The 72089-nt window shown below is 39.3% G+C and overlaps 1 protein-coding gene and 1 pseudogene across 1 annotated transcript; both read left to right on the top strand.

The window, feature by feature from the left end:
- The first annotated feature begins 14001 nt into the window (after positions 1–14001).
- LOC133243853 (heat shock transcription factor, Y-linked-like) lies at positions 14002–15899 on the top strand. Its single transcript, XM_061410581.1, has 2 exons — positions 14002–14658; positions 15091–15899. The coding sequence occupies exons 1-2, from the start codon at positions 14146–14148 to the stop codon at positions 15823–15825; spliced, it is 1248 nt and encodes a 415-aa protein (XP_061266565.1). The 5' UTR covers positions 14002–14145; the 3' UTR covers positions 15826–15899.
- Positions 15900–50505: 34606 nt separating this feature from the next.
- On the top strand, positions 50506–52239 carry LOC133243830 (heat shock transcription factor, Y-linked-like; annotated as a pseudogene).
- The last annotated feature ends 19850 nt before the right edge of the window (positions 52240–72089 follow it).

Raw genomic sequence — 72089 nt, 5'->3', positions numbered from 1 at the left:
GTTCAGCCATGTATCTCTTGCTCTGCCCAGGCCCAAGCAGTCCAGACTCCCCAGTTCTCTGTCAGGGCACAGTCCCAGGTGGGTTCTTTGTCTCCTGCACTTCCAAGGCCCAAGCTGCTCATATTTCTGGGTGTTCTATTAATGCCCAGTCCCAGTTGAGCCATGCATCTCCTGCTCTTCCCAGGCCAAAGTGGCCTGGTGTTCTGCCGGAACATAGTCCCAGGTGGGCTTTTTGTCTAATGCACTTCCCTGGTCCAAGCTGCTCAGGTTCCAGGATGTTCCAGATTACAGTGTTCCAGAGAGCCACTCAGGCTCTCAGGATGGCTGTGATGTCATAATCTCTGGTGGGCTATGTTTTTTGTGCACTGCTCAGGTTCATTCTGGTCAGTTTCTCAGATACTCCACAAGGATACAGTCCATGCATGGTGAGCTGTGCATCTCCTCAGAGGAGATGCTCTCAGGTTATGACACTCTTGGCAGGTGTAAACTGTCCCAGATCCCTGGAAGCCATGGTTAGAGGCTGCTCCTGGATAGTGTCTGCTCACAGCTTGGCAGGAGATGCAGTCTCCTGGGCCTAAAAGATTATAGCCTTCTGCCTCTGGTTGTCAACATTCTGAATCTTTGCCTCCTGGGAGGGCCATGATGGAAGCTAGCTTGCTCTCCTTCTGTAAATACTAGGGCACCATCTGTTCTTTAAGCAGGTCATGGGTTGCAGTGTGGTCTTCAAGCCTTCTCATGGGAACATTTCTTTTTATATTTTTTTTCTCTCTGGCATGATGTGCTTCAGCCTGCTACATCACATTAGTTCTCTTAGCGTGTCTTCAGAGCATTCAAACCTCATCTTTATTCTAAGGACTGAAGATGCAGAGGGTGCCTCTTTACATAGCCCCCACTCATTGTGGGTGGACACGAGAATTTGGGGCAATTCTCCACTAATAATTGCCTTTTTTGCTTGAATTCTGAGATGATTTTTGTTTTGGGGGGTGGGAGGTGGTTATACCACCCTCTGAGATTCCAAAGTGGGCCACTGAGTCGGCCTCTGAGAAGGTTTCCTGTGGTATGGAAACTTCTCCTTCTCTAATAGCTTAAGATGGATAGTGCCGGATTCAAGATCTATGAAGAAGAAGATTTAACTTCAGGACCAAGGACCAGGCTTGATCACTCAAGAGCTCTTGCATAGCAGAGTTTTATTAAAGTAGGAAAAGGAACAGAGAAAGCTTCTGACATGGACATCAGAAGAAGGCTGGAGAATGCCACCCTTACTAGTGTGAGCAAGGGAGTTACATACATTTTAATTTAGTGATTATAATAAATCAAAAGAATGTCTCAAGTTTGTGAAAATTTTACCAGACCTACTCCCACAATTTATATTTTAGGATAACAGGGTTAGAATTTAACAATAGAAAGATCCTACCAGACCCACTCCCATTATATAGCTACTAAAATATTAGGATTCATCAGAAGGTTTTCAGGGAGGAGAAACTGTCCTCAAGCATGATACATTGTTGCTGTATAATCCCAATTACAGAGTTTAAACTGAGTTGTTTCCTATGTAATCATCAGTTCCAGGGGTAAAGGGGGGGGAACATTCTATATGACTAAGACTAAGGAATATAGAGAAAAACAAACAAGCGAGCAAGCAAACATGTTTGCCCTTGTCTCCTCCTTCAGAATTCCAGAACCCTATCTCCTCCTCAAGAATCCAGACGCTTTTCTCCTCTTTGGGGAGGGCAGACTTCTTATCAATCTGCCTAGGAATTGACTCTCTATCCCCAACACAAGTTCAGTTCAGTTGCTCAGTCATGTCCAACTATTTGTAACCCCAAGAACTGTGGCACACCAGGCTCCTCTGTCCATCACCAACTTCCATAGCTTGCTCAAACTCATCTCCATTCAGTCTGTGATTGACTCAATCTCATCCTCTGTCATCTTGTTCTCCTTCTGCCTTCAATCTTTCCCAGCACTGGGGGTCGTTAGCAAGAGTCAGTTCTTTGCATCAGGTGGCCAAAGTATTGTAGCTTCAGCTTTAACATCAGTCCTTCCAATAAATATTCAGGAATGAATTTCTTACTGACTAATTTTATTCCCTTGCTGTCCAAGGAACTCTCAAGAGTCTTCTCCAACACCACACTTCAAAAGCATCAATTTTTCAGGGCTCAGCTTTCTGTATAGTCCAATTCTCACATCGATGCATGACTACTGGAATAATTATAGCTTGGACTACAAAGAATTTTGTTGGCAAAGCAATGTCTCTGTTTTTAAATATCCTGTCTAGGTTGATCATAGTTTTTCTTCCAAGAAGCAAGTATCTTTTAATTTTATGCTGCAGCCACCATCTACAGTGATTTGGAGCCAAGAAAATAAAGTCTCTCAGCGTTTCCATTGTTTCCTCATCTACTTGCCATGAAATCATGGGACCAGAATCCATGATCTTCATTTTTGAATGTCGAGTTTTAAGCCAGCTTTTTAACTCATTTCATCAAGAGGTTCTTTAGTCCCTCTTCACTTTCTGCTATATGGGTTTTGTCATCTGTGTATCTGAGGTTATTGCTATTTTCTCCCAGCAATTTTGATTCCAGATTGTGCTTCATCCAGTCTGGCATTTCACATGATGTGCTGTGCATCTAATTTAAATAATCAGGGTTACAATTCAGAACCAGTCCATTGTTGCATGTCTGGTTCTAGAATCAGTCTCTATCCCTAAATCCTTTGTCTCTCTTTTCTTGTTTATCTCTTCTCCTCCCTCATTATGAGCAAATTGATTGGCCTTTCTGGTGTCCTTTGCCAGCATATAGAACTAGTTTAGTGAAAGTTACTCCATATCCTGACAATCTGTTGAGGTATTTACTGGGGAAAAATTGAACTCCGTCTCATATGTCACTGCCAACTTAGGACCAGTCTACAGAGTTTAGATTCAAAGGTATGCATTCTTCCACTCCTAAGCAAGTACTCTAAAGTAGGCATACTGTCAATATAATACCATCAAGTACTATTGAGCTCACAGTGTGAAACATGCATGCAGTGAAGCTACTGAGCTCACCCTCTGTAGTATGCATCCAGCAACTACTTAGTTTGCATTCTGAAGTATGCTCCTTACCAGTGTTGTGTGCCACTCTGTGGCAATTATGCCGCAACTCATGATCTGGCACTCATGAGCGTATGAACCACTACTTCTGATTATCCATGCAGCAACTACTGAGGTTGAAATCACGACTTTGCATTCTGCTTTTACTGAGAATTGAATTAGAACAGGTATACTAATTAGCTTGCACTCTGGAACATACATTACAACTCTAGAACATAAGTATCACAACCAAGTGTGCCTGCACTCTGGACCTGGCATGCCATAATGACTGAAAATGCAAGAAGCTTTTCACAACTACTGACCCCTGATTTCAAACCACTGCTGCTGCTGCTAAGTCACTTCAGTCCTGTCCGACTCTGCGTGACTGCATAGACAGCAGCCCACCGGCTCCCCTATCCCTGGGATTCTCCAGGCGAGAATACTAGAGTGGGTTGTCACTTTCTTCTCCAATGCATGCATGCATGCTAAGTCGCTTTAGTCTTGTCCGACTCCGTGTGAACCTATGGAGAGCAGCCCACCAGGCCCCTTGTCCACGGGATTCTCCAGGCAAGAATATTGGAGTGGGTTGCCATTTCCTTCGATTTCAAACCACACATGCTACAAACACGGAGCTTGCACTCTGGAATATGCGCTTGTCAATACGGAGACCGCCATCTAGAGGACGCACGCTGAAACTACTTAGTTTCCAATCTGGATCACCCTTTCTGCCACTATTGAGATTATTAACAAGATTTAGAACAAGTGCCTTGCTGTCACTGAGACTGCACAGTAGAGCATACATCCCATCACTCCTGAACCCGGGTTCTTGAGAATATGGCCTGCCACTACTGAGCCTGTCCCCAAAATATGCCTGTTGTAAGTACACATACACTTTTGGTATATTACACTCTGGATTCTGCATCCCTGCACTACTGAAATTGCCTTCTAGAACAAGACTTCATAACCTGCTTAACTTTCACTCTAAAGCATACGTATCACAATAATTATCTTGTTGCTTTATAGGTAAGTCAGGCCACTTCTCAACCTGCGCTGTAGTTCAGGTGTGCCTAAACAATTACTGAACTTGCACTCTGAATTTTATTTACTTCTGGAGACAACTGAGCCAGCACTCCTATAGACATAGTGAGTTTGAACACTGGAGGACATGGTACACCTCTACTGAGCATGAGCTCAAGGGCAGGCATCCGGGCTCTACTGAAAACATCCTCTAGTTGCACACATGCCACAGTAACTGAACTTGCAATTGGGAGTACAGGTCTCATGACTCCCGAGTGCACACATTTTATCATGGGTTTTGCACTACTGAGGTTTACTCAGAAGCATATCTCTCATGACTGTGTGTGCCTTCAAGAGCCAATGTTCTGACACTACTGAGACTATGCTGCAGAGTAAGAATGCCTTAACTACACACCTGCACACTGAATCATGCATCCCAGCAGTATCAATCCTAGTACTATAGCACACCTGTCACTCCTGAGTCCTTACACTAAGCAGGCATGGCACAGCTAGTGAGCATGTGGCCTAGAGCATGTGTGTGGCCATTACTAATTTTGCACTCTGAAGCATGTGTCTTGCCACTTGTAAGCCCAGGCCCCAAAACACTCATGGTTCAGCTACTGATTTTGCACCCATGTACACTGTTTTATCACTGCTGAGCCTGCCTTATAGACCATGAGTTCCACTACTACTAATCTCGCTCCATGGCCTGTGAGCTTAAAGTAGTGATCCCACACTCTGCAGCTGAAATTTGCCAATGACTTGGCTTGCCCGCTGTTGCATATTTCCCCCCACTCTTCTTCCTGTACTCTAGAGCATGTGTCCCAACTACTGAGTTTGCACTCTGGAGGACCTATTCCAGGAAAATGGAGGCTGCATTGTAAAACACATATCCTACCCACGAGTGAACCACCATTCTAGATCAACTATGTGACCACTAGTGACTTTGAATTCTGAAGCATTAAAGTCACTTCCTTGAGGTATTGCTCTAGAAGGTGTGTGCAACAATTACTCCAGTGACATTTCATACCAGCCATTATGCTGCTAGTCATCCAGCACTCTAGACTGTGTAAGTTGTGAGTAGTGTACATCTATGGATGATCTGCCACAACTACAGACCTGGTGTATACTTCATATTTCCTGCCTCAATTGATCATGCATCACAACACACATATGCCACAACCCTTGTGCTTGCACTGTTGAGGACTTGTCTTCCCCCTACTGAGTTTGTGTGGCAGAGCAGGTATATCACATTTTCTCTGTTTGATCTCTGGATATGCATCCAAAAATAAAAACCCAGTGTTCAAGAGAACAGGTCCCTCAGTTATTGAGTCTGCACTCTTAAGCAAGTGTACTGCAACTCCTGAGACAACACTCTGAAGCACATGTAATGCAGGCATGCTTCATCTGCTGAACTTAGCTCTTCAGCATGCATCTCAACATTTAAAAACACTTTAGACATAGCCCTGGTAATACAGACACATAATCTAGAGCAGGCATGGTTCGAATACTGAATCTTTGCTTTAGAGAACTCGTTCTTCATCTCCTGAGATTGTACTTTTGTGGATTCTCCCCACCACTAAGACTGTGCTCTAGAGCAGACATGACACAAATAGTAGGATGGCACTTTGCAGCCTGCATACATCACTACTGTGTCTGAGCTCTAGCATAGAAGTACTGAAACTACTTAGCTTGCAATCTGAAGCATACATTCTTCCACTAGTGTGCTTGCACTTTAGAACAGGCTGTCTGAAGCTATCCCATTGGCAATGGCAACATGCTTCCAGCCACTACAGAATGAACACTAGAGCACAGTTCCTGCCACTATTGAGCATGTACTCTACCACAAGATGACTAAAACTGCTCAGTTGCATTGTGGAGCATACCTCTTTCCACAACTGAACTTGCATTCTACAGCAAATGTTACACAACCACTGATCTTGTGCTCTAGAATTGGCACACCACAAATAATTTTCTTAATATTTGAACCATGTGTCTGGCCAATACTAAATCCATGCTTTAGATCAGCTGTGCTAAAATCACTGAGCTTGCCCTCAGGTGTATGTCTGAACTCACATTTTATAGCACACCTACTGCCACTGTGGATTCTGTGCTCTAAAACTATCTTGAGATGAGAGAACAAGATGGTGGAGCTGTAGGTAGATGTGGAGTACATGTCTCTGTGGATACATCAGGCATACACCTTCAGACACAGACGAGTAATCAGAACATCAGCTGAAAGCAGACAGGAGTATCTGACCAGTGGAAAAGAATATATAGAACCACGCAAAACTCAGTAGGATGAAAGAACTGGGGGAAAAAACAGGAGTCTTATTAGGACTGAATCTGCCCTGAGTGGGTGAAGGAGGGGTCTAATCCCACATTGGGGGGCTTGTCTGAATCATAGAATAAACATTTAAAGCTGAGAGTGAAACAGCTGATCTGTGGAAACCTAGATGCAATGAGAATCAGTGAGTCCTTGCTACAGCTGTACATACCCCCAGCCAAGGACATGTGTCCTCTGAAAGGCACAGTGGCTGGGAGCTGGAATTGAGGGATTCTGGAGCAATTTCTGGGCGAAGGCTGCTGTTTACTGTGGCAAGATGGAGAGAAGGGATGTGAGTGAGGAAACTGTGCTAGGATACGCCTGTGGAGGAAAGCCAGGCAGCCAAGGAAGCAAGGCGATATCACTGAGTCACATGTATGGGGGTGGAGCAATCACCATAGCCTCTCTCTCCACAAATGCTTGCATCAGCAGTTACTACAATAGTGAGACTGACCCATCAAATGCTGAACACACTGAAATACAGAGCAGGACACCACCCAGGGTGTTCCTTTAAGTGCCTGATGCACAAAACTAGAGTAGAACCCTACTCACGATGCTTCTTTAAGTGCCTGATGCACTGATCTACAAAGTAGGACCCCAGCCAGGAAGGTATCTCTATGTGCTGACACATTGAACAACAGGGAAGGATTCCAGGCAACGAAGCCTTCTAAGTGCCTGAATGGGTGGAATTAGGAAGAAAGACTGGCCAAAGGGGCCTTCTGATCGCCAGCTACAAGAAGTTTTAAAAAAGACTCTGATAGGGTCATAACTCCTGTGGTCTAGTCAGTCTGTGTCCCTGCACCCTGCACACTTGGCACCACCAGGGTCCCTGAAAGCCAAGCACCTGCTCCACCTTCACAGTTAACTCTCACTGGAGAAAAGCTGCCACAGGTTAAAAAATATATATATATTGCAACATTTTGCACTAGATTGCTTCAGTCCTGTCTAACTGTTTGTGGGACACATTTCACCACTACAGAGAACAAGCTCTAAAATACATATACTGGAACAACTTATCTTTTCCAGTCTTGTTGCCACTACTGAATTTTCCAAATTTGCTGGCACATTGAATTCAGCACTTTCACAGAACTATCTTTTAGGATTTGAAATCACTCAACTGGGGTTCCATATCTCCACTAGCTTTGTTTGTATTGATGCTTCCTAAAGCTGACTTGACTTCATGTTTCAGGATGTCTGGCTCTAGGTGAGTGATCACATCATCATGATTATCTGGATCATGAAGATTTTTTCTGTATAGTTCTTCAATCTTTTCTGTATAGATTCTCGCTACCTCTTCTTAATATCTTCAATTTCTGTCCTTTATTGTGTCCATCTTGGCATGAAATATTCCCTTGGTATCTCTAATTTCCTTGAAGAGATCGCTAGTCTTTCCCAACTATTGTTTTCCTCTGTTTCTTTGCATTGATCACTGAGGAAGGATTTCTTATCTCTCCTTGCTATTCTTTGGTGATCTGCAGTCATATGGGTATATCTTCCCTTTTCTCCTTTGCCTTTTGCTTCTCTTCTTTACTTAACTATTTGTAAGGCCTCCTCAGACAATCATTTTGCCTTTTGGCATTTCTTTTCTTGGGGATGTTCTTGGTCACTGCCTCCTGTACAGTTGCATGAATCTCCATCTGTAGTTCTTCAGGCACTCTATCAAATCTAGCCCCTTAAATCTTTTGTCACGTCCACTGTATAATCATAAGAGATCTGATTTAGGTCATACCTGAATCATAAGTAGAGAATGAAAAAGTTGGCTTAAAGCTCAACATTCAGAAAACAAAGATCATGGCATCCGGTCCTATCACTTCATGGGAAATAGATGGGGAAACAGTGGAAACAGTGTCAGACTTTATTTTGGGGGGGCCCCAAAATCACTGCAGAGGGTGATTGCAGCCATGAAATTAAAAGACACTTGCTCCTTAGAAGGCAAGTTATGACCAACCTTGATAGCATATTCAAAAGCAGAGACATTACTTTGCCAACAAAGGTCCATCTAGTCAAGGCTATGCTTTTTCCAATAGTCATGTATGGGCGTCAGAGTTGGACTGTGAAGAAGGCTGAGCGCCAAAGAATGGATGCTTTTGAACTGTGATGTTGGAGAAGACTCTTGAGAGTCCCTTGGACTGCAAGGAGATCCTACCAATCCATTCTGAGTGAGATCAGCCCTGGGATTTCTTTGGAGGGAATGATGCTGAAGCTGAAATTCCAGTACTTTGGCCACCTCATGTGAAGAGCTAACTCATTGGAGGGGACGACAGAGGATGAGATGGCTGGATGGCATCACTGACTTGATAGACATAAGTCTGAGTGAACTCCAGGAGTTTGTGATGGACAGGGAGGCCTGGATTGCTGGGATTCATTGGGTCGCAAAGATTTGGACACAATTGAGCGACTGAACTGAACTGAATCATCTAGTGGTCTTCTCTACTTTCTTCAATTTAAGTCTAAGTCTATAACATTAGTCACACAAATACTGAGCTTCCACTCTGAACCTGCCTTCTTACAAGTATTTTCCAACATTTTAGAGCACTTTTGCTGCACCTATTTATCTTCACTCTGAAACACATGTACTGTCACTCCTTAAAGGATGCTCAAGTGCTGCCGGGGACCAGACCCGGCTGATCCAGGGTATTCGAAGGGGAGACGGAGTCGGCGACTATTTACATATTTATCAAAGATATAAAGAGTAATAGAATGAGGATAGCTCAGTAGGAAATTTCAGTGGAGAAAAGAAGCTGAGTAGCTTGGTTTACGCGGGAGACCAATAAAACTTCAAGACAAGAAGTTTGCACCACTTACGTAGGCCGCAGGCGTCCTTCCGTTCTCCTGAAGGAGAGGGGACACTGAGGCCTCCCCGGTCAGATCTTAGAAGCCCAGGCATAATTAGTAAGCATTGTGGGTTCTACGCTCCAGATGGAGACTCAGCTGGAAGTTAAAGGGAAGAATGACACGGGGAGACCAAGCGTTGGTGAGCAAGGCCCGTAGCTTTATTTTCAACAGGGACTTATATACCTAAGTTACACATAGAGGATAATAGGGGATGCAAAGTCAGCAGTTTTTGATCCTTATCAAAAACCAGGCTTTCTTTCCTGCAAATTTATCATATACAAATGGTTTAGGTGATTTACATCATCTTCTGGCCAGAAGGCCTATTAACATTTTATGACTCTTGACAAGGACTTACCAACAAAGACTTATTTTCTCTAAGTAATTATTTTAAGGTTTGGCGCCATCTTCCGAAGATAAAATTGCATTCCTATAGGGCGGATGTGTAATGGGTTTACAACAAAAGAAAGAATTTATTACCTTAAGGGTCTAAAGTTACTAACACCATAGCCACTACTTATTTTTTCTACATACCAACTATTAATTAACACATATTCAAGGATATAATATAGGGGATGTGAAAACTTGGCAACAAACATTGGCTCATCAATGAAATCCTTTACTAGTTTATTCTGACACTTTCTAACTCTCTGAGAGGTTCTAAGCTCTCGAGGCTAGGAGACTGTAAACAATCGTATGCATAGCTGTAGGAGTCCGGGTAAACTTGTCAGTCAAGTTAGAGAGGCATCTGAGTGGTTTGGATTTAAACACTCCTAATGCCCAGAAACTTTATTATTTGGAGCTGTAAGTTAACTCTTTGTCAGAGAGAGCGAGATGGTGGTGGGGGACAGCCCCCAGTAAAGTCAGAGGTGATAGCAGAAAGCAATAAAGTAGGAAGACTCTGGTTTTTGGGGGGAAGATGCTCGAGAATATCCAGGGGGACTCCTGAGGCTTGATCCCGCCTTTGTGTATGCCGAGCCTCCTTCCTCATGACCTTTGTCACGAGTGGAATGCCTCACCAGCTCCCGGCAAAGTGCATTCGTTTAACTCCTACTGAACCTCTGCTCCACAGTAGGGATGCCGATCTACTAAGCTTGCATTCTGCCACATGCATCTTCCACTACTTAGACTACGATACTGAGGTCATGCTGCAAAAACATAGTTGCAATCTCAAGCTTATGTTCTTTGACTTTCAGCCTCTATAACCAGCACACATGGTCTGCCCCTCCTAATTCCACTTTCTTGAGTAGGTATAAAACAACTGTTGAGGTTATATTCTGGAGCATGTCTATGCTATTTCTAAACACATTTTTTTTTTAATTTCTTCATATTTCTTTTTTTTAATGATTTATTTTATTGGAATAGAATTACTATGTATTACTGTGATGGTTTTTGACATATAGATCAACATGAACCAGCCACATGAAAACATGTGTCTCCCTATCCTGAACACAACTCAAACCTTCCTTATTACCCCATGATTCTGGGTTCTTCCACAGCACAAGAGTTGGGTTCATCTTTCATGCATTGAACTTGCACTGGTCATCTCTTTTATATATGGTATTGTACCTGTTTCAATGCTATGTTCTCATAATCCCATCCTTGAACTCTCCCATTGAGTCTAAGAGTCTGTTATTTATATGTGGATTTTCTTTTATCTAATAATGAATGATGTTAAGCATATTTCATGTGTTTATTAGACATCCATATGTCTTCTTTAAAGAAATGTCTATTTAGAGCTATTGGCCCCTTTTACTGATGCTGTGAAAGTGCTGCACTCAATATGCCAGCAAATTTGGAAAACTCAGCAGTGGCCAAAGGACTGGAAAAGGTCAGTTTTCATTCTAGTCCCAAAGAAAGGCAATGCCAAAGAATTCTCACATCACCATGCAATTGCACTCATCTCACATGCTAGTAAAAAAAATGCTCAAAATTCTCCAAGCCAGGCTTCAGCAATATGTGAATCATGAACTTCCAGATGTTCAAGCTGGTTTTACAAAAGGCAGAGGAACCAGAGATTAAACTGCCAACATCTGCTGGATCATTTAAAGAGCAAGAGAGTTCCAGAAGAACATCTGTTTCTGCTTTATTGTCTATGTGAAAGCCTTTGAGTGTGTGGATCACAATAAACTGTGGAAAATTCTGAAAGAGATGGGAATACCAGACCACCTGACCTGACTCTTGAAAAACCTATGTGCAGATCAGGAAGCAGCATTTAGAACTGTACATAGAACACGTACTGGTTCCAAATAGGAAAAGGAGTATGTCAAGGCTGTATGTTGTCACCCTGCTTGTTTAACTTATATGCAGAGTACATCATGAAAAACACAGGGCTGGAGGAAGCACAAGGTGGAATCAAGATTGCCAAGAGAAATATCAATAACCTCAGATATGCAGATGACACCATCCTTCTGGCAGAAAGTGAAGAGGAACTAAAATGACTCTTGATCAAAGTGAAAGAGGAGAGTGAAAAAGTTGGCTTCAAGCTCAACATTCAGAAAATGAAGATCATGGCAACTGGTCCCATCACTTCATGGGAAATAGATGGGGAAACAGTGTCAGACTTTATTTTTGGGGGCTCCAAAATCACTGCAGATGATGACTGCAGCCATGAAATTAAAAGACGCTTACTCCTTGGAAGGAAAGTTATGACCCACCTTGATAGCATATTCAAAAGCAGAGACATTATTTTGCCAACAATGGTCCATCTAGTCAAGGATATGGTTTTTCCAGTAGTCATGTATGTATGGATGTGAGAGTAGGACTGTGAAGAAAGCTGAGCATGGAAGAATTGATGCTTTTGAACTGTAGTGTTGGAAAAGACTCTTGATGCAAGAGATCCAACCAGTCCATTCTACAGAAGATTAGTCCTGGGTGTTCCTTGGAAGGAATGATGCTAAAGCTGAAACTCCAGTACTTTGGCCACCTCATGCGAAGATTTGACTCACTGGTAAAGACTCCGATGCTGGGAGGGATTGAGGTCAGGAGGAGAAGAGGACGAGAGAGGATGAGATGGTGGTTGGCATCACCGAGTCGATGGACGTGAGTTTGTTGAACTCCAGGAGTTGGATATGGATAGGGAGGCCTGGTGTGCTGTGATTCATGGGGTCGCAAAGAGTCAGACATGACTGAACAACTGAACTGAACTGAACTGAAGCAACTGACAAAGAATTAATGTCAAAATTATACAAGCAACTCCTGAAGCTCAATTCCAGGAAAATAAACGACCCAATGAAAAAATTGGCCAAAGGACTAAACAGACACTTCTCCAAAGAAGACATACAGATGGCTAACAAAAACATGAAAAGATGCTCAACATCATTCATTATCAGAGAAATGAAAATCAAAACCACAGTGAGGTACCTTTTCATGCCAGTCAGATTGGTTGTGCTCCAAAAGTCTACAAGCGATAAATGCTGGATAAGGTGTGGAGAAAAGGGAACCCTCTTACACTGTTGGTAGGAATGCAAACTAGTACAGCCACTATGGAGAACAGTGTGGAGATTCCTTAAAAAACTGGAAATAGAACTGCCTTATGATCCAGCAATCCCAATGCTGGGCATACACAACTAAAGAAACCAGAAGGGAAAGAGACATGTGCATCCCAATGTTCATCGCAGCACTGTTTCTAGTAGCCAGGACATGGAAGCAACCTAGATGTCCATCAGCAGATGAAGTGATGAGAAAGCTGTGGTACATATACACAATGGAGTATTACTCAGCCATTAAAAAGAATAAATTTCAATCAGTTCTAATGAGGTGGATGAAACTGGAGCCTATTGTACAGAGTGAATTAAGCCAGAAAGAAAAACACCAATACAGTATACTAATGCATATATATGGAATTTAAAAGGTGGTAACAATAACTCTGTATATGAGACAGCAAAAGAGACACTGATGTATAGAACAGTCTTTTGGACTCTTGGGAGAGGTAGAGGGTGGGATGATTGGGAGAATGACATTGAAACATGTATAATATCATGTATGAACGAGTCACCAGTTCAGGTTCGATGCACGATACTGGATGTTTGGGGCTCGTGCACTGGGATGATCCAGAAGGATCGGGGAGGGAGGAGGTTTCAGGAAGGGGAACACATGTATACCTGTGGTGGATTCATGTTGATATATGGCAAAACCAATACAATATTGTAAAGTTAAAAAATAAAATAAAAAATAATAAAATAAAATACACAACAAAACAATAAAAAAAAGTAATTTTAATCAGTGAAGCTAGAAAAGACAGAATCTAAGGATAATAATCAAGTGATAGAGAATAATAATGATTTAGCCATTAGTCAAATTCAAGGGTCTTTAGTTCCTCCTCAAGGGCCATCAATAACATCCTGAGCAATATCCTGTGAACAGTTTTAGAGATGCTAAAGCCCCAGCCAGGCTTTAGTTAAGTACATAGACCACAGAGTAGTTGAAACCAGACAGTTAAAAGATTTTATTGCACAGCGACCAGTAGACCAATTTTGCTTGGGTAACAGTACTGAATATTAAAAATGTGTGTATAGAAGGGTGATAAATCACTTTTATTTCAGAAACCAAGTAGATTTATTGATGTGATTTTTCTGTGTAAAAATTCTTTAGGAATGAGATTTTGCATGCTTCATGGTTTTGGTTACGATTTCTGTAAGCAGGCTGTATTTTTAAGTTGATGCTGAAGTAAACACTAGCTGAACATCACCTTTCAGTGGCTAGGAGACCAGTGATTTTGTGATGTCACAGCTACCCTTTGATTGCTAGGAGACAAGTGATTTTGTGATGTCACAGCCTTTTGACTTTGAGGACCTCTGCGATGGTCTAGAGAGTTTCTCTCTGTTGGCCAGCCAAGCAATTTTTGAAGTAGTGGTCAGTAAAATCAGACAAATGAGAAAAGGATCTGAAGAAAGATTTCTCTGAGATGGCACATATTCCTTCAGAAATTCAAGATGGGCCTCCTAAGGATGAATCAACTGATTCAGAAACCTCCATTAGATCTTCTTTGTATGATTATACACTTACTAGGGACTCAGTTTTGAGATCTATGATTGAAGAATATGCTTTTCAGGCTTTGTCTGAGGATCTTGTGATAAAAAGGCCATGCTACAAATATTCTGCCTCTGAAACAGATAAGGTGAATAACTTTCTTTCACTCACCTTTCCACAAAAACTTTGGAATATAGTTGAAAGTGATCAGTTTGAATCTATTTGGTGGGATGAGAGAGGCACATGTATAGTGATCAATGAAGAACTCTTTAAGAAAGAAGTCTTGGAAAGAAAGGCACCTTTCAGAATATTTGAAACCAAGAGTATGAAGAGTTTAATTCGACAGCTTAACCTTTATGGATATAGTAAAAAGCGACAAACTTTTCAAAGATCTGCTTCACTACCTGTCTTTCTGGAAGAAGAAAACAACATCTCTCTTTTGAGTAAGGTATTCCAACATTTTCACTTATTGGCAATATGTAAGATGAAATCATGTGACCTAGAAAGCACATTTACATATGTAGCTAAAACCGAATTTAAACTTGAGCTAACAAATCGTTGAAAAGTTTTACTTTTTGAAGTTGAGAACAGCTGGATATGTTAAAATATTGGATGTTTGAAAAACTTTCCTACCAATGTGAAACCAGATACAAGTCCTGAAGCTACTTAAAGTGGTATTTACTGTATATATATACAACATATTTTTCATTGAGAATCATATTCTTTCTAACATGTTACCTGTTAAATTACTAATCGAAGTGTTTTATTTGATGCTATTTAGTTGGTTTCATTAAAGGAATACATTTTTATAACTTAGCTTTGCTTGTCAGTTTTACTTTGGTTTAAAAAGAAACTAAATAATGTAATCCTTTGATTTTAGTTACAGACCTACTATAATCCAAATTTCAAAAGAGGTCATCCTCAACTTTTATTAAGAGTGCAAAGAAGAGTTGGGATTAACAATGTGTCTCCAATATCATCATTAGTGCAAGATAAGAAGAAGCATGTTAAAGCAAGTGTCAACGAAGATGATCGTAACTCTGAATTTATTCCAGAAATTAGTAGAGAGAGCGCATTTTCAGCCTCCACAAGTTTACCTGTGCCTTTCATACAAAAGCCTCATACCATCCAGATTGTCACTAATACAAATGCCCTATCTCCATGTGACTTACCTAACCACCCATCACCAATATCGGTTAGACAAACAGAACAGATTTTGGTAAATCAACCTGCTGTTTTAAAAAGGTTGAGCATTTTTAATTGGCATTCACATAGCAGCTACACTCAAGTAAATGGCCCCATTGAGGACTTTGCTACTACAACTACATCTACTTCTCAGAACCACATTGTATCCCCATTACAGAGCACTTATTCTGGACTGATGGTGGAGCCTTCTAAATTTCCAGTCAGGCATAGCGATATGTCAGGCCATGACAGTCCTTTTCCTAACCTGCAAGAGACAGGCAACTCGTGGTTCTCAGTGCCAACAATCGTTTATACATCTGCTTCCTCTCTTTCAAGTCAACTGATCAACAATCATCATTATATGGAAACCATGCTAATTAAAACTGACCTATCAAATACGTGTCAGATTATGGAGCCTAAGGAAGATTGAACGTTACATTGGGAGATGTCAACAAATACCTACCATTCCTGTATTTGAACAATAAATTTACATGTTCATCTTCATAGTTTCATTTTCTCTTTTCAAACAAAGAAGAGTAAAATGAGGCTTTAGTTCATTGGTTTACTATTTTACTGCATGGTATTCCAAACTCTTCAGTTCAAGAAAGCATTCGTTATGCATCCTAGGTAAATGACACCTGATATAATATTTGTAAGCAAGAAAATGAGAACCAAGTGAAAAGAGGTAATGGATGTAAAGTGATTTCTGAAATCATCCCTGCTGAAATGAAGGGGTGTCTAAATTAGGATGGGTGAAGATGCTAATAAAATTATAAAAATGAAAATACACGGTATGAACTTCAGGGCATTCACATATTATATTCTATTAGTTACTGGTAGAGTCTTAAAAGATGAGACAGCAGATTGTTTTCATTATAGAAATTCATTTCATCCTTGAAAATACAGATATTGTAGCACATCCAAAATCATGATCACAATTATACCATCACTGTGATACCAAAGATAGCATGGCATAATCAGTGACTGTACCATGGTCAGCACAAGATATGTACTTTACAAATGGTATCCTATAGGGTCATTTTTGCGCTGCTGTCCTTAAGCCATGTCTCTATTTTCTGACACCAAGATTCCACCCTATAATTTCAAATGCATGCTTAGATGTTGCTTATCTATCTGCATAGAGACAGAATAAATTCCTGGTGTTTACTGCAGCACATCAGCATGGTTACAAAGTTCTTGGAAGACATGATACCTGTTTTCCTTAGTAGTTTCATTATCTTTCTCTTCTGAAGCTACAATCACAAATTATTTTCAGTCATGCTAATCCCTCAGAGAAGGTGATGGCACCCGACTCCAGTACTCTTGCCTGGAAAATCCAATGGACGGAGGAGCCAGGTAGGCTGCAGTGCATGGGGTCGCTAAGAGTCCGACACGACTGAGCGACTTCACTTTCACTTTTCACTTTCATGCATTGGAGAAGGAAATGGTAACCCACTCCAGTGTCCTTGCCTGGAGAATCCCAGGGATGGGGTCGCCCAGAGGCGAACATGACTGAAGTGACTTACCTTACCTTACCTTATGCTAAGCGCCTTCTCACAACTTTGTCTCAACTATTTCTTGTGGTTGGAAGGAACTACTGTTTGCCCTCCTACGAAGGAGAGTACAGATATCTTCAATGTGTTTTGGGTCTACCCTCTTTACTTTATGTATCTTTCACATCAGCTGAAACATAGAGCCTGAATATGACACATTTTAAGTGCTTACTGAATTATCAATAAAGAAATGTAATAACCAATCAAATGCTCTACACATTACTCAACAACATTCTATAACCTGCACTACTATCATAATTCACCTTTCCTATTTACTGAGAAAATTTTCCAAGTTGATAAATATTTATTATATTTACATGGATGAAAGAATTCTCAGGAGGCATGTCTTACCATGTTTGGAAGAATATTCCACGTTTTGATGTGGTTTTTTTGTGTGTGTGTCATTTTGTTGTGTCAATCAAAGTCTTTGGCATAGTCAAATAAGAGTAGCTGCTTTCCTGGAGTTCTCTTGCCTTTTGGAGGACCCATGTGTTGACAATTTAATCTCGGGTTCCTCTGCCCTTTATAAATCCAGCTTGAACATCTGGGAGCTCATGGTTCACATTCTGTTGAAGCCTGGCTTGGGGAATTCTGAGCAATTCTTTGCGACTGTGTTAGATTTGTGCAAATAAGTGGTAGTTTGGACATCCTTTGGATCACCTTTCTTTGCGGTTGGAATGAAATCTGACCATTTCCAGTCCTCTGGCCACTGCTGAGTCTCCCAAATTTGCTGGCATGTGGAGGACAGCACATTCACAGCATCACCTTTTAGAATTGGAAATATCTCAACTGAATTCCATCACCTCCACAAGCTTTGTTTGTCGTTATGCTTCCTAAGTCCCACTAGACTTCACATTCCAGGACATCGGGCCCTCAGGTGAACGATCATACCATCATGCTTAACTGGGTCATGAAGATCTTTTGTGCACATTTCATCCATGTATTCTTCCCACCTCTTCTTAATAGTTTCTGCTTCGGTTACATCCATACCATTTCTGTCCTTTATTGTTCCCATCATTGCATGACATTTTCCCTTGGTATCTGTGATTTTCTTGAAGAGATCAGTAGGCTTTCCAATTCTGTTGATTTGCTTTATTTATTGGCATTGATAACTGAGGATGGTTTTACCTCTCCTTGCAATTCTTTGGGGATCTTCATCCAAATGTGTATAGTTCTCTTTGCTTTTCTTTCTTTCTTTTTTTTTTATGTGCTATCCAGATTTATTATTATATAAATACAGATTGAGAGGAAGCAGTTAACATTTATTTTCTATTTGAACACATGTTCCAAATTGATTAAAACAATGAATCAAAATATTTTGCATTTTAAAATAAAATAAAAACATTTATAGGTGTTGCAAAATTGTCCTTTAACATGGCTGGCAGGAAGAATGATGAAAACATTCCAGAAATAGTGTCAATAGTTACACAACACTGTGAATGTTCATTTTTCCCTCTAAGGTTTGCTTTTTTTATTTTTTAATTTTACAATATCGTATTAGTTTTGCCATATATCAAAATGAATCTTCCACAGGTATACATGTGTTCCCCATCCTGAAACCTCCTCCCTCCTCCCTACCCATACCATCCCTCTGGGTCATCCCAGTGCACCAGCCCCAAGCATCCAGTATTGTGCATGGAACCTGGACTGGCAACTCGTTTCATATATGATATTATACATGTTTCAATGCCATCTCCCAAATCATCCCACCCTCTCCCTCTCCCACAGAGTCCAAAAGACAGTTATATACATCAGTGTCTCTTTTGCTGTCTCCTCTCAGTGAACTCCGGGAGTTGGTGATGGACAGGGAGGCCTGCCATGCTGCGATTCATGGGGTCGCAAAGAGTCGGACGGACTGAGCGACTGATCTGATCTGATCTGATACAGGGTTATTGTTTTCTTTTTCCCCTTTTTGTTTAGCTTCGCTCCTCTTCTCAGCTCTTTGTGAGGCCTCATAACTTTACCATTTTTCATTTCTTTTTCATGTGGATGGTCTTGATCACTGTTTCCTGTACAATATCACTAACCTCCATCCATAGTCTTCAGGCACTCATCTATCAGATAGAATCCCCTGCATCTATTTATCAATTCCACTGTATAATCATAAGGGTTTTGATTTTACATTTGTAAAATATATTAATTCCCTATTTCTTGTAGGGAAATCTTCACCCAGATTTTTATCAAAGAAATACAGAAAACTCTATATGGTATTCAGGATATATATGCAATATAGCTGTTTGATGTTTGCGGTTTAGCTCAGATCTTAATTTCTGAATGACGGGAAATTCTCTTTCATGTGTACAAATCTGGAAAATGTTTCACATGTGAACAATTGAGAATTCATATTTCATATGAGAACATTTCTCCCCAGATTGTCAAATGGGAAATACACAGAATTCCGAATCTCATATCAGAATACCTTCCAAACATTCTTGATGAAAATATAGAGAATTTCAGAGCCCAAGCATGAAAATCTGTGGGAAAATTCTATATTTCTTGTAGGAAAATTAACACAGGTTTTTCAAATGTGAAATAGACAGTATTCAATATTTCATGAAGGAAAGACCTCACAAATATTTTCAAATGACATATATGAAAAAATTCATGTTTCATGTGACCATGTGTGGATATGTGAAACAGACATTTTTGTATTTCCTGTCAAAGAATCTGCATCCATATTTTCATAACTCTAATGTAAAAAAATTCCACATTTTCTGCAGAATATTTCGTGTCCGTACATTCATGTATGATGTACAGAGAATTCGTACTTTAAGTTGGAAAATCTTTCTCCAGATTTGTATATGTGAATAATGGAGAATTTCATGTTTCACACCCTGAAATCTTCATCTAGATTTTCATATGTGAAACTGAGAATTTCATCTTTTATGTAGGACTATCTCATTTCAGATGTCTATACTTGAAACAGATAATACTTTCATCAAGAGGTGCCTTAATTACTATATTTCTTCTGTCATTTTGGTGTTGTCATTGGGATAACTAAGGTTATTCATATCTCCCACATAAATTTTGTTTCTAACTTGAGCTTCATCTAGGTTTTTATTTTTTCATGGTGTTCTCTGCACAGAAGTTAAATAAGCAGGGCAACAATATATAGCTTTGACTTGTTCCTTTCCCAATTTTGAATCAGTTCACTGTCCCGTGTCCAATTCTAACTGCTGCACCTTTACTAGCATACACGATTCCCAGGAGACATATAAGGTATTCCTGCATTCTTATCTCTAAGAATTTTACAAAATTATGTTTCTTTCTTTTTATTTATTTATTTATTTTTGGTTTGTGTGTGATTCACAGTGTCCAAGTCATTAGCAGAGACAGTTAAGCAGATATAGATGATTGTATGCTATCTCCTTGCTTATTCTGTGATACAAACATCAATTCATGTGTACCTCTTATAATTAAATAACTAACTACACATTCCTGGTTTTTCTTTTTTTTTCAATTTTATTTTTTGGTCATTGCTGTCGTTTTCTCTCTTTTTTCAAGTAGTCAAGTACCAACTGGTAATTTCCTATCAACTTGCCATCTTATTATACAATAATTAAATTATGCCCATGGCAGTCTCTGACCTTTGATACCTACTGAATGGAGTTGCACTTTGAGATCCAAAGTCAGACATTTGTACTCTGGGAAAATGTCAGGAAAGTTCCAAAAATAGCTAGAGATATTCAAGTGCTGCCTTTTTGAGCCCAATTTTGCTATTATATTTTATGTGGAAAGTTCTGCATTTCTTCATGCTGATGACAATTCCTCATTAAGAGAAATTTCCAAGGGGGAAAGAAAAAAAGACAACACAATATGCTTGATTGCATATTGAAAGTCAAAGTAGTACCAGTTACGTGTGTACGTAAGCAATGTCCCATCAAACAGATTGATTCATGGCAACTAATGTTTCATGTTTTTCTGTCAAGGAAAAAAGAATAATAGAGCTTTCCAGGAAAACTGAGAAGAAGGCAGAAATGTAGGCAGATGTGAAATGCAAACCTCTCAATAAATGGATCACAAATAATACTTCTGCAAGGACAATAGTTCTCCCACAGCATCAGATAAGTACTATCTGAAGACCCTGATCACCAGAGTGTCCCATGTGGGTTCCAGACATACCTGAGGGAAAGGAATTAAGAAGGGAGAAGGAGAATAAGAGGAACCATGGAGAAGCATGAAAGAGATTTCCAGAATGAGGCAACCCCCTTCACTAAAGGTTAAATTACTTTGGACTGAAGGGAAACAAGGTAAAACAGCTGATGAAATATAATTTGGATAGAGTGAGAGTCACACAGATAATGTGTGTTGTGGCCCTACATGGCCCAAACTGCAGGGCAGCTCAGCCAGTATGCATGGGGTCTGGAAGCTGGAACATGGGATTTAGAGGGATCCTGGGAGAGGACTGCTGTTGACTATGTGGAAATGGCCTGATGGAGCAGGTACGAGTCATTGTGTAGCAGGGAATACCTTTTGAGAATTCCCAAACTGCCAAAGCGACTGTACTGTGTCACACTCAGGAGGCAGAAATACCTTCGTAGCCCCTCACCTTCCCACCTGTTAACACCTACTACAAGGCAATAGAGAAAGACCAGCAGAAGTACCACTCATGCTCCTGCAAACACAGGCTAGAAAAGGATCCCATTCAGGCAAAACCTCTTCTGCCTATGGCTGCTGGCTCCTATTCATAACTAGCACCACCATGTTTCCAGAATTCCAAGCAGCTGTACCTTAACCTTCTGTGCTCATCATGGCAGACCCCAGTGCACCACAAGTGTCTCAAGTCAGACACATTTGGTGACCACATGTGAGGAAGGATGAAATTTACACCTGAGGCCCAGGGACAGAGCCATTAAGAAAGAAGATTATTAATCTTCCAACCAGTTGTGCATGCTGCAGATTAAATACACAGGATTAATGATGCAGACCTTGTGTCTATGGATTACATCCAAAGCTGAGAAGAGGTCAAATAAAAAAAAAAAAAAAAGCCCAGGCTCAGGCAGCTATAAGAACGCACAGAAAATATAGCAGTTTAGAGTCTGAGGTCCTTAGAGAGATCCAGAGTCCAGTTCTCTCCATCTTTGGAGAACTTCCCAAAGAGGTGTAATTGTCCTCTGGCCCATGTTGAGCACTAGGACACTCACAGATGAGACACAAGGAAATATGTATTATTCTTTTGATGCATTCAATTGTTGTGTTGTTTGTGCACTATTTTTCTCAGTTGTATGCTTCTTTGTTACTACACATTGATTTGACCTTGAAGATTATTTCAACCATATTTTTATTTTTTGTATAGCTATTTCTACTTTTACTTTGGTTTCCTATTTTCTGTGCCTTTTGTTGCTGTTGCATCACTTCATTCTTTAACATGGGTATGCATTTCTATATTAACTGTGGTTTTCTGTTATTCTGTGGGGGCTGTTCTGATCTTCTTGTCAGATTTGCTTTCTTTATTTTTCAGTTGGCACTCTACTCTGGTGGTGTTTTTTGCCTTGAGATTTACTTGATTGGCTCTCATTATGAATCTGTTGTCTTCTCTGTAGTGTTTATTGCTTGTGGCACCTTTTATTTATTTATTTCACTTTTATCTATCTTACTTTTTTAATCTCCTCAATCTATCACTATGCTATTGTAGTTCTCTGGGCATAAGTTGGGCCTGACATTTTTGGCTGTCATCATCTGAGAGGGTAACAGGCAGGAAGGCCAGGGGTCTCCAAATGGAGGAATTGGCCTGAAAGTATCAGACATTTTTATCTCTCTTAATTGGCAGGAGGAAACAAACTAGCAATATTTTTTTTTTCTGTCTTTATACAAATTTAAAAGGAGGTTTCTCTTAAAATGTTATATTGCCAGAATGACACCTGGTTTCATCTGAAGTTAACTATTCTCAAACCTTGAGATAACCAATGCATCTTTCTTAAGGAAATGTTTGTCTTAAACTATGCTAATGTACTATGCTTTTACCCCAAACTCTGTTCTTAAGTCAGTTCCTCCTAATGGCTCAGAACCTACTTGACAAATCAGTATGTCATACTCAGATAGTATTTCCCTAATCTATGTAAATGAATCATTTGTATGGTAATCTGTCCTTCTACAAGATTCAAGTTAATCATTTTATGGCCCGGGATGAATCATCTGATGCCAAGATTATCCCAAAATGCATCTTATGTGTGAGGGGGCCTGGTACCACTCTGAGTTTTAAAACATTCTTTCTTTCATTAACAGACTACTAGTGACTATATAATATCCAACTGAAGACTAGCAGGAGGGTACCCTTTCTGCCCCATTCTAATGCCTATGTCAGAAATTTTCTATATCGCATTGATATTTTAATAAAATTTTGTTATAAAAGCTCTGAGTGATCCAGCCTTATCTCTGGCCCCAGATCGAATTCCTCTTCTCCTAAGGCCAAGAATCCTGGAATCTTTGCATTCCATTACAACCTTTCACACTGAGACCAGGATCATGGGACACTAGAGAATTCCTGTCTACACTGATTATTAACTGGTGACAGTCTCGTTGAAGGCCTCTTTCTTAATCTCAGATGTACTGCACCCAACTGCCTACACAACCCAGGGCTGATGCCTCACACTACACAACAAGCAAGACAGAAAAACACAACCAATCTTCAGCAAATAGACTGCCTAATGTCAGACTAATTCTATAGACATCTACAAATGACATGAACAGATATGGTATCACCATTAGAGACGGAAGACTCAACTGCAGATTCAAGAACATAGTTGTCAGTCTCTCCAACTGCAAAGCCCACACTAGCCACTCAACTAATTTTATCAACTTGGAGTGGAGACGAGGAGCAATAACTATTACGCAGAAGTTTGGGAAGAAATGACAAGTAACACAGTAAGTAGGGAAACATGAAGTCAGAGAAATATGTTGTAGGCAAAGGAATGTGGTAAAAACTCAAAACATAATGAAAGAAAAAGTAGGCAGTCTCCCTGAAAATAACTTGGATGTTGTGGTAGTAAAGGTGATAAAACATTCTAGAAATGGAATGGAGAAAAGACGAGAAACATTTCTGGAGGGACTAGAAAAATGAATAAGTAACAATTAACAAAACACACACACAAAAAGACTTTGGACTCCTATATGCTAATACACACTGTTGTACAGCAGAAGCCAACACAACATTGGAAAGAAACTATCAACCAATTTAGAAATAAAGTTTAAAATGAAACACAAGTGTTCAAAGACAAAAGAGACCTGACAAAGTTAATTGATACGTATAGTACATTTCACTGAATCAGAGCAGAATACACATTTTTTCTAAAGTGAAAATAAAATATCTTCAATATATATCACAAAGTGGATCTCAAATCAAGCCTTGATAAATTTGAGATAGTGGTAATGGTATTAATCTCTTTTTTTTTAACCACAACGTTATGATTTACATAGCAGAATTTATGGGTGAGGACTGTGAAAAACACGAATCCATGTAGATGAATAAATACAACTGTACATGGCCAAGAGATCACTCATGAAATGTGAGAGAAAATGAAAGAAAAATCTTAGAAGAAAATAATATTTAAAACATGATTATCCAAAAGTTATGGAGCATGCTAAAGCAGTAAAAGAGTGAAGTTGATAAATTCTACACATCTCAAGTAATCAACATAACCTTCAATCTAAAGCATTTAGAGAAAGAAGAAAAATCAGGCAAAATTCCCCAAAGTGAATAGAAGGGGAAAAAATTATAAAAATCAGAGCAAAAATTAAAGAAAAGAAATGATTAAAAAAAAATAGCCAAAATCAGTATCACTAAAAAGGGTCTCTTGGAGAGGAGAAACAAAATAGACAAATCATGGTCCAGACTTATCAAGAAAAAGAGGACAACAAATCAATCAAATTTGACATGAAAAAGGATGACATTATAACTGATATAACAGAAATAACAAAGAGTCATAAGGGACTACAGCAAACAACTATAAGTCAATAAAATTTAGAATGTAAGCCATGGACAAATGCTAAGAAATTCAGCTAAGAAGAAACAGAAAATATGAACAGAGCAATTACAAGCACTAATATTGAAACTGTGATGAAAATTTTCCAGCCGACAAACTTAAACTCCACATGGCTTCACATGGCAATTTTATGAACCAGTCAGAGAACTGCTGGCACATGCACTTCTGAAATGCTCTAAAATTCTAGAGTGGAAGAAAAACCCAAAACTCTTCTTACAAGTTCACCATCTCCCTGCTACCAACACCGAGATAACAGAAAAAGAAAGTTAGAGACTAATATCTCATAGATGAACAGAGGCAAACATCCTTACCAAAATATTAGCAAAAAATTCCACCAATACCATAAAAGGATTGGACACCATAATTAAGTGTGGGGTTTATTCAAGATATGGAAACATTCTTCAATAGTTGCATATCAATGTATAGTCAAGGTTTAAGACCATATGATTACCTCAATAGTTGGTGAAAGTTTTTGAAATAATTCAACAAGTGTTTGTGATAGAAGCTCTTCAAAAACTGAACATAGAAAAAACGACCTCAACTTAACAAAGGCACACAGATCAAAAGTACAACATATCACCTCACACCATTCCAAATGGCCATCATTTAAAAAAAACACAACAACAGGGGAATGCCCTGTTGGTCCAGTGGCTAAGACACCATGATCCCTATGCAGGGGTCCCAGGTTCAATCCCTGGTCATGATATTAGATTCCACACATAGAGATTGAGGTTTGTGGCAACCAAATAAAGAAGTAATAAATATATGTGTGTGCATATTAATGCATTTAAGTGGAATCCAGAAAACAGATGCTGAGTAAACCATTTGGAGTGTAGGAAGAGATGCAGTCATGGAAAACAGACTTGTGGACACAGTGCAGGAAGGACATACCAAGTATGTAGTAGATAGCTATTGCTATGCAGTGCTCTAGTGGAATTGGTTTTGGAGTAGGAGAGGAGGCCCAAGTGGGAGATCGGAGGACTGCTCAAAAGGGAGGCTCACCTGTATTTACTAATAACTGATTTATTTTGCTGGGCAGCAGACACTAACACAACATTGTAAAGAAAGAAAATCAGTTCTTGGCTAATTTGTGCTAGTGACAAGTAAAGCACCACAGTGCATGTCAATTAAAATGTGTACCCAGGATGGCTTTAGTATGTATAGGCAAAGAAAAAGCAAAAAAAAAAAAAAAGACAAACTTAAATGCAGAGCTATGTTAAGCAATATAAATTCAGACTCTATACTTGTGTCCCTTCACTTCACTAATTTTCCATTGTTTCTAAAAGTAAAGAATGGCTTTCTAAAAGTAAAGTAAACATATATGGTTATATATTTTCATAAACTGATGTCACCAGTTTCTGAAACCATGAATCCCCTCAAGTTTAATTTTATTTTTTAAATTTAATTTAATTTTTAAGTTTACAATATTATATTGGTTTTGCCATATATCAAAATGAATCTGCCACAGGTATACATGTATTCCCCATCCTAAACCCTCCTCCCACCTCCCTCCCCATACCATCCCTCTGGATCATCCCAGTGCACCAGCCCCAAGTAATAGCTGACCTTTGACTTTCAAAACTATGAGAAGTAGGAATTAGTAAACATAAGTTAACAGTGAGGTGCTGCACAAGAATCTCTTATATTGCAATTCTAGAATGTGTGCTACTGACTGGGAAAAATGCATAGTTCAAAAGTGGAGAATTATGTTTTCTTCATCAAGCCTTTCATTCTAAGAAGGATTTAATCATGAGGAGCGACTTCTCAAGTATTGCAAAAAGACTGCTCTGACGAAGGATAGGAGGATCCAAGTTTTACAGACGTTTTGGTACAATGATCAGGTATGGAGAATGTCTGAATATTATGGTTAACGAAAGAAAAACTGGACACTTCAAGTGAATGGATTCAGATATTTTCTACCTATGGTAGATGCAAGAATCTGGGCTCCTTGAAATAATTCCTTTGATAATCACCTTAACTAGGGCTAGTATCTATTCTTTCTGTCTCAAGTCAGTTCTTCAGGCCACACTAGCTGCAAGTGCAGTAACTAAGGACTTGATAGTGGGCAACCTGATTTCATCAAGAGTAAGATATGCAGGTTTGATCTGAGTTGGGAAGATCTCCTGGAACTAAGGATGGCAACCCATTCCTATTTTTTCACCTTGAGAATCCCATGCATTGAGAATACACGATGATGACAGTCTGTGTGATACAGAGTGTCAGACAGGAGAGTAGTGACTTAACACATGAAATATCACTTGAACGGGTTCTAATATACATACATACATGTATGTATGTGTGTATTACACTTGTTCCTTTCATATATTACCAATGACATGCTCAACAACAACAACAACAACAAAACAGTTAATTTACTCATTTCATTTCAGTCACAGACCCGTGTCCGAATCTTTGTCACCCCATGAATCACACCACACCAGGCCTCCCTGTCCATTACCAACTCCCGAAGTTCAGGCAAACATATGTTCATCGAGACGATGATGCCATCCAGCCATCTCATCCTCTGTCGTTCCCTTCTCCTCCTGATCCAAATCCCTCCCATCATCAGAGATTTTTATGTGTCAACTCTACGCGTGAGGTGGCCAAAATACTGGAGTTTCAGCTTTAGTATCAGTCTTTCCAAAGAACACCCAAGACTGGTCTCCTTAAGGATGGACTGGTGGGATCTGCTTGCAGTCCAAGGGACTCTCAAGAGTCTCCTCCAACACCACAGTTCAAAAGCATCAATTTATTGGCACTCAGCTTTCTTCACAGTCCAACTCTCATATCAATATATGACCACTGGAAACACCATAGCCTTAACTAGATGGACCTTCGTTGGCAAAGTAATGTCTCTGCTTTTTAAAATGCGATCTAAGTTGGACATAACTTTCCCTCCAAGGAGTAAATGTCTTTTAATTTCATGGCTACAATCACCATCTGCAGTGATTCTGCAGCCCAAAAAATAAAGCCTGATATTGTTTCCACTGTTTCCCCATCTATTTCCCATGATGTGATGGGACAAGATGCCATGATCTTCGTTGCAGAATGTTGTGCTTTAAGCCCAGTTTTTCACTTTCCTGTTTCACTTTCATCAAGAGGCTTGACACTTCCTCTTCATTTTCTGCCATAAGTGTGGTGTTATCTGAATATCTGAGATCATTGATATTTCTCCTGGCAATCTGGACTCCAGCTTCTGCTTCTTCCAGCCTAGAGTTTCTCATGATGTACTCTGCATTCATGTCAAATAAGCAGGGTTGCAATATACAACCTTGACGTCCTCCTCTTTCTATTTGGAACCCACCTGTTGTTCCATGTCCATTTCTAATTGTTGCTTCCTGACTTGCATATAGGTTTCTCCAGAGGCAGATCAGGTGGTCTGGTATTTCCATCTCTTTCAGAATCTTCCACAGTTTATAGTGATCCACACAATCCAAGGCTTTGGCATAGTCAATAAAGCAGAAATAAGTGATTTTTTTTTAATTTTCTGGAACCTTTTTCCTTTTTCAATGATCCAAGATTGTTGGCATTTGGATCTCTGGTTCCTCTGCATTTTCTAAAACCAGTTTGAACATCTGGAAGTTCACGGTTCATGTATTAATGAAACCTGGCTTGGAGAACTTTGAGCATTACTTTACTAGAATGTGAGATGAGTGTAATTGTATGGTAATTTGAGCATTATTGGGCACTGTGTTTCTTTGGGGTTGGAATGAAAACTGATCTTTTTCAGTCCCATGGCCACTGCTATGTTTTCCAATTTGCTGGCATATTGAGTTCAGCACTTTCACAGCATCATCTTTCAGGATGTGTAATAGCTCAGCTAGAATTCCATAACCTCCACTAGCTTTATTCAGAGTGATTCTTTCTATGGCCCATTTGACTTGACATTCCAGGATGTCTAGCTCTAGGTGAGCGATCACACCATCGTGAATATCTGGGTCTTGAAGATCTATTTTGTACAGTTCTAGTCTGTATTCCTGCCACTTTTCTTAATATTTTCTGAGTCTTTTAGGTCTGTAAAATTTCTGTCCTCTATAGAACCCATCTTTGCATGAAATGTTCCTTCAGTATCGCTAATTTTCTTGAGGGGATCTCTAGTCTTTCCCCTTCTTTTGCTTTCCTCTATGTCTTTGCATTGATCGCTGTCTTATCTCTTCTCGCTAATTTGGGAACGCTGCATTCAGATGCTTATATTACTCCTTTTGTCCTTTCTTTTTCACTTCTCTTCTTTTCACAGCTATTTTTAAGGCCTTCCCAGATACCTATTTTGCTGTTTTGCATTTCTTTTCCATGAGGATAGTCTTGATACCTATCTCCTGTACAATGTCACAAACCTCTGTCCATAGTTCATCATGCACTCTATCCGATCTAGTCCCTTAAATTTATTTCTCACTTCCACTGTATAATCATAAAGGATTGGATTTAGGTCATACCTCAAAAAGTTGACTTAAAAGCCAACATTCAGAAAACTAAGATCATGGCATCTGTTTCCATCACTTCATGGGAAATAGATGGGAAAACAGTGGAAACAGTGTCATACTTCTTTTTTGGGGTCGGGGAGGCGCTGCAAAATCACCACAGACGGTGATTGCAGCCATGAAATTAAAAGACGCTTACTCCTTGGAAGGAAAGTTATGACCAACCTGGATAGCATATTCAAAAGCAGAAACAGTACTTTGCCAACAAAGGACCGTCTAGTCAAAACTGCGGTTTTTCCAGTAGTCATGTATGGATGTGAGAGCTGTGCTGTGAAGAAAGCTGAGCACCAAAGAATTGACACTTTTGAACTGTGGCATTGGAGAAGACTCCTGAGAGTTCCACAGACTGCAAGGAGTCCAACCAGTCCATTCTAAAGGAGATCAGACCTTGGTGTTCTTTGGAAGGAATGATGCTAAAGCTGAAATTCCAGTATTTTGGCCATCTCATTCGAAAAGTTGACTCTGGAAACTACTGATGCTGGGAGGGATTGGGGGCACAAAGAAAAGGGGACGACAGAGGATGAGATGGCTGGATGGCATCACCGACTCGATGGATGTGAGTTTGAGTGAACTCCGGGAGTTTTTGATGGACAGGGAGGCCTGGTGTGCTGCAATCCATGAGGTCACAAAGAGTCGGACGTGACTGAGAGACTGAACTGAACTGAATGCATGGAAAATTAAACAACACATTCTGAAGGGCTCGATGAGGCGAAGAATAACTCACAGGGGAAATAGGAACATATTCTGAGGTGATTTAAAATGAAAACCCAATGTAGAAAGTCATCACATGCAGCAGAAGAAGAACCCATATATATTTAAAGTTACATAAAAAGAAAGCTCTCCAGTTCTGGGGAGAAGGTAATGCCTTCTTCAAAAGATGAAAAAAAAAATCTAATTTCACAGAAAGAAGAAAGAGGAAATGAACAAATATTAGTATGGGTTTAAATTAATAGAAAAAGAATACAGAAAATTGAACATGAAACAAAGATAGTAAAAAGAATATTAGGTAAACTAAACAACGTAAAGAGCAGATTTAGTTACTGAAATGAGAATGAATAAGATGCCATTGCTACTAAACATACTAAAAAAGGAGGAATTTGGGTATTTACGACAGGAATATCTGTTAATAAATGTCTCAAACTATGTGAAGCAGTCAAATTGCTAGAATAACAGAGTGACTAAAACAGTTTTATTAAATATTGGGGGGAAAAATGAACAGATTGATGAAAAAAAAAAGAAGTTTAATTGGTTATCCCATTGTTTGTAAATAAGCCCTTAGAACTAGTTTCTTTTAAACCTGTACTATTCAGGTCGGTAGGTGCCCAATATGCTATTGGAGATGAGTGGAGAAAGAACTCCAGGAAGAATGAAGACATGGAGCCAATTCAAAAACAAAACCCAGTTGTGCATGTGACTGGTGACAGAAGCAAGGTCCGATGCATCAAAGAGCAATATTGCATAGGAACCTGGAATGTCAGGTCCATGAATGAAGGCAAATTGGAAGTTGTTAAACAGGAGATGGCAAGAGTGATCATCGACATTCTAGGAATCAGCAAATTAAAATGGACTGGAATGGGTGAATGTAACTCAGATGACCATGATATCTACTACTGTGGGCAGGAATCCCTTAGAAGAAATGGAGTAGCCATCATGGTCAACAAAAGAGTCCGAAATACAGTACTTGGATGCAATCTCAAAAACGACAGAATGATTTCTGTTTGTCCAAGGCAAACCATTCAAAATCACAGTAACCCAAGCCTATGCACCAGCCAGAAATGCTGAAGAACCTGAAGTTGAACGGTTCTATGAAGAACCACAAGACCTTTTAGAACTAACAACCGAAAAGAAATCCTTTTCATTATAGGGGACTGGAATGCAAAAGTAGGAAGTCAAGAAACACCTGGGATAACAGGCAAATTTGGCCTTTAATACAGAATGAAGTATGGAAAAGGCTAACAGAGTTTGGCCAAGAGAATACACTGGTCATAGCAAACAGCCTCTTTCTACAACACAAGCGAAGACTCTACACATGAACATCACCAGATGGTCAACACCAAAATCAGATTGATTATATTCTTTCCAGTCAGAGATGGAGAAGCTCTATACAGTCAGCAAAAACAAGATCAGGATCTGACTGTGGCTCAGATCATGAAATCCTTATTGTCTAATTCAGACTTAAATTCAAGAAAGTAGGGTAAACCACTAGACCATTCAGTTCAGTTCATTTCAGTCACTTAGTCATGTCTGATTCTTTGCGAACCCAGGAATTGCAGCACACCAGGCCTCCCTGTCCATCACATTTTTAAATTTTCCTCCCATTATTATTCCAGTTTACATGATTTGGATGACAGAGACCATATTTGGTATGATTTATATTATTAATGGTTATTCCATGGATTAATAGAAACCCAATTATCAGGAATTATCTGGAGATTATTCCATGTGCAGTTGAGGCAGATGTGTATTCTTCTGTTTGTTTTAGGTGGAATGTTCTGCACATCTGTGTTTGGTCCACTGAATGTATTGCCATTTAGGTTTTCTCTTCCTTCAGTGGTCTTATCTTCTTCTTGAATTATTTGAATATTTATTTCTGGATATTTATTCTTGGACTATAATTCTTGCTAATGTTTTGCAGTTTCTGCACTGCATGTTAGTCTAAAGGCAGAGAAACCATTCAAATATTAGTTAACTGTAACTATTTGATGATGTGAATTTATGTGTGTGTGATACCCCATATATCATTAATATAGAGATACTATAAAACATACATAATTAATATAATCATTGGAATGACTGATCCTGAAGCTGCAACTGCAATATACGGCCACCTGATGTGAAAAACTGACTCATTTGGGAAGACTCTGTTGCCGGAAAAGATTGAAGAGAAGAGGAGAAGGGAACCACAGAGGGTGTATGGTTGGATGGCATTACAAATATCAGTTCAGTTCAATTCGTTCAGTCACTCAGTCGTGTCCAACTCTTTGCGACCTCATGAATCACAGCACTCCAGGCCTCATTGCCCATCACCAACTCCAAGAATTCACTGAGACTCACATCCATCGAGTCAGTGATGCCATCCAGCCATCTCATCCTCTGTCATCCCCTTCTCCTTCTGCCCCCAATCCCTCCCAACATCAGAGTCTTTTCCAATGAGTCAATTCTTCGCATGAGGTGGCCGAAGTACTGGAGTTTCAGCTTTAGCACCAGTACTTCCAAAGAAATCCCAGGGCTGATCTCCTTCGAAATGGACTGGTTGGATCTCCTTGCAGCCCAAGGGAATGGACAGGAATTTGAGAAAACAACGGGGGTTGGATAGGAATTCAAGAAAACACCAGGGGTTGGTTTGGACCACAGGGTCCAAATGCTGCAGTCCATGGTGTGGCAAATAATCAGATATGACTGTGTGACTAAACTGAATGTATTTAATGCCATTTGTTTCATATCATTTTTTATTTAAAGTCTATTTTGTCTACTGTTAGTGTAGTAACTATGACAATCTATTGCCTATTGTGTGCTTAAAATATTCCTTACATTGTAATGTTGGTAATATATTCAATTATAAGGTTAGTCTCTTTGACAGACTATAGTTGCCATATTTTTTTAAAAATCCATTATTCCATCTTCTAGTGTATACCACCTTAATATGTGAAGTTTTTTTTAAATTGTTGTTCCTATTTCATTTACTAAATAGATTTTTGAGTGATTTTAAGAAGTAGTTCTAGATATTTTAATTGCTGTTGTTCATTCATTGAGTCATGTCCGATCCTTTGTGACTGCAGCACAACAGGCCTCCCTCTCTTTCACTGTTTCCCATAGTTTGCTCAAACACATGTCCATTGAACTGGTGATGCCGTCCAAACATCTCATCCTCTATCAGCACCTTCTCCTCCTGTCCTCAGTCTTTCCCAGTGTCATGGTGTTTTCCAGAGTTGGTTCTTTGAATTAGTTTGGCAAAATCCTCGAGTTTCAGCTTCAGTATGAGTGCTTCAGATGTATATCCAGGGTTGGTTTCCTTGTTGATTGATTGGCTGGATCTGTTTGCAGTTCAAGGGACCCCTAAGAGTTTTCTCCAGCATCACTGTTTGAAGGCATCAGTTCTTGAGCTCTCAGCTTTCTTTAGATTCCAATTCTCACATCTTCACATGACTAATGGATAAACGATAGGGGTTTGTGACTGAGGAGACCTTTCTTAATAAGCTCATGTTTCTTCTTTTTAATACAAGGTCAAGGTTTTTTCATAGTTTTTTCTCCAAGAAGCAAGTGTCTCTTCATTTCATGCCTGCAGTCACCATTCACAGTGATATTGGAGCCCAAGAAAATTAAGTTAATCACTTATTCCATGTTTTCCCCTTCTATTTGCCAAGTAGTGATGGGACCTTGTGTTGTTCATTTGACTATTGAGTTCTCAGCGAGGTTTCTACACTCCTCATTCATCCTCATCAAGACCCTCTTTAGCTCCTCTTCACTTTCTCTTTTTACAGTGTTTCCATCTGTCTATCTAAGGTTGTTGAAGTTTATCCCAGAAACATTGATTCCAGTTTATTATCCATCCAGCCTGGCATTTTGAATAGTATAGTCTGCATATATTTCACATAAGAAGACTGATAATATGCAGTCTTGTCACTCACCTTTCCCAGGTTTATACTGATCAATTTTTCCATGTCTTGTTCCAACTCTTACATCTTGAATGGCATACACATTTCTCATGTGACAGGTTAGAAGGTCCATGATTCCTGTCTCTTTCAAACTGTTCACAGTTTACTGTGATATACACAGTCAATGTCTTTAGTGGAGTCACTGAAGCAGAAGTAAATGATTTTCTGAAATTCCTGGTTCCCTCTAGGATCCAATGAATGTTTCCAAATTGTTCTCTGGTTCATGTATTGTTTCCAAGTCGAGCTTTCCCCTTGAAAGTTCTTAGTTTATGTACTGCTGTAGAATTTTGAGTTTTACCCAGCTAACATGTGAAAGGAGCAACAGTGCATGCTTGTTTGGACATTCTTTGGCCTTACCCACCTTTGGTGTTAATGAAAACTGGCCTTTTCCAAACTCATGTCCACTGATGAGTTTTGCAAATCTGATGACATATGAACTCAGTGTCCCAGTTTAACCACATCATTAAGAGTTTAGCAGTTTCATGTTAATGACTGCTTAAAACTTTTGCTTAAACCATTTGATTTCTCCTTCATATCTGAATAAGATCCGTGTTGGTGTTGGTTTTGGCTTGTTCATAATTTTGAGAATGTTCTACCATGCTCTACTGGCCTGAAGAGTTTCTATTGAAAGTTCAGCTGCTATCTTTATGGGGATCCGACAGTATATTTATGTCTTTACTCTCGCTGCTCTTAATGTTTGTTTTTTGCGTTTAAATTTTCAGTGTTTGGTTAAAATATTGTTGTGGGATATTTCACTTTGGGTTCATCCTGTTTGTTGGGACATGCTGTGTTGGGACTCAAGGAGCTATTTCCTTGCCCATTTAATGGAGGTTTTCAACTTTTATCTCTTGAAGAATTTTCTCAAGCACCCAAACACCTTTTTTTTTCTTTTTCCTTTCCTTTCTTTCTTTCTTTTTTTTTTTCTTTTGGTCTTTTCCATGTGGATATCCTCACAGTATGGCATTTAATACTGTCTAAGAATTATCAGAGCTTTTAATGTTTTCCTTCTTTAAAAAACAAAAAAACAAATATTTACACATGTCACTGTGTTTTCTTTATTCCCTCCTTTCTCAGTTCAGTTCAGTTCAGTCAGTTGTGTCTGACCCCATGAATCACAGCATGCCAGGTCTCCCTATTCAACACCAACTCCTGGAGTTCATTCAAACTCATGTCCATCAAATCAGTGATGCTATCCAGCCACGCCGTCCTCTGTTATTACCTTCTCCTCCTGCCCTCAATCCCTCCCAGCATCAGAGTCTTTTCCAATGAGTCAACTCTTCGCACGAGGTGGCCAAAGTATTGGAATTTCAGCTTTAACATCAGTCCTTTCAATGAAAACCCAAGACTGATCTCCTTTAGAATGAACTGGTTGGATCTCATTGCAGTCCAAGGGAGTCTCAAGAGTCATTTGAACACCACAGTTCAAAAACATCGATTTTTTGGTGCTCAGCTTTGTTCACAGCCCAACTCTCACATCCATACATGACCACTTTAAATGTAATACACCACATTAACAAATTGAAAAATAAAAAACATATGATTATCTCAATAGATGCAGAGAAAGCCTTTAACAAAATTCAACATCCATTTATGATAAAAACTCTACAGAAAGCAGGAATAGAAGGAACATACCTCAACATAATAAAAGCTATATATGACAAACCCACAGCAAACATTATCCTCAATGGTGAAAAATTGAAAGCATTTCCTCTAAAGTCAGGAACAAGACAAGGGTGCCCACTTTCACCATTACTATTCAACGTAGTTTTGGAAGTTTTGGCCACAGCAATCAGAGCAGAAAATGAAATAAAAGGAATCCAAATTGGAAAAGAAGAAGTAAAACTCTCAATATTTGCAGATGACATGATCCTCTACATAGAAAACCCTAAAGATTCCACCAGAAAATTACTAGAAATAATCAATGACTATAGTAAAGTTGCAGGATATAAAATCAACACACGGAAATCCCTTGCATTCCTATACACTAATAATGAGAAAACAGAAAGAGAAATTAAGGAAACAATTCCATTCACCATTGCAATGGAAAGAATAAAATACTTAGGAATATATCTACCTAAAGAAACTAAAGACCTATATATATAAAACTATAAAACACTCGTGAAAGAAATCAAAGAGGACACTAATAGATGGAGAAATATGCCATGTTCATGGATTGGAAGAATCAATATAGTGAAAATGAGTATACTACCCAAAGCAATTTATAGATTCAACGCAATCCCTATCAGGCTACCAACAGTATTCTTCACAGAGCTAGAACAAATAATTTCACAATTTGTATGGAAGTATAAAAAACCTTGAATAGCCAAAGCGATCTTGAGAAAGAAGAATGGAACTGGAGGAATCAACCTACCTGACTTCAGGCTCTACTACAAAGCCACAGTTATCAAGACAGTATGGTACTGGCACAAAGACAGAAATATAGACCAATAGAATAAAATAAAAAGCCCAGAGATAAATCCACACACATATGGGCACCTTATCTTTGACAAAAAAGGCAAGAATATACAATTGATTAAAGACAATCTCTTTAACAAGTGGTGCTGGGAAATCTGGTCAACCACCTGTAAAGGAATGAAACTAGACCACTTTCTAACACCATACACAAAAATAAACTCAAAATGGATTAAAGATTTAAATGTAAGACCAGAAACTATAAAACTCCTAGAGGAGAACATAGGCAAAACACTCTCTGACATACATCACAGCAGGATCCTCTATGACCCACCTCCCAGAATATTGGAAATAAAAGCAAAAATAAACAAATGGGACCTAATTAACCTTAAAAGCTTCTGCACATCAAAGGAAACTCTTAGCAAGGTGAAAAGACAGCCTTCAGAATAGGAGAAAATAATAGCAAATGAAGCAACTGACAAACAACTAATCTCAAAAATATACAAGCAACTCCTACAGCTCAACTCCAGAAAAATAAATGACCCAATCAAAAAATGGGCCAAAGAACTAAATAGACATTTCTCCAAAGAAGACATACAGATGGCTAACAAACACATGAAAAGATGCTCAACATCACTCATTATCAGAGAAATGCAAATCAAAATCACTATGAGGTACCATTTCACACCAGTCAGAATGGCTGCGATCCAAAAGTCTACAAATAATAAATGCTGGAGAGGGTGTGGAGAAAAGGGAACCCTCTTACACTGTTGGTGGGAATGCAAACTAGTACAGCCACTATGGAGAACAGTGTGGAGATTCCTTAAAAAACTGGAAATAGAACTGCCTTATGATCCAGCAATCCCACTGCTGGGCATACACACTGAGGAAACCAGAAGGGAAAGAGACACGTGTACCCCAATGTTCATCGCAACACTGTTTATAATAGCCAAGACATGGAAGCAACCTAGATGTCCATCAGCAGATGAATGGATAAGAAAGCTGTGGTACATATACACAATGGAGTATTACTCAGCCATTAAAAAGAAAACATTTGAATCAGTTCTAATGAGGTGGATGAAACTGGAGCCTATTATACAGAGTGAAGTAAGCCAGAAGGAAAAACATAAATACAGTATACTAACGCATATATATGGAATTTAGCAAGATGATAACAATAACCTGGTGTAAGAGACAGCAAAAGAGACACTGATGTATAGAACAGTCTTATGGACTCTGTGGGAGAGGGAGAGGGTGGGAAGATTTGGGAGAATGACATTGAAACATGTAAAATATCATGTAAGAAACGAGTTGCCAGTCCAGGTTTGATGCACGATACTGGATGCTTGGGGCTAGTGCACTGGGATGACCCAGAGGGATGGTATGGGGAGGGAGGAGGGAGGAGGGTTCAGGATGGGGAACACATGTATACCTGTGGCGGATTCATTTCGATATTTGGCAAAACTAATACAATTATGTAAAGTTTAAAAATAAAATAAAATTTAAAAAAAAGAAAGAAAAACCATAGCCTTGACTAGTCGGACATTTGTTGGCAAAGTAATGTCTCTGTTTTTGAATATGTTATCTAGGTGGTGCACAATTTTCCTTCCAAGGAGTAAGCGTCTTTTAATTTCATGGCTGCAAATCACCAACTGTATTGATTTTGCAGTCCCCCCCAAAATAAAGTCTGACACTGTTTCCACTGTTTCCCCATCTATTTCCCATCAAGTCATTGGACCAGATGCCATGATCTTCGTTTTCTGAATGTTGAGTTTGAAGCCAACTTTTTAACTCTCCTCTTTCACTTTCATCAGGAGACTTTTTAGTTCTTCAATTTCTGCCATAAGAATGGTGTCATCTGCATATGTGAGGTTATTGATATTTCTCCTGGCAACTTGATTCCAGCGTGTCCTTCCAGCCTAGCTCTTTTCATGATGCACTCTGCATATAAGTTAGTTCTTTCTCTGTCTCAGATATTTTACTCTTGGTTCCTTCCAGGGCTTTGCTAATCTCAGTTATTGCATTGATTATCACTGTTTGTTTTTTTCTTTATTTCTTCTAGATGCATGGTAAACATGCTTCTTTCTTCTCAATCCAGGCCTCCAGTGTATTTGCTGGCAACTCCACTTAACTTTCAAGATTTGGGTCATCTTTTCTCTCATTATTCTGAAATCTTTTTCAGGAAAACTTCCTATCTCCTCTTCTTTTGTTTGTTTTGGTGTGTTTTTATCATGTACCTTCACAGGCTACATAATTCTATCCCTTTTCATTTGGTTTATTTTTTTTTTAAACTTTACAATATTGTATTGGTTTTGCCAAATATCGAAATGTATCCACCACAGATATACATGTGTTCCCCATCCTGAACCCTCCTCCCTCCTCCCTCCCCATACCATCCCTCTGGGTCGTCCCAGTGCACCAGCCCCAAGCATCCAGTATCATGCATTGAACCTGGACTGGCGGCTCACCTCATATATGATATTATACGTATTTCAATGCCATTCTCCCATATCATCCCATCCTCTCCCTCTCCCACAGAGTCCAAAAGACTGTTTTATACATCAGTGTCTCTTTTGCTTTCTCATATACAGGGTTATTGTTACCATCTTTCTAAATTCCATATATATATGTTAGTATACTGTATTTATGTTTTTCCTTCTGGCTTACTTCACTCTGTATAATAGGCTCCAGTTTCATCCACCTCATTAGTACTGGTTCAAATGTATTCTTTTTAATGACTGAGTAATACTCCATTGTGTATATGTACCACAGCTTTCTTATCCATTCATCTGCTAATGGGCATCTAGGTTGCCTCCATGTCCTGGCTATTATAAACAGTGCTGCGATGGACATTGGGGTACACATGTCTCTTTCCCTTCTGGTTTCCTCAGTGTGTATGCCCAGCAGTGGGATTACTGGATCATAAGGCAGTTCTATTTCCAGTTTTTTAAGGAATCTCCACACTGTTCTCCATAGTGGCTGTACTAGTTTGCATTCCCACCAACAGTGCAAGAAGGTTCCCATTTCTCCACACCCTCTCCAGCATTTATTGCTTGTAGACTTTTGGATTGCAGCCATTCTGACTGGCGTGAAATGGTACCTCATAGTGATTTTGATTTACATTTCTCTGATAATGAGTGATGTTGAGCATCATTTCATGTGTTTGTTAGCCATCTGTATGTCTTCTTTGGAGAAATGTCTATTTAGTTCTTTGGCCCATTTTTTGATTGGGTCATTTATTTTTCTGGAGTTGAGCTGTAGGAGTTGCTTGTATATTTTTGAGATTAGTTGTTTGTCAGTTGCTTCATTTACTATTATTTTCTCCCATTCTGAAGGCTGTCTTTCCACCTTGCTTATAGTTTCCTGTGTTGTGCAGAATATTTTAAGTTTAATTAGGCCCCTCAAAATGGATTAAAGATCTAAACGTAAGACCAGAAACTATAAAACTCCTAGAGGAGAAATTGGCAAAACACTTTCTGACATACATCACAGCAGGATCCTCTATGACCCACCTCCCGGAATATTGGAAATAAAAGCAAAAATAAGCAAATGGGACCTTATTAAACTTAAAAGCTTCATTTGGTTTAGATTGCAGTGGTTTTGGTCCCCTTTCTGCAGGCCGCAGCATTTTGGATCCAGTTTGTGGTGGAATCTGATCTTTGTGGGTGGGACTGAACCTGTAAGTTTTCAAGCTTTAATGTTTGGGATATTGTGTGCCTGTGGTCTGTCAGGTGGTGCTGGATCACTTCTCTATGAAATGCAATGAATTGTCCTGTAATGTGCATTGTGGTGTCTGTGGGTTTGGTACGGCTTCAGGTAGTACCTTTTATCATGTTCATTTTTGTGTTGCTGCTTTGCTGGAGAATAGGTGTGCATTGTCTTGCACTGAAATTGCTGGTTTCAGCTTGGGGCTTCATTTCCATGTAGGCATGGAACCTTTTGACTTTGCTTCTTTTTTAAAGTTCATTGGTGTCAGGAGTTCAACAATGATCTAAAGCTCTGGATTAACTTCATGGCCTCTGCATTTTGGTGCTGAGTTACAGTCACATTAAGAATTCTGCATCCTCAGAACAGAGGAGAAAACCCAAGGTTGATGGTGAAGCAATTTTCCATAATCAAAAACAGTTAAAGGGATTCACAGAGTTATATGGATCAGAGCAAACTGAGGAGGGAGATAAAGGTTTCTAGGAGGAGTAAAGGGAGAGTAAAAAGGCGAGAGTGCAATCAACTCAGGAATTAAATTCATAAGTTAAAATAGATTCTAAATACAGAATTCCTAAAGTATAAACATTGATTAATAAAAAAGTTTCAAAATCAAAGATTAAGAACCTAGAATAGGATTTAAACTCCTATGATTACTGGAGAAAATTTAGAAGTCAAAATAATTATCAAACTTTTATATTGTGGTATATAGAAATGAAATTAAAGGGAATGATAAGGAACAAAAAAGTGTTTAATTAAAAAACATGAAAACAATAAAGAATAATCTAACAATTTCTCTAGAGAAATTGCTGTGAGTTTAGTGGTGCCAGATCAATGTCAGACAATCTCTTTTTCCTGCTTCTACTTGTTGTCCAATGCTATTGCTGTCCTTGAATTGCACAGTTTCTGCATTAGCTTCAGAGTTTCAATTTGTAGCTCCTGTCACTTCTGGGATAGTCCACCCTTCTTTGCTTATTTTTACTTCCTCATTTTGCAATTCTCTTCTGTGACAAGTTACACATGACTAGTTTGCACCAAAACACAAGGGGACAGCAGGCCCTTATTTGACCTCACCTGCTCAATGGTACAATGATGAGGAGGAACACACTGAAAACAAACACCTGTGGAATATGTGGGTGAGGGTGCTTAAGATGGATGGAACACAGTGGGCTTGCCACTGCCATAGGTGACATGTACTTCCTCGGCCCACCCAGCTCAGGTTCCTGGGTAATCTGTGACTGCACTGCCCAAAGTGTTCCCTGTGTTTCATGCACATCCCAAGTCTAAGCCACTCAGGCTCCTAGGTGATCTTCAAGGGCACTGAACACAATCGGCTATGTGCTTTATTTCCTTCCCAGGTCCAAACGGCTCAGGCAACTGGATGGCAGGAAAGGCACCTCCAGGGTAGGTCATGCATCTTATGTACCTGTCAACCACTCGGTTTGTCTGTAGCATAAGGGAGTCAGAGAAGGCAAAGTTCAGAAAAAGAATGAGATCAGCACTTTACAGGAACAGATCACCTTTAATGAGGTGAGAAAGGGCAGCAGTCAGATTAGTGAGCTGCTGCACTAACCCAAGACAAGAGTAAATATATATATATATATATATATATATATATATATATATATATATATATATATATATATATATATATATATATATATATACATATACATACATACATATACATATATTTGGAAAGCCACTGTCTTAAGTGGGCCTGTTCTTCTCCGGGGTTGTTTGGAATAGTTATCTTATAAATGGCTGGGGCAAGGAATTGTGGAGATCAGCCAAAGGCTGATAGGATGATATGGGAGAAGGAACAATATAAATCACATTTAGAGAAAGCAAATGAACAGTATATACTTTAGTGCTTTTTCAGTTTTATTATTTTATGTCCATTATCAGGAAGAAAGCTAAGAGTTTAAACAGCAGGTTTTATTCATTGAAAATATATATAAATATATGTTTCATACTTGACAGTGTAGATGCAGCCTACTCAGCAATCATGATCACTATCATAACATGACTGATATATTCAAAGATTGCACCAAAGTCAGCAAAAGATAGGCATTTTACAAGTAGTATTATAAAAGGTCATTCTTGCTCTACTCTCCTTATATTATGCCTTTATTTTCTCCCACCAAGACACCACCTATATTTCTTAGTGGATATTTTGATGTTGCTTTCCTGCTCCTCCAAAGACAGACTTAAATCCTTGTGGCGAATGCAGCATCTCAGCATGGTAATCAGTTCTTGGAAGACATACATCATGTTTCCCTTCGTAGCTTCATTATCTATGTTTTTATTGAATTTCTAGAGCTACATTAGGAAAATATTTTCAGTCATAATAAGGCACTTTCCACAACTTTTCCTAAGCATTGTTTGGGATTGGAAAGAAACTGTCTTCCTTCCTACCAAGTTAGTCACAGATATTCAATTCTTCTATGTGTTTCATGTCTACACAAGTTTCCTTATGTATCTTGCACATCAGCTAAGACATAGTGCCTGCCAAATGATGTATTTTAAGTACTTACTGAATTAACAATGAAAAGATGCTAAATAAATTAGCAATCAAAAGCCATATAAGTTACTCAACAACATCCGAGAGTCTCCACTCTTACCATAATTGACATTTTTTATTTACTGACAATTTAGTAAAGTGGTGTGTCTTCTTTATAATGTAATGTCTAGGTTTGTCATAACTTTTACATCCAAAAGCAAGTGACATTTAATTTGATAACTGCAGTCACCATTCCTAGTAATTTTGAAGCCAAAGAAAATTAAGCTTGCCACTGTTTCCACATGTTTACCCCTTATATTTGCCAAGTAGTAATGGGACCAGATGCCCTTATCTTTGTTTTTATGAATGTAGAGTTTTCAGCACGGTTTTTCACTCTAATCATTCACCCTCATGAAAAGGCTCTTTATTTCCTCTTCAATTTCTATTTGTTTTTGTGTTACCATCTATATATCTGAGGGTTTTGCTGTTTCTCCCAGCCACCTTGATGCCAGCTTTTGATTCACTCAACTGGTATTTTAATAGTATAGTCTGCATATGATTCACATAAGCAAGTGACAGTAAAGAGATTTGTCACTCTTCTTTCACTTTTGAAGTGGTCAGTTGGTCCATGCCTGATCCAATTCTTGCGTCTTGACTCATTTAAGGGTGGTTCCAACCTTTATTTCCTCAAGATTTTCCATGTACCCCACCCCTTTTAGTTTCGGTGTTCTCCATCTAGACACCTACGTTTCTCATCGTGGTTTCTTTCTTTCTTTCTTTCTTTTCCCGCACCACACTCTGTTTCATTTATTTCCTCCTTTCTCAGTTAAGTTCAGTTGGTCATTCATCACCGACTCTTTGCAACCCCATGAATCGCAGCACACCAGGGCTCCCTGTTCACTGAGTTCACTCACGCTTATGTCTATTGATTCGGTGATGCCATCCAGCCTTCCATCCTCTGTAGTCCCCTTCTCGTCCTGACCCCATTCCCTCCGAGCATCTGGGTCTTTCTCAATGAGTCAACACTTTGCATGAGTGGGCAAAGTATTGGAGTTTCAGCTTTAGCATCAGTCCTTCCAATGAACACCCAGGACTGATCTCCTTTAGGATGGACAGACTGGATTTTGTTGCAGTCCAAGGGACTCTCAAAAGTCTTATCCATCACCGCAGTTCAAAAGCATCAATTCTTCAGCAGTCAGCTTTCTTCACAGTCCAACTGTCACATTCATACATGATCACTAGAAAAACCAGATCCTTGACTAGACAAACTTTGTTGGCAATGTAATGCCACTGATTTTTAATATGCTGTCTAGGTTGGGCATAACTTTCCTTCCAAGGGGTAAGCGTGTTTTAATTTCAGTGCTGCAATCACCATCTGCAGTAGTTTTGGAGCCGCAAAAAAAGTAAAGTCTGACAATCTTTCCACTGTTTCCCCATCTATTTCCCATGAAGTGATGGGACTAGATGCCATGGTCTTCATTTTCAGAATGTTGAGCTTTAAGCCAAATTTCCCACTCTTCTCTTTGACTTTCATCAAGAGACTTTTTAGTTCCTCTTCACTTTCTGCAATAAGGTTGGTGTCATCTGCAAATCTGAGGTTATTGATATTTCTCCCGGTAATCTGAATTCCAGCTTCAATTCTTTCAGCCCAGGGTTTCTCATGATGTACTCTGCCTACAAGTTAAATAAGCAGGTGATAATACAAAGCCTGATGTCCTCCTTTTCATATTCAAAACCAGTCTGTTGTTCCATGCCTAGGTCTAACTGTTGCTTCCTGACCTGCATATAGGTTCCTCCAAGGCAGGTCAGGTTGTCTGGTATACCTGTCTCTTTCAGAATCTTCCACTGTTTATTGTGAACCACACAGTCAAAGGATTTGGCATAGTCAATAAAGCAGAAATAGGTGTTTATCTGGAACTCTCTTGTTTTTTTTTTTTTTTGATGATCCATCGGATGTTGGCAATGCGATCTCTGGTTCCTCTGCCTTTCCTAAAACCAGCTTGAATATCTGGAAGTTCACAGTTCATGTATTGCTGAAGCCTGGCTTGGAGAAATTTGAGCATTACTTTACTAGTGTGTGAGATAAGTGTAATTGTGTAGTAGTTTGAGCATTCATTGTCATTGCCTTTCTTTGGAATTGGAGTGAAAACTGACCTTTTCCAGTCCTGTGGCCACTGCTGAATTTTCCAAATTTGCTGGCATATTAAGTGCAGCACTTTCACAGCATTATCTTTCAACATTTGAGATAGTTCAACTGGAATTCTATCACCTCCACTAGCTTTGTTTGTACTGAGGCTTTCTAAGGCCCTCTCGATTTCACATTCCAGGATGTTTGGCTCTAGGTGAGTGATCACACCATCGTGATTATCTGGGTCTTGAAAGTCATTTTTGTACAATTATCCTGCGTAGTCTTGTCACCTCTCCACAATATCTTCTGCTTCTGTTTGATCCTTACCATTTCTTCCCTTTATTGAACCCATCTTTTCATGAAATATTCCCTTTGTATCTAATTTTCTTGAAGAGAACTCTAGTCTTTCCCATTATGTTGTTTTCTTCTATTTCTTTGAATTGATCTCTGAGGAAGGCTTCCTTATCTCTGTTTGCTATTCTTTTGGATCTCTGCTTTCAGATACATATATCTTTTCTTTTCTTATTTGCTTTTTGCTTCTCTTTTTTTCACAGCTATTTGTAAGGCCTCCTCAGGGAGCCATTTTGCTTTTTTGCATTTCGTGTCTACACGGATGGTCTTAGTCCCTGTCTCCTGTACAATGTCATAAATCTCTGTCCATTGGTCATCAGGCACTTTGGCTATCAGATCTAGTCCCTTAAATCTATCAGATCTAGTCCTTTAAATCTATATTTCACTGTATAATGATAAGGGACTTGACTTAGGTCATATCTGAATGGTCTAGTGGTTTTCCCTACTTTCTTTAATTCAAGTCTGAATTTGGCAAAAAAAGGAGTTCATGATCTGAGCTACAGTCAGCTCCTCGTCTTGTTTTTGCTGACTGTATAGAGTTTCTCCATCTTTGGCTGCAAAGGTAGAATTAATCTGATTTTGGTGATTTTGGTGTTGACCATCTTGTCTTGTGTTGTTGGAAGAGGGTGTTTGCTATGACCAGTGTGTTCTCTTGGAAAAACTCTATTAGCCTTTGCCCTGCTTCATTCAGTATTCCAAGGTCAAATTTGCCTGTTACTCCAAGTGTTTCTTGACTTCCTACCTTTGCATTCCAGTCCCCTTTAATGAAAAGGACATCTTTTTTGGATATTAGCTCTAAAAGATCTTGCAGGTCTTCATAGTACCATTCAACTTCAGCTTCTTCAGCATTTCTCATTGGGGCAAAGGCTTGGATTACCATGATATTGAATGGTTTGCCTTGGAAATGAACAGAGATCATTCTTTCATCTTTGAGATTGCATCCAAGTACTGCATGTAAGACTCTTTTGTTGACCATGATGGCTCCTCCATTTCTTCTAAGGGATTCCTGCTCACAGTAGTAGATATAATGGTCATCTGAGTTAAATTCACCCATTCCAGTCCCTTTTAGTTCGCTGATACCTAGAATTTTGACATTCACTTTTACCATGTCCGGTTTGACCACTTCCAGTTTGCCTTGATTCATGGAACTGACATTCCAATTTCCTATGTAATATTGCTGTTTACAGCATCAGACCTTGCCTCTATTACCAGTCACATCCATAGCTGGGTATTGTTTTTGCTTTGTCTTCATCCCTTCTTTCTTTCTGCAGTTATTTCTCCACTGATCTCCAGTAGCATATTGGACACCAACCAACCCAGGGATTTCCTCTTTCAGTATCCTATCATGTGTTTCATACTGTTCATGGGGTTCTCAAGGCAAGAATACTGATGTAGTTTGCCATTCCCTTCTCCATGGACCACATTCTGTCAGACCTCTCGACCATGACCCGCCCATCCTGTATGGTACCACATGGCATGGCTTACTTTCATTGAGTTAGACAAGGCTGCAGTCCATGTGACAAGATTGGCTAGGTTTTTGAGATTATGGTTTCAGCGTGTCTGAAATCTGATGCCCTCATAAGTGAAATCTGATCCTAAAGATTGTATTCCTAAAGTTACAACATTGATAACCATTTTTGGAAAGCAAAAGTTAAGAACCAAGAATAAAAATTAGACTCATTTAAATAGTACAAGAAAAGAAAACGGAGGTCGAATTCATTCTTATATATATAACAAGTGTTTAAAACACAGATGTATGTGTTTTTATTTGAAAGGTAATAATAGTTAACAGAAATAAAAGTTTAGGGTATTAAAAAGGCCTAGCATTGTTAAAAGTTAAAGAAATCATACAGAAATAGATCTCAGAATTAAAAAAAAAAAAGTTTGCATTTTGGTGTCAGTACAGTGTCAGATAGTCCCCAGTTGAAGTTTGTACTTGTTGTCAAATTCTACTATTGTCCCTCAGTTGAACATTAATTGAATTAATTGGCATTAATTGAAGACTTATTCTGTTGAACCTATCACTTCTGGGTTGGCTTATGCTCCTTTGTTTATTTTCCTTCTTTTATTTGAAAGCCTCTCCATATCTGGCTTTCAACATGAAACGAGGGTGTGGTAGCCTCTTATTCGACCTCACTTGCTCAGTGTTTTGGCGGTGAGGTGGGACACTGAAAACAAATACCTCTGGGATATGTGGGGGTGCTTGAGGTGGATTGACCACATTGGGCTTGCCACTGACAAACGTGACCTGTTCTTCTTGGGTCCACACTGCTCAGCCTCCCTGTTGATACGTGAGGGCATGGTCCCAAGTGGGCCGTGTGTTTCATGCACTTCCCAGCCAGTCAGGCACTTAGGTGCTCAGCAAGGGCAATGACCATGATTGGCTCGGTGCTTTTTGCTCTTCACAAGTCAAAAATCTCAGGTGGCTGGTTGGAGGACAGGACACAGTCCTAGGTGGCCCATGCCTTATGCAGCTCCCTGGTCTCAACCACACAGTTTGCTACCTGTGCCAGAGCCCACAGCCTCAGGTGTTCCATGTGTCTCTTCAGGGTGGCTGACCCCAGGCTGTCATGATCCTGGCCTATGTGAACTGTCCATGAACTCAGGAATTCATCATAGCAAATTTCAACCAGCTTAGAGCTTTGTAGGGGATGTCTGTAGGACCAAGATACTAGTAACCTATTTCCTTCTGCCTCTGGCAGTCATATACATTCCTCTCTACCTCCATGGAGGAAAGAGTCTTCAATGGAAGCTGGCTTGGTCTTCTTTGGTATTTTCTAGTTTTCTGGTCTGTGAGTGTGCCATGGTTCACTATGTGGACTTAGAGCCTTCTTGTAGGAAAAGTCCTTTCTAAAATGGCTGTCTCTAGTTTTCCCATGGTTTATGTTCTTTGTCACATTAGCTCCATCAGATTGTCCTCAGGGCACTAAATCCTGGTTCTAACAATACTGTGTTTGATACATCACAGGTCTCCCTCCCAGACCTCATGTATGACTGTGGACAGAAGCATCTGAGTGACTTCTTGGCTAGTAATTGCATTTATTGGCATAATCTGTGTTTTTGTTCTTCTTCCCCTGGTTCTGTTTTTTTTCTCCCACTGACACCTATGAGACAGGGTTTCCTATCTTGTTTTAATTTTCCTCCTTTACGACTCCCTCTCCAAGGGGAGTCTCGATCCCTAAAACCTTTTCTTCACTTACATCTCTTATTTTGTCCTACCTCCTTTTTAAGAGATGGGTTTTCATTTCTCGGTTTCTAGGGACCATCAACATCGTTCAAGTTGATTTCTGGAAGGTGGTCCATGTGCAGTCGATCCTTTGATGGATTTGTGTGGGAGAAAGTGGACTGTGCCTCCTATTCCTCTAACATTATGAGACCTCCACCATGACTCTGGAAGATCCATTTTATTAACTGAAATCTTGTTGTTATTCAGTCACAAAGCCATGTCTTACTCTCTGTGACCCCTTGGACTGCAGCGCACAAGGGCTTTCTGCCCTCTGCATCACCCAGGGTCTGCCTGAAATCATATCCATTGAATGGGTGAAGCTATACAACCTTCTCCTTCGTTCTCACCCATGTCTCCTCCTGATTTCATTGTTTCCTAAGAATCAGTTTCTTTCCTTGTGAGTCATTTCTTTGCTCAGGTGGTCAAAGTTTGAAGACTTATCTTCAGCATCAGTGATTCTAATTCTTCTTCAGAGTTGATTTCCTTTATGTTTGACTGGATTGATCTCCTTGCAATTCAATGGATACACACAAGTCATTCCTAGCAGAGCAGTTTGGTGTTCTCACATCTGTACATGTCTACTGGAAAGACCATAGATGTGACTCAAAGTGCCTCCATTGATCAAGTCATGTCTTCACTTTTTAACATGCTTTCTAAATTTGTGAGAGCTTTTCTTCCAGGAAGAAATTGTCTTCTAATTTTATAGCTTCCATCACCATCTGCAGTGAATTTAGAGCCAAAAGAGGTAATCTGTCACTGCTTCTGTCTTTTCCACTTCCATTTCCCATGAAAGTGTGGGACCGGATGTCATGATCTTACTTTGTGTAATACTGAGAAGGAAATGGCAACCGAATCCAGTGTTCTTGCCTGGATAATCCCAGGGATTGGTGAGCCTGGTGGGTTGCCATCTCTGGGGTCACACAGAGTTGGACACAACTGAAGTGACAGCAGATATACATATTTATATGCATATTTATGTATATAGATATACAAATATCTATATAAAATAAGCAGATATGTTTCCATAGCAGAAAATGTTGATACCGAACTTAGATCTCAGAATTATTTCCAACTCCATGCTCCATGTCAACAGGAAATAGCCAAAGTTGTTGCTGACTCAAACAGTTCAAGAGCTGGGAAGCCTGTAGACCTCCTCATTTTCCAAGAGTAATTTTAATCAGAGAAGCTAGAAAAGCCAGAAATTAAGGAAAATAATCAAGCAAGAGAAATAGTCATGATACTTTCACTTTTCACTTTCATGCATTGGAAAAGGAAATGGCAACCCACTCCAGTGTTCTTACCTGGAGAATCCCAGAGACAGGGAAGCCTGGTGGGCTGCCATCTATAGGGTCACACACAGTCGGACACGACTGAGGTGATGTAGCAGACGTAGCAGAAAGGTCTTTAGTTCCTCCTCAAAGGCCATAGATAACATTCTGAGCAATACACTGTGAACAGTTTTAGAGATGTTAAAGCCCCAACCAGGCTGAAATATATGTACATAGACCACAGAGTAGTTGGAAACAGACCGTCGATGATGTTGACTCCCAATATCCTCAGTAACAGGCCATTAGTACAATGCCCCAAAACTGATCACAGGTGTGTGATCAGTCATTAAAATCCTTCCCCTGAAAGTATTTGGGAATTTGGGTCTTTGAAGCACCAAAGACTGCTAGGAAACCTTGCTCAGTCCTACAATAAACACATGCTTTCACTGAAACTCAGTAAGTTGATTGATTTTACTTCACAGTAGCGAGTAGATCCAAGTTTGCATGGGTAACAGTAATGAATATTAAGAATGTGTGTATAGAAGGATGATAAATCACTTTTAGTTCAGATTTCAAGTAGATTTATTAATATGATTTTTCTGTGTAAAAATTCTTTAGGAATGAGGTTTTGCAGCCTTCATGGCTTTAGTTAGTATTTCTGTAAGCAGTGTGTATTTTAAGTTGATGCTGAAGTAAGCACTGGTTAAACATTACCCTTCAATTGCTCGGAGACCAGTGACTTTGTGATGTCACAGTTACCCTTCAATTGCTAGGTGACTTTGGGGACCTCTGTGATGGTCTAGAGAGGTCTGTAGGCTAGCCAAGCAGCATTTGAAGTTGCAGTGTGTAAAATCAGACAAATGAGAAAAATATCTGAAGAAAGATTTTCTCTGAGATGGCACATATTTCTTCAGAAATTCAAGATGGGACTCCTAAGGATGAATCAACTGGTTCAGAAACCTCCATTAGATCTTTGTATGATTATACACTTACTAGGCACTCAGTTTTGAGATCTATGATTGAAGAATATGCTTTTCAGGCTTTGTCTGAGGATCTTGTGATAAAAAGGCTATGCTACACAAATTCTGTCTCTGAAACAGATGAGCTGAATGATTTTCTTTCACATTTCCACAAAACTTTGGAGTATAGTTGCAAATTATCAGCTTTAATCTATTAGGTGGGATGAGAGTGGTGTATGTATAGTGATCAGTGAAGAAATTTTTAAAAAGATCTTGAAAAGAAAGGAGCCTTTCAGAATATTTGAAACCAACAGTATGAAAAGTTTAGTTTGACAGCTTAACCTTTATGGGTTTAATAAAAAGCAACAAACTTTTCAAAGATCTGCTTCACAAGCGGACTTTCTGGAAGAAAACATCTCTCTTTTGAGCAAGGTATTCCAAAAATTTCACTTATTAGCAATACATAAGATTAAATCATGTGACCTAGAAAGCATGTTCACATATGTAGCTAAAACGGAATTTGAAATTGAGATGGTAAATTTTTTTAAAAAGTTTTATTTTTTGAAGTTGAGAACAGCTGGAGGTTAAAATATTGGATGTTTAAAAAACTTTCCTAGCAATGTGAAAACAGATACAAGTCCTGAAGCTACTTAAAGTGGTATTTACTGTATATATACAACATATTTTTAGTTGAGCATAATTGCTTTTAACATATTACCTGTTAAAACTACTAATGGAGGTGTTTTATTTGATGCTATTTAATTGGTGTCATTAAAGGAATAAATTTTTATAGCTTAGCTTTGATTGTCAGTTTTACCTTGGTTTATAAAGAAACTAAATAATTTTTTCTTTGATTTTAGGTACAGACCTACTATAAATCAAAATTCCAAACAGGCCATCCCCAACTTTTAGTAAGAATGCAAAGAAGACTTGGAATTAACAATGTGTCTCTAATATCTTCATTAGTTCAAGATAACAAGACATATGTTAAAGCAAGGGTCAACAAAGATGATCATAACTCTGATTTTCTTCGAGAAATGAGTGGAGAGAGTGCATTTTCAGCCTCCACAACTTTAAGTGTGCCAGTCATACAAAAGTCTCATAGCAGCCAGATATTTGCTAATACAAGTGCTGTAAGTCCATGTGACTTACCTTCTCCATCACCAATATCACTTAGACAAACAGACCAGATTGTAGTAGATCAACCTGCTGTTTTTAAAACGCTGAGCATTTTTAATTGGCACTCACATAGCAGCTACACTCAGGTAAATGGCCATGTTGAGGACTTTGCTACTACAACTACATCTACTTCTCAGAACCACATTGTATGTCCATTACAGAGCAGTTATTCCGGACTGATGGTGGAAACTTCTAAATTTCCAGTCATGTATAGCAATATGTCAGCCCATGACAGCCCTTTTCCTATCCTGCAAGAGACAGGCAACTCATGGTCCTCAATGCCAATGATCACTTATACATCTGCCTCCTCTCTTTCAAGTCAACTGATCAACAATCATCATCAGATGAAAACTATGCTAATTAAAACTGACCTATCAAATAAGTGTCAGATTATGGAGCCTAAAGAATATTGAACTTTACATTTGGAGATGTCAACAAATACCCCAAATTCTTGCATTTCAACAATAAATTTACATATTCATCTTCATAGTTTCATTTTCTATTTTCAAACAATGAAGAGTAAAATTATGCTTTAGTTCAAATGGCTGGCTATTTTACTGCATGGTTTTATAAACTCTACAGTTCAAGAAAAAATTTGTTATGCATCCTAGGTAAATGACACCTGATCTAATGTTTGTAAGCAAAAAAAAAAAAGAGAGAGAGAGCGAACCAAGGGAAAAGACATAATGGATGTAGTGATTTCTGAAATCATCCCTGCTGAAATGAATGGGTGGCTCAATTAGGATGGTATGGGTGAAGGAAGAGATGCAAATAAAATCAGAAAAATGGAAATACACAGGATGTACCTTAGTGTGTTCACAGTTACCTTATATTCTATTAATTACTGGTAGAGTCTTAAAAGGTTAGACAGCAGATTTTCTTCATTATAGAAATTCATTTCATCCTTGAAATATAGACAGTGTAGCATGTCCAAAATCATGATCACCATTATACCATGACTGTGTACCAAAGATAACATGACATAATCAGTGATTGTCCCATGGTCAGCAAAAGATATATAGTTTACAGGTGGTATGCTATAGGGTCATTTCTGCTCTACTGTCCTTAAGGCACGCCTTTATTTCCTGACACCAAGATCCACCCTATATTTCCTAAGACATGTTTCAATGTTGCTTATCTGTCCCCACAGAGATGGATACATTCCTGATGGTGTTTGCAGCACATCAGCATGGTCAACAAGTTCTTTGAAGACATGATATGTTTTCCTTAGTAATTTCATTATCTTTCTCTTCTGGAGCTACAATCACACAAACTATTTTCAGTCATGCTAAGCCCCTTGTCAAATTTTTGTCTCAATTCTTTCTTGGGGTTGGAAGGAACTTCTGTTTGCCCTCCTACCAAGGTGAGTGCAGATATCATGTCTTCAATGTGTTTTATGTCTACTCTCATTTTTTAATGTATCTTTCACATCAGGTGAAACTTAGAGCCTGAAAATGACACATTTTAAGCACTTACTAAATGGTCAATAAAGAAATGTAATAACCAATCAAATGCTCTACACATTACTTAACAGCATCCTATAACCTGCACTTATCATAATTCACCTTTCCTATTTACTGAGAAATTATTACAAGTTGATACATATTTATTATATTTACATGAATGTTAAGTGTGGGACTTCAAATTATAAAATGATTGCTGCTTTTATGAAATTTACAGTCTACAATAACCCATTCTAAGCATGTTGTTTCAGGCCACAGTTCCCTAAAATGCAGTAGTAGTTACAGAGACATGTATCCAAGCAGGGGGGGAGAGAAGAAGAAAAGTGATCATTTATTTTAATAATCTAGAAAAGTCATGGAGTAAGCAAGGATCAAAATCAATGGTGGATCCTAAATATATTTCAGTTTGAAATACTCTGAACAGAGTCCCTGCTTGTTGGACTATCCACACTGTCATGAAGACTACCTAGAAATATTGGCAATCTCAAATTTGTGGTCATTCCTTCAGATGGCAGTGGGAACATCAAGTCATGTCCCTGTTTTGGTATGGTAACCCCCATAGGACAACACCAAGTTAAGTTCAACGTTCTCATTCTTGCAGCTAACGGACAGTGAAATCTGTCGAATATCTGTGTAGTTAAGGGAGTGGTCGAAAAATCACTCTTTCTTTCACTGAAATGTTTTGCTAAATGTAAGAGAGAATACTATGCTTTAGAGAGGTGAGCATTTTGGAGCCATTGTAAGAGTTATTGAAATTGGTGTCCTTAGTAATCATTTCAAGACCAAAGTCCAATAGCCTTGTTTTAAATTTCAGGTGTCTTACTATGTAGTCAAATTTGCATGCTTTGTACAATATCACCTTAAAGGCAATTCCATCTTCCATTTCATTGCCTTGTACTGACTAATCCTTCTCAGTCCCTTTTATCTTCTTTTCATGCTCTGCTTTGAGTGGCAGGTCCTTCTCAAAAAGAACAGGATTAATTCATGTCATCCTCTGTCATAACTTGGAAGAGGCATGGATAAGGATATTCAACATATCATGTTGAAAAGCTGCTGTTTTTGTTCCTTCATGAGAGCATATTATTAATCTGTACTTCAATTGTCTGACCAAAGGAAGCCTGGTAGTAAGGTAAATGATCCTTTACCTTGATGATCAATTCCCAGATGGCTTCAACATATTGGTGCCTTTAATTCTCAAAAGCATAAAGAAAATAGCTCGATACATTAGGGAAACATTGTACATGAATTCAAATTTTCTTTCCTTTATGCATTTACCTTATAATTGGTGCCTAAAATTGTAAAACAATGGAAACAGATTCAGACTTTCATTGTAAAACAATGAAAACTGTTTCAGTGGAAACAGTGTCAGACTTTATTTTGGGGGGCTCCAAAATCACTGCAGATGGTGACTGCAGTCATGAAATTAAAAAACATTTACTCCTTGGAAGGAAAGTTAGGACCAACCCAGATAGCATATTGAAAAATAGAGACATTACTTTGCCAACAAAGGTCCATCTAGTCAAGGCTATGGTTTCTCCAGTGGCCATGTATGGATATGAGAGCTGGACTGTGAAGAAAGCTGAGCGCCAAAGAATTGATGCTTTTGAACTGTGGTGTTGGAGAAGACTCTTGAGAGTCCCTTGGACTGCCAGGAGATCCAACCAGTCCATCCTAAAGGAGATCAGCCCTGGGTGTTCTTTGGAAGGAATGATGCTAAAGCTGAAACTCCAGTACTTTGGCCACCTCATGGGAAGGGTTGACTCATTTGAAAAGACTCTGATGCTGGGAGGGATGTGGGGCAGGAGGAAAAGGGCACAACAGAGTATGAGATGGCTTGATGGCATCACCGACTCAATGGATGTGAGTTTGAATGAGTTCTGGAAGTTGGTGATGGACAGGGAGTCCTGGCCTGCTGCGATTTATGGGGTTGCAGAATCGGACATGACTGAAAGACTTAACTGAACTGAAAATTGTAAAAGTAAAAACAAAAATGTAAGTGAGGTAAGTACGGCAAATTGAGGCAAAAAGTAGAAATATTGGATGGAGAAGGTTAGAGGATGAAATTGGATGCTTAAAATATAACAAGCAAAATTGTAACTGCAGGGCCTAACGAGGTCAAAATGACTTCCACATTGTTACCCTGCATTATTTTCATTTTAGCAAATCACAGAATAGTTTTACATGCAAAATATTCTAAGATCCCATGGGATCCAGAATAACATTATGTATATTAAAACATTCTGACTTAAAATGTCACTAGGGTGAAATCATTCAACTACAAAATAACTTCCAACCTTAAGCCTAAAAACAAATATCAGAGAACTCTGTGCAGTTCGTAGGTTTCCTTCTGTGAGTCCTTTGGTTTTATTTTCCTTTCATAATTGTGTTTTGAGTATATACGACTGAGACTATGCTTGTGTGTGTGTGCACATCAGATTAAAAATGTGTTTGTGAGTGTATGTCTAGGTTCTCCTTTGGACTTTTATGTTAGAGATTTCGGCTGAAGAAATGGCTAATTCAAAAATATAAAGAGGCACAAATTAAAATGCCCACTCAAATCATCCCTCCCCTCCCTCTCCCACAGAGTCCAAAATACTGTTCTATACATTTGTGTCTCTTTTCCTGTCTCACATACAGGGTTGTCATTACCATTTTTCTAAATCCCATATATATGCCTTAGTATACTGTGGAGAAGGCAATGGCACCCCACTCCAGTACTCTTGCCTAGAAAATCCCATGGACGGAGGAGCCTGGTAGGCTGTAGTTTATGGGATCGCTAAGAATTAGACACGATGGAGAGACTTCACTTTCACTTTTCACTTTCATGCATTGGAGAAGGAAATGGCAATCCACTCCAGTATTCTTGCCTGGAGAATCTCAGGGACAGCGGAGCCTGGTGGGCTGCTGTCTATGGGGTCACACAGAGTCAGACACGACTGAAGTGACTTAGAAGCATACTGTGTTGGTGTCTTTCTTTCTGGCTTACTTCACTCTGTATAATCGGCTCCAGTTTCATCCACCTCATTAGAACGGATTCAAATTAAAACATGTATAATATCATATAAGAAATGAATTGCCAGTCCAGGTTTGATGCAGGATACAGGAAGCTTGGGGCTGGTGCACTGGGATGACCATTGGGATGGTATGGGGAGGGAACTAGAAGGAGGGTTCAGGATGGGGATCACGTGTACACCCTTGATGGATGCATGTTGATGTATGGCAAAACCAATGCAATATTGTAAAGTAAAAAAAAAATAATAATAAATGCTGAAAAGCTCAAGACAACTGGCTGAGTTTCAGAAGTTGAAAGCATTTCAATAATAACCAAGCTACTCCACTCTAACATTTTTACAAACTATGGTACTCTCCCAATCACCTAGCAAAAATTTAATGGGACCTTAGATGTTTATTATGTCTGGCAATAACAAAACACAAACCTGCTAATATGGCAGTACCAGAGAAGGCTCAGTAGATGCCTGGAGTTTCAACCAGGCCTTCCTATAATAGGATACTACCTTCCTACAGGAGGCTGGACACTCACCAATAACAAAGAATACTCTTAGGAGTCAAAGAACCTAAGGATGAAATCTATAATTCTCTTCCCACATGGTAAACATTGTTTTCCCCCTTACCAAGAAAATTTGACAGACAGTTAAAATAGAAGGAAGTTATAACATAGCCCACATACTTCTTACATAATACCTTAAATGTCCAAGCCCAACTACACTACTAAGATGATGACAATACAGGAGTTCCAGCTTCAAATCTGTGTGGCAGCCATCATATAAACATTTTATGAATATTTGAGATGCACTGATAGTACAAATCTATTAAGCCAGAAGCCTTGAGATCTGACTCAAAGAGGAAAACTGTGTACTCCATGTCCTCAGTTTTATGGGACATTCACACACATTCACACATTTCCACAATCCTCAACCTTTATCTGAAGTCAAAAACTGACATTAAGAGGAATGGTCTATTTACACAGAAGCCAAGCGTAAAAGTCAAAATGGATCCAGTCTCCTACATACTTCCATGCTCAGTAATGGAACCCCTTGTAAGCATTCCTAAGGGCAACTAGGATGAACAACTCAAAGATGCTTTTCCCAGGATTAGAGAGGTTGATTGAGAAGCTATAAGTGTGTTTAACTTAGAGATAACCCTTAAGATCACATACCATTCCTGTTAACACATCAGAAGATGGACAGTTCTACCAGATATTTACAGACAATATCTGCTTCTGCCTAAGGCCAAGCTTATAGATCCAAGTGGCAGGTGGGATAAGGTTTCCATCTCAGGATATCATATGACACCTCAGGTGTTCTCCTTCTCTGGGAAGCTTTAAAAAGACATTGTGGGAAGTACAATACGAGGGAGGAAAACAAGGAAACTGACAAGAGCTGTGTTTTTTCTAAATGTCCTGAATCTCACTTATCATTCCAATTACAATGACAGACTTAACATGCAATCTGAACCATGTCCCAGGCATTGCCAGTTCTAACTTTTTGATGTTGTTCAGTCACTCAGACTTGTCAGACTCTTGTGACTCCATGTACAGCAAGAACCCAGGGCTCACCTGCCATTCAAATCTCCCAGAGTTTTATTCAAACCCATGACCTTTGAGTCAACGATGCTTTTCAGCCATCTCATCCTCTGTCATTCCCTTCTTCTCCTGCACTCAAACTTTCCCAGCATCAGTTTCTTCCCAGTGATTTTGCTCTTGGCCTCAAGAGGCTGATATATTGGCTCTTCATGTGCAGCATCAGTCCTTCTGAGAATAATCTGAAATCATTTCCTTCACACTTTATTAGTTTGAACTCCATTCTCACCATGTCTTCTCCAGCCCTCCTGTTGTAAAACATCTATATTTTGGCAGTCAGTTATTGTGCTCCTGCTCACTCCTCCATACATTACTCCTGAAAATCAACTTTGACCATTCAGGTCTTTTTCAATAATCTCTCAGCTTTGTAATATGGTTTTGAGATTGGTCATAGCTTTTCATCCAATGGGCAAGTGTCTTTTAGTTTCATGGCTGCAGTCACATCACGCAGTCATATCAGAGATCAAGAAAGTGAAACCTGTCACTAATTCAACTGTATCTCATCTAAATATCTCAAAATGAGGGGGCCGAATTCCATGATCTTATTTTTTGTGTTTGTTTGTTTTTGTATTGAGTTTCAATCCAGCTTTTTCAATCTCTCCTTTCACCTTTAGTTCCTAGTGTTTTTCAGCTATTTATGTGTTGTCATCTTAAAACTAAGGTTATTCATACTTTTCACAGTAATTTTGTTTCCAGCTTCAGATTCTTTCAGCAAGTTATTTTCCATGAAGTACTCTGCACATAAGTCAAATAAGCTGGATGAAAATATATAGCCTTGATGTATTTCCTTCTCCATTTCCTGGAGAAGGAAATGGCAACCCACTCCAGTGTTCTTGCCTGGAGAATCCCAGGGACCGGGAAGCCTGCTGGGCTGCCGTCTATGGGGTCACACAGAGTCATACACGACTGAAGTGACTTAGCATAGCATAGCATTTCCTTCCCTATTTTGTACCAGTTCATTATTCCTTGTCCAATTCCAACTGCTGTGTCTTGACCTGCCTCCAGCCTTCCCTGGAAACAGGTACAGTAGTCTAGTATTCTTATCTCTTTAAAAATTTTCCACAGTTTGTTGTGACCCTCACAGTCAAAGGTCTTCCCTAGTGTCTCAGATGATAAAGCATCTGCCTGCAATGGGGCAGAACCAGTTTGGTACCTCAGTCTGGAAGGTCCCCAGGAGAAGGAAATGGTAGGCTACAGTCCATGCAGTCACAAAGAGTCAGACACGACTGAATGACCTCATTTTCACACACAGTCTAAGCCAGTAAGAGATAATAAAGTAGATGTAGATGACTTTATGAAACCCCCTTGCTTTTTTCTATGATCCAAACTCAATTTAAGGTTTACCTATTAATATTACACGAGTACGACTAACTATACCTGCCTGTTCTCTTTTCTTTATATATATATATTTTTTTTTTTCCTCAGTCTTTTTCAAGCTATCATCTACATGTTGTTATATTCCTGGGCATTTGCCATCTTCTTATACAAGAATTAAATTATTATCATGCCAGTCTCTGGCCTTTGACACCCTCTTAAAACAACTAAGTTTCCAGGACAGAATGAATCTGTGCTCTGGGAAAACGTCAGGACATTTTGATAAATAGCTAGATATTTTCAGGAACTGACTGACTTTGAGTACAATTCCTGTACCATCACTTATCTGGAAAAGAACTATGTTTCCTCAAGCTGATGAGAATTTCTCATTAGCAGAAATTTTAGGAAAAATAAATGTGCTTATTGGAATGTTCATGTTAGTGAAGTACCAATTATGTGAGTATGTATGTAGCCTCCCATCAGACAGATTAATTCATGTCAAGCAAAGTTTGTTGTTTCACCAGCATGTCTAAAGGAATTACCTAGTTTGCCTAGAAAGGAAATCAAAACTTTTGCTTTGGCAGAAAATAAAGAGCACATTGAGTGCAACTCTCTCCATGGAAGCATCACAAATAACCCTTCTATAAAGGCAACAGTTCCTCCAGAGCATCAAATGAATATTAGCAGAAGATCTTGCTCAACAGAGAAGACTATATGAAAAGTAGACATAACTGGGAAGAATGGAGGGAAGATGGGAGAAGGAGGACGAGACAAATAGAAACAAACATGTGTCCTGGGTTGGGATTTGGAGAAGCAGGAAATAGATTGAGGATTCAGGTAAGTCACCTCACTAAACTTAAATTTCTTTTGACTGAAAGGAAGCAAGGTGAAGAAGCTGATGACATTTAGTTTGTCTAGAGTGAGAATCAAACAGAGAATGTGTGGTGTGGTCCTGCATCCCCCAAACTGCAATGCAGGTCAAGTAGTGTGCATAGGGCCTGGAAGATGAAACATGAGGTTAGAAAGCCAACCTGGGAGGGTTGGTTTTTGACTATGTGGAGATGGAATGTTGGATCTGTGATGACAAGGTGTGTAGAAAGGAATGGCTTTTGAAAATTCCCAAACTAACAAAGAAGCAGGACCTTAAGGCTCAGTCACCCAGTGAGGTTGTGAGAGTATTGAATTTTCCCCTCTTGCCACATGCTAAGACCTACTATTAGGTGATAGAAAAAGACTAGCCAGAACTACCACCCATGCTTCTGCCACCACAAGCTAGAAGATGATCCCATTAGCGCCATATCATTTCTGCCTGTGATTGCTGGCTTCTCAGAAAAACTGACACCACCAGGGTTCCAAAACTCCAAGCACCTGTAAAATGTGATGGCTTTTTCAAAGATCTGCTTCACTAGCTGACCGTCTGGCAGGAGAAAAAGAAGTCTCTGTTTTGAGTAAGGCACTCCATAAATTTCAATTATTATAGGAAATATATATTTTTTTAAATATAGTGAACAGTTTAACTGTGTTAACATAGGTAGCTAAAACTGACTTTAAAATTGAGATAATATGCTGCTGAAATATTTTTCTATTCTTCTCAAGTTGAGAACAGCTGGATATTAAGACATTTTAAGTGTAACAAATTTAAATTTTAAGTTCCCCTAGCAACTTGGAACCAGAGAGAAATCCTGAAGCACTTAAAGGAGTATATGGTGTGGATATATAATATATTGTTACATGAGGAAATAAATTCAAATATTTAAGTATTTAAAACTATTAGTGGAGGTGTATTATTTGAGGCTATTATCTTTGTATGTGTAAAGGATCAATATTACAAGTCTGGCTATGTTTCTCTATTTTACCTTGGTTTGAAAAGTCACTAATAATGTTCTTCTTTGGTTTTAGTTGAAGTTATCTCATAATCCAAATGTTAAGCGATGCTATCCCCAACTTTTACTAAAAATGAAAAGAAGAGTTGGCACTAAAAATATCTCTCCAGTACCTTCATTAGTTTGCGATTACAAGATGAAGCATGCTAAAGGAAGGAGTAATGTGGATGATCATATCTCCTGGATTCTTCCCAAAACTAGAGGACAGTGTGTATTTTCAGCCTCCACAATTCTAAGTGTGTCTTTCATACGAAATTCTTCTACGAGCCACATAGTTGCTAGTGCAAGTGTCCCAACTCAAAGTGCTTTTTTTTTCTTCATCATCAATGTCAGTTAGACTGAAAGAGCAAAGTGTGATAGATCAAACTGATGTTTAAAATCTGTTGATCTTTTTACATCAGCATTCACAGAGCAACTACAATCAAGCAAACGGTCACAGGGAGAATTTTGTTACTATGACTATTTCTGTTTCTCAGTACCACATCATATCTCTTTTGCAGATACATGATTTTGACTGATGATCAGCCTTGTACCTTTACAGTTAGATACAGCAATATGTCAGCCCATGAAGATATTTTCCCTAAACTGCAACTGGGAGGCATGGTTCCCAGTGCAAACAATCACTGATGCATTTACTACTTCTCTTTCAAGGTCAACTCATCAGCCATCTTTCATATAATTACATATAATTTCTTTGATATAGTTACTAATTACAACTGATATCCTGCATAGGAACCTGATCATGCAGGATACTGTAGATTAAAATTTATGTTGGTGATGCCAACAAATTCCTACATTTCTCTTATTTCAATATTAAATTTACATATTCACCTTCATAGTTTCACTCTCTATTCTGAAATAATTAAGAGGAACATGAGGCTTTATCTCAATGCCTGTGTTTATATAAATGTGCATTTGTATAAACTGTCGGGCTTTTGAATGGTCATCTGAATTAAATTCGTCCATTGCAGTGAATTTTAATTCATTGAATCCTGAAAGTCTGATGTTCACACATGTCATCTTCTGTTTGACCACTCCAATTTACCTTCATTCATAGACCTAGCATTCTAGGTTCCTATGAAATATCGTTCTTTACAGCATCAAACTGTACTTTTATCCATAGTCATATCCACAATTATGTGTTGTTTTTCCTTTGGCTCCATCTCTTCTTTTTTAGTGATTTCCAGAAGCATATAGGACACCAACAAACCTGGAGAGTTCACCTTTCAGTGTCCTATCTTTTTGGCTTATCATATTGTTCATGGGGTTTTCAAAGCAAGAATACTGAAGTGCTTTTCCATTTCCCTTCTCCAATGAACCACATTTTGCCAGAATTCTCCACCATGTCCAATCCATCCTGGGTGGCCCTACATGGCATGCCTCATAGTTTCATTGAGGAAGACAAGGCTGTGATCCATTTGATCAATTTAGTTAGTTTTCTGTGATTGTGGTTTTCATTCTGTCTGCCCTCTGATGGATAAGGATAAAGGCTCATGGAAACTTCCTGATGGGAGAGACAGACTGTGAGTGAACCTGGGTCCTGTTCAGGCCTAATTATGGTATGAGTAATGAAAGTAATTGGGACCTTCTTCAAAAGGACTTGAGCAGGCACTCTTGTATTCAATGCCCACCACCCTGCTGCATCCCATTCTTGGACCATGCCTCTGCTGGAGACTCCTGGACACTCAGAAGCAAGTCTGACTCAGTCTTTTGTGGGGACACTGCCCTTACTCTTGGCTCCTGGTGAACACAAGGTTTTGTTTGTGCCCTCCAACAGTCTGTTTCAGTCCTGTGGAAGTTCTATAATTAAATTCAACTGGCCTCCAAAGTCAAATTCCCTGAGGGTTCTCAATCCCTTTGCCAGATCCGCAGGTTGAGAAATCTATAGTGGTCCTAAAACTTCCTTACCTGTACAAGAATTTCTTTAGAATAATTATCCTGCAAGTTGTGGATTGTGTGCTAGGCCACTTTTTGGTGGGTTGAAAGGTTACCTCTGAGAGGGCTTATATCACAAACTGCATGAAAAAGGTCTGTAGCAGACAGAGCCTCTCTTCCCTGTTAGGCCATTGCTGACCCATGCTTCTGCAGGAGACACTCAATCACTCAAAAGCAGTTCTGACTCTGTCTTTGTGCGTTCCTTGGGTATAGGTGCACAAAATATTTTATTGAGCAGTCTCAGTGCGGCTGGTAAGTATTGATTTTAAATGCAAATCACCCCTTCTACAGTCTTGTTGGGTCTTTTCCTTTGCCATGGACATGTCTTTTTATTGTTTTTTTTTTTTTTGTTTGTTTGTTTGTTTTTGTGGGACCCAACATTCTCCTGTCAATGATCATTCAGCAGAAAGCTGTAATTTTGGATCTCTCACAGGAAAAGATGAATTCACACCCTTCTACTTTGCCATCCTCACTTACTCATGGGCACAAACTGGCAAAGGGCAAAATGCCTACATCCACTTCTGAACTTTCTTCATCTTTGCACTGTCAGATAGGCTAGAAGCCCATGGACAGAGCCAAGGTCACCTCCTCTCTTCTAGGATGTCTGTCTTTTCACAATGAAGAATCCTACCTTATCATGTCATTTGTCTCACATGATGATATTATTTGTGATGTGTAAAGAGAGAATGTGCTTTTTGATGGGCTGACCCGAGGCAGCACTATCCCAGAGCCTTCCTCTAATATTGAAAACTTCTCCAGTACAGTATCTTATCTTTCTGTTCCTCCTCCTTCCAGTCTCTACTCTTTTCTGAAGGACTTTCACCTCTTCACAGACTTGGATCCAGTTATAGCCATATCCACCATTTCCACAGGCCAGCCCAGTTATCATAGACTGAAGGGTCCACAGGTTATGCTTTAAAAGCCCCACACCACTAGATTTACACTGGATGAGTCCTCAAGCCTTCCACATACATTTTATGTACACACACACATCAACACAGCAGACACTGTGAGCTTCTTTATGTCTCTTGATGTAAACCCAAATTTGTGAACATACTGTTCTGCATTCTCACTGGCCATTCTTTCCTCATTCCTGTCTTGAACAGGACGACCTCAGAGATGCATGGGCCAGTCTCCCACACTCTGTGGATGCCTGGTGCAGCCTTCTGCTTGCTCCATATCTCACGGTCTGTAACATTCATTTCTGTCAGCTGTGGTTGGACACAATCCACACAGAAAATCACACAAACATGGGCAACAAGCTCATGTGGGTAGACCCACAAATGTTCAAGGCACGTGAAAACATAAGCAAACAGTGAATATAGACGTTTCTGTAGCTGAAGAACCAGTGCTTCATATGAAATATAGATATTTCCATTTTCTTATAGGAAAATCTCCATTCTAAGCTGAAATATGAAGTATAGAGAAGTCCAAGTTCCATGATGGAGACTTAGCACCTAGGTTTTCATGCAGTACATTCAAACCATTCCCCACTTCATGGAATCAATCCTTTGTTTGGTATATATTATTAGAAATACAGCAAACTCCTTACTTCATTAAAAAAAAAGGGAGGGGGGTGCCCAGATTTTCATTTGTACAATAGAGATAATTCCATTTTCATAAGGGTTTTCCATATCTTCAGAAACCACTGCCAAGATTGTCCTATGTGAAATATCCAGAACTTCACATTTAATGGTAGAAAACCACCACCTAGATAGATATGATGGATGGACAAGTCCAAATTTCACATAAGAAAAAGAGGTTCAAGATTTTCATAAAGTGAAATAAAAAGTGTGATACATCATGGAGGAAAACAAGCATCACTATATTTGCATGTAAAAATGTAGGTACTTCTACATTTGAGATCAGTTCAGTTCAGTCTCTCAGTCGTGTTCAACTTTAACGACCCCATGTACTGCAGCATGTCACGTGTCCGTGTCCATCACCAACTCCCAGAACCACCCCAAACTCATGTCCATCGAGTTGATGATGCCATCTAACCATCTAATCCTCTGTCGTCCTCTTCTCTTATTGCCTTCAATGATTCCCAGCATCAGGGTCTTGTCCAATGAGTCCATTCTTCACATCAGGGGTCCAGACTATTGGAGTTTCAGCTTCAGGATCAGTGCTTCCAATGTATATTCAGGACTGATTTCCTTTAGCATCCTTGCAGTCGAAGTGACTCTCAAGAGTCTTCACCAACACCACATTTTAAAAGCATCAATTCCTCCATGCTCAGCTGTCTTTCCAGTCATGACCTCTGGAAAAACCATAGCTTTGACCAGGTGGACCTTTGCTGGCAAAGCAATGTCTCTGCTTTTGAATATGTTGTCTAGGTAGTTCCCAGCTTTTCATCCAAGCAGTAAGTACCTTTTAATTTCATGGCTGCAGTCACAATCTGAAATAATTTTGGAGCCCCCCAAAATAAAGTCTTTTGGTATTTTCATTGTTTCTCCATCCATTTGCTAAGCAATGATGAGACCGGATATCATGATCTTACTTTTTGAATGTTGAGTATTAAACCACATTTTTCACTCTTTTTCATTTTCATCAAGAGGTTCTTTACATTTCTTCACTTTTTGCCATAAGAGTGATTTCGTCTAAGTATCTGAGGCTGTTGATATTTCTCCCAGCATTCTTGATTCATGCTTGTGCTTCTTCAAGCCTGGCATTTAGCATGTTGTACACAACATGAACTATGTATGGAGGTTTGTGACATTGTACAGGGAACAGAAATCAAGACCATCCCCAGCACAAAGAAAAAGGAAAAAAAAAAAGCAAAGCGGCTGTCTGAGAAGGCCTTACAAAGAACTTTGGAAAGAAGACAAGACAAAAGCAAAGGAGAAAAGGAAAGATTTATCTATTTCAATGCAGAGTTCCAAAGAGTATCAGGGAGAGTTAGAAAGTCTTCCTCAGCAATCAATGCAAAGAAATAGAGGAGAACAATAGAATGGAGAAGACTAGAGTCTATTCAAAAAATCAGACATACCAAGGGAACATTTCTTGCCAAAATGGCCTCAATAAAGAACAGTAATGGTATGGACCTAACAGAAGCAGAAGATATTAAGAGGTCACAAGAATACACGGAAGAACTATACAAAAAACATTTTCACGACCTAGATAATCACAATGGTGTTATCACTTAGTCTCACCTAGAGCCAGACATCCTGGAATGAGAAGTCAAGTGGGCCTTAGAAAACATCACTATTAACAAAGCCAGTGGAGGTGATGGAATTCCAGTTCAGCTATGAGAAATCCTAAAAGATGATGCTGTGAAAGTTTTGCACTCAATATGTTAGCAAATTTGGAAAACTCAGCAGTGGTCACAGGACTGGAAACAGTCAGCTTTCATTCCAATCCCAAAGAAAGCCAATGCCAAAGAATGCTCAAACTATCGCACAATTGCGCTCACCTCACACACTAGTAAATAATGCTCAAAATTCTCTAAGCCAGGGTTCGATAATGTGTGACCATGAAGTCCTAGATGTTTAAAGTGGTTTTAGAAAAGGCAGACGAACCAGAGATCAAATTGCCAACATCAAGGCAATGGCACCCCCACCTCAGTATTCCTGCCTGGAAAATCCCATGGATGGATAAGCCTGGAAGGCTGCAGTCCATGGGGTCCCTGAGGGTTGGACATGACTGAGCGACTTTTCACTTTCAGGTATAGGGGAAGGAAATGGCAAACCACTCCAATGTTCTTTCCTGGAGAATCCCAGGGATGGGGAAGCCTGAGTCGGACACAACTGAAGTGACTTAGCAGCAGCAGCAGCAGCAGTTATCATCGAAAAAGCAAGAGAGTTCCAGAAAAATATCTATTTCTGCTTGTTTGACTATGCCAAAATCTTTGACTGTGTGGATCACAATAAACTATGGAAAATTCTGAAAGATGGGAATACCAGACCACCTGACCTGACTCCTAAGAAACTTGTATGCAGGTCCAGAAGCAACAGCTAGAGCTGGAGATGGAACAGCATTTTGGTTCCAAATAGGAAAAGGAGTATGTCAAGGCTATATATTGTCACCCTGCTTATTTAACTTAAATGTAGAGTACATCATGAGAAATGCTAGGCTGAAAGAAACACAAGCTGGAAACAAGATTGCTGGAAGGAATATCAATAACGTCAGATATGAAGACGACACCACACATAGGGCAGAAAGTGACAAACAACTAAAGAGCTTCTTGATTAAAGTGATGAGGAGAGTGAACAATTTGGCTTAAACCCCAGCATTTACAAAAACTAAGATCATGGACTCTGGCCCCATCACTTCATGGCAAATAGAATGGGAAATGGTGGAAAGAGTGCCTGACATTATTTTAATTTTTATTTATTTATTTATTTTTGGTGGTGCGTCTCCAAACCACTGCAGATGATGATTGAAGCCATGAAATTAAAAATGCTTACTCCTTGGAAAGAAAGTTATCACCAACCTAGACGACATATTAAAAAGCAAAAACATTAGTTTGCCAACAAGTTCTGTCTAGTCAAGGCTATGGTTTTTCCAGTAGTCATGTATGGATGTGTTATTTGGACTATAAAGAAAGCTGAGAACCAAGAATTGATACTTTTGAAATGTGATGTTAGAGGAGAGTCTTGAAAGTGCCTTGGACTGCAAGGAGGTCCAATCAGTGCATCCTAAAGGAGATAAGTCCTGAGTTTTCATTGGAAGAACTGATGTTGAAGCTGAAACTGAAATAAGTTGGCCACCTGATGCAAACAAGTGACTCATGGAAAAGATCCTGATGCTTCAAAATATTGAGGGCAGGAAGAGAAAGGGATGGAAGAGGATGAGATGCTTAGATAGCATCTCCAACACAATGGACATGAGTTTGGGTAAACTCAAGGAGCTGCTCACAGACAAGGAGGCCTGGCATGCTGTGGTTCATGGGGTCACAAAGAGTTGGACACCACTGAACTATTGAAGTGAACATTACATACAATTTAAATAAGCAGGGTGACAGTATGCAGCCTTGTCATACACTTTCCATATTTGGAATCATTTGGTTGTTTTACATTCAGTTCTAACTGTTGCTTCTTAAGCTGAAACAGATTTCCTGGAGGCAGGTAAGGTGATCCGGTATTTCTATCACTTTAAGAATTTTCCACAGTTTGTTTTGATCCACACAGTCAAAAGCTTTGGTATAAACAATGAAGAAGAAATGGATTTCCACCCCCCCCTCTGGAGCTCTCTTGTCACTTTGATAACCCCACACATGTTGGATATTTGATTTTTAGTTCCTCTGCCTTTATTAAATCCAGCTTGAACATTGGGAATTTCATGGTTCATGTACTGTTGAAGCCTGGCTTGGAGAATTTTGAACATTACTTTGCTTCTGTTTGAGATGAGGGCAATTGTATGGTTGTGTGAACAATCTTTGGCATTGCCTTTCTATGGAATCTGATGAACTTTTGCAAAAGTGAACTGGAGATCCAACCAGTCTATTCTGAAGGAGATCAGCCCTGGAATTTCTTTGGAAGGAATGGTGCTAAAGCTGAAACTCCAGTACTTTGGCCACCTCATGCGAAGAGTTGATTCATTGGAAAAGACTCTGATGCTGGGAGGAATTGCGGGCAGGAGGAGAAGGGGACGACAGAGGATGAGATGGCTGGATGGCATCACTGACTCGATGGACGTGAGTCTGAGTGAACTCCAGGAGCTGGTGATGAACAGGGAGGCCTGGCGTGCTGCGATTCATGGGATCACAAAGAGTCGGACACAACTGAGCGACTGATCTGATCTGATCTGTGTATTCTTGCCACCTCTTCTTACTGTCTCCTGCTTCCATTAGGTCCATGAAGTTTCTTTTATTTTGACCAACTTTGCATGAAATATTTCCTTGGTATCTCTAATTTTCTTAGAGAGACTTCAAGTCATTCCCATTCTATTATTTTTCTCTATTTATTTGCATCGATCACTGAGGAAGCCTTTCTTAAGGGATTTGATTTAGGTTATACCTGAATAGTCTAATGTTTTTCTCTACTTTAAAATTTTAAGTCTGAATTTGGCAGTAAGGAATTCATGATCTGAGCCCTAGTCAGCTCACTGTCCTGTTTTTGCTGACTATATATTGCTTCTCCATTTTGGCTGCAATGTGATGTCAGTCCTGAACTTACGGTGAATCCATGAGTAGAGTCTTCTCTTGTGTTGGTGGACCAGGGTGCGTGCTATATGTTGTGTGTTCTCTTGGCAGAATTCTGTTAGACTTTGACTGGATTCCTTTTGCACTCCAATGCCAAATTTGTCTGTTATTCCAGGTATCTCTTGACATTCTACATTTGCATTCCATTCCTCTATGGTGAAAAGGATGTCTTTTTTTTTGGATGTTAGTTCTAGATGGTCTTTCAAGTCTTCATACAAATGTTCCACTTCAGCTACTTCAGCATAACTGGTCAGGACACAGACTTGGTTTACTGTGCTGTTGAATGGTTTGTCTTGGAAATGAAGAGAGATCCTTCTTCTTCTTACATGTCTTGTGATCTGTCAGCTTCATCTCTTCATCAGCTGTGGAAGGACACACAACCACACAGAAAAATATACAAAAAAGAGTCAACAATCTCACACATACAGACACAAACTAATATTCAAGGCACAGAAACAGGCAAACAGGAAACATAGATGTTTCTGTAGCTGAAGAACCAGTTCTTTGTATGAAATATAGAGATTTCCATGTTTTTATGGTAAAATCTCCATTCTGATCTCAAATACTATATCAGTTCAGTTCAGTTCAGTGGCTCAGTCGTGTCCAACTGTTTGCAACCCCATGATTCACAGCACACTAGGCCTCCCTCTCTATCATCAACTCCCGTATTTCACTCAAACTCAAGTCCATTGAGTGGGTGATGCCATCCACCCATCTCATCCTCTGTCTTCCCTTTATCCTTCTGCCTTCAATCTCTCCCAGCATTAGAGTCTTTTCTAATGAGTCAACTAACTCTTCACAAGAGGTGGGCAAAGCACTGGAGTTTCAGCTTTAGCATCATTCCTTCCAAAGTAAACAGGACTGATCTCCTTTAGAATGGACTGGTTGGATCTCCTTGCAGTCCAAGGCACTCTCAAGAGTCTTCTCCAACACCGCAGTTCAAAAGCATCAATTCTTCAGGACAGCTTTCTTCACAGTCCAACTCTGACATCCATACATGACTACTGGAAAAACCATAGCCTTGACTAGATGGATCTTTGTTGGCAAAGTCATGTCTTTGCTTTTCAATACGCTATCTAGGTTGGTCATAACTTTTCTTCCAAGGAGTAAGTGTCTAATTTCATGGCTGAAATCACCACATACAGTGATTTTGGAGCCCCCCAAAATAAAGTCTGACACTGTTTCCACTATTTCCCCATCTATTTCCCATGAACTGACGGGGCCAGATGCTATGGTTTTAGTTTTCTGAATGTTGAGCTTTAAGGCAACATTTTCACTCTCCTCTTTCACTTTCATCAAGAGGCTTTTTAGTTCCACTTGACTTTCTCCCATAGAAGTCCAAAATCCTAGATGGAAAATTTGCACCTAAGTTGTGATACAGCTGATACAGAACATTACATATTTCATTGAACAAACTCTTTGTTTTGATATATGTTTGAGAAATGCAAACACTATCTATGAAGAAACAGTGGTGTCCAGATTTTCACTTGTGAAATAGAGACAATTGAGATTTCATACTGGTTCTCCTTATCTTCAGATCCAAGATTCAAATCTTCAGTGCCATGATTTTCATATGTGAAATATACATATGTCTACATTTAATGGTAGAGAACCACCACCCAGATTTTCATGCATGAGGTGGAGAGAATTCCACCTTTCATGTAAGAAAAACAGCTTCCATATTTTCATGAAGTGAAATAGAAAATTCAATATATCATGTGGTAAATCCAGCATCGTTATATTGGCATGTAAAAATATAGGTGATTCTACATTTGTGTTTAGTTCAGTTCAGTTTCTGGATCTTGTCCAACTCTTTGTGACCCCACGCTTCCCTGTCCATCAAAATTCCTTGAGCATACCCAAACTCGTGTCCATCGAGTCGGTGATTCCATCCAACCACCTCATCTTCTGTCGTCCTCTTCTCCTCCTGCCTTCAATCTTTCCAAGCATCAAGGTCTTTTCAAATGTGTCATTTATTTGAATCAGGTGGCCAAATTATTGGAGTTTCACCGTCAGAATCAGTCCTTCCAATGAATAATCAGAAACGATTTCCTTTAGCCACCTTAAGGCCAAGAGACACTTAAGAGTCTTCACAAACAGCACAGATTAAAAGCATCAATCTTCCCCCTTCAGCTATCTTTAGAGTCCAAATCTCACATGCATACATGACTGCTAGAAAAGCCATAGCTTTGACTATGTGGGCCTTTGTTGGCAAAGCAATGTCTCTGCTTTTCAGTATGCTGTCTAGTTTGGTCATAGCTTTCTTCCAAGGAGGATGTTTTAATTTCATGGTGAAGTCAACATCTGCGGCAATTCTGGACCCCCCAAAATAATGTCTTTTGCTCTTTCCATTGTTTCTCCATCCCTTTACTAAGCATTGATTGGATCAGAAGTCATGATCTTAGTTCTTTGAATATTGAGATTTTAAGCCAGATTTTTCACTCTTCTCTTTCATTTTCATCAAGAAGCTCTTTAGTCCTTCATTTTCTGCCATAAGGCTGATGTCATCTACTTCTCTGAGTTTATTGATATTTCTCCCAGCAGTATTATTTAAAGCTTGTTTTTCATCCAGCCTCTGAGTTTATTGATATTTCTCCCAGCAGTATTATTTAAAGCTTGTTTTTCATCCAGCCTGGCATTTCTCATGTTGTACACTGCATTGAAATTAAATAAGCAGGGTGACAATATACAGCCTTGGTATAATCCTTTCCTTATTTGAAAGCACCCTGTTGCTCCATAGCCTGTTGCTTCCTGACCTGGATACAGATTCCTCAGGAGGCAGGTCAGGTGGTCTGGTTTTCCCAGCACTTTGAATTTATTTAACAATTTTTTGTGATCCCCTCAGTCAAAGGCTTCTGTATAAAGAATGAAACAGGTTTTTTTGGGTTTTTTTTTTGTTTGTTTGTTTTTTAGATTTCTTACTTTTTTGATGACCCCATGGATGTTGGTAATTTGATCTTT

This window comes from Bos javanicus, chromosome Y (assembly GCF_032452875.1).
Source record: "Bos javanicus breed banteng chromosome Y, ARS-OSU_banteng_1.0, whole genome shotgun sequence".
In the NCBI taxonomy this organism is placed as follows: domain Eukaryota; kingdom Metazoa; phylum Chordata; class Mammalia; order Artiodactyla; family Bovidae; genus Bos; species Bos javanicus.
Note: the sequence above shows the minus strand (reverse complement) of the source record. Positions and strands in the feature narration are given on the sequence as shown.

Bases quoted from the DNA above. Each gene is read 5' to 3' on its own strand.
- LOC133243853 (XM_061410581.1), top strand. From the start codon at position 14,146: ATGGCACATATTCCTTCAGAAATTCAAGATGGGCCTCCTAAGGATGAA. The intron at 14,659-15,090 runs GTATTCCAACAT...CTTTGATTTTAG, and splicing joins ACATCTCTCTTTTGAGTAAG to TTACAGACCTACTATAATCC.